The sequence below is a fragment of the Coffea eugenioides genome, chromosome 2, assembly GCF_003713205.1.
Source record: "Coffea eugenioides isolate CCC68of chromosome 2, Ceug_1.0, whole genome shotgun sequence".
Lineage (NCBI taxonomy): Eukaryota > Viridiplantae > Streptophyta > Magnoliopsida > Gentianales > Rubiaceae > Coffea > Coffea eugenioides.
This window is the reverse complement of record NC_040036.1, coordinates 64,890,912-64,957,173: the sequence shown is the minus strand read 5'-3', so window position 1 is coordinate 64,957,173 and position 66,262 is coordinate 64,890,912. Positions and strand designations below refer to the sequence as shown.

General features: G+C 35.9%; 5 protein-coding genes and 1 pseudogene across 5 annotated transcripts; 4 read left to right on the top strand and 2 right to left on the bottom strand.

Annotated features, from left to right (window-relative positions):
* Window positions 1-6,292: 6,292 nt before the first annotated feature.
* Window positions 6,293-8,071, bottom strand: LOC113760040 (protein FAR1-RELATED SEQUENCE 5-like). The gene has a single exon (XM_027302617.1). It carries the CDS (start codon window positions 8,069-8,071, stop codon window positions 6,293-6,295), a length of 1,779 nt encoding a protein of 592 aa, XP_027158418.1.
* A 10,167-nt stretch (window positions 8,072-18,238) lies between these two features.
* Window positions 18,239-27,433, top strand: LOC113763111 (annexin D4-like). Its single transcript, XM_027306833.1, has 6 exons — window positions 18,239-18,295; window positions 19,144-19,316; window positions 25,477-25,692; window positions 26,531-26,752; window positions 27,013-27,084; window positions 27,184-27,433. The coding sequence occupies exons 1-6, from the start codon at window positions 18,250-18,252 to the stop codon at window positions 27,400-27,402; spliced, it is 948 nt and encodes a 315-aa protein (XP_027162634.1). The 5' UTR covers window positions 18,239-18,249; the 3' UTR covers window positions 27,403-27,433.
* Window positions 27,434-30,892: 3,459 nt separating this feature from the next.
* LOC113760039 (annexin D3-like) lies at window positions 30,893-32,857 on the bottom strand. Its single transcript, XM_027302616.1, has 3 exons — window positions 32,609-32,857; window positions 32,398-32,487; window positions 30,893-31,296 (listed from the first exon to the last, which is right to left on the bottom strand). The coding sequence occupies exons 1-3, from the start codon at window positions 32,855-32,857 to the stop codon at window positions 31,093-31,095; spliced, it is 543 nt and encodes a 180-aa protein (XP_027158417.1). The 3' UTR covers window positions 30,893-31,092.
* A 7,788-nt stretch (window positions 32,858-40,645) lies between these two features.
* On the top strand, window positions 40,646-43,022 carry LOC113760038. Its single transcript, XM_027302615.1, has 2 exons — window positions 40,646-41,771; window positions 42,943-43,022. The coding sequence occupies exons 1-2, from the start codon at window positions 40,646-40,648 to the stop codon at window positions 43,020-43,022; spliced, it is 1,206 nt and encodes a 401-aa protein (XP_027158416.1).
* A 12,081-nt stretch (window positions 43,023-55,103) lies between these two features.
* LOC113760037 lies at window positions 55,104-56,680 on the top strand. Its single transcript, XM_027302614.1, has 4 exons — window positions 55,104-55,720; window positions 55,861-55,930; window positions 55,988-56,276; window positions 56,394-56,680. The coding sequence occupies exons 1-4, from the start codon at window positions 55,104-55,106 to the stop codon at window positions 56,678-56,680; spliced, it is 1,263 nt and encodes a 420-aa protein (XP_027158415.1).
* A 2,051-nt stretch (window positions 56,681-58,731) lies between these two features.
* The window catches only part of LOC113760036, a 105,333-nt pseudogene continuing 97,802 nt past the window's right edge, over window positions 58,732-66,262 (top strand).

Below are 66,262 nucleotides of genomic sequence, written 5' to 3'. Positions count from 1 at the left end.
ATATAGAAGATGAGCTAATATCCATGGAGGTCGGGGATGAATTCAAGAGATTATTTGTTATTTTTGCATGTGGGTGCTTGCTTGCTCCAACAACACGAGCTGAAATTAAAGCCAATTTATGGAAGAGTTTACAATCAACTTCAGAAATAGCAAAATTCAATTGGGCTGAGTTTGTCAGAGCTGATTTATGCAAAAAATTGTTGAATATGCAAAGCAATGCCCACAAAAATGTTGGAGGTTGCATCCTATTTTTGCTGGTAAGTTAAGAAATCTCAACTAGTGGATGATCTTAACTTATATTTGTTCATTGTATCTAACAAGGATAAGTTGTTATTATTTTACAGCTACATTATTATGATCGAGTAAGTATACTCAATCATTGTGTTCGTAGGACCTGCCCTATAGCAAAAACATGGACTGATGCCAATATAATGGAAAGAGAAACACTAGAATTGGGTGGTCTTGGAAAATTTGGCAAAGGAAAGCTAGTAAGTATTACAGAAGCAATGATATTTTTGGAATTTGAGTTAGCAAGATATTATATTATACGGCTAACTGCTTTGCGAAACTTACAACATACTTTTTTGTCCACAAAGGTAGGGTCAAACAAAACGAACAGAGAAGAAAATGAGGAAGAGGAACCTACTGAGCTTCCACCGGATGTGATTAGCCATATGGTGAATAATGGACATGGAGAAATTGCTGTAAGATAACAAATTAAATCTAATACGAATGCAAATATGTCTGAAGTTGTACGAATATGAGGATTAATTGCATTTATTTTTTTATATTCAGGTTCATCTAGCCACTCTATATACAAAAGCGGCAACTGCTGAGCGGATAGCAATCGAGTGTCAACAAAGTGTAATGCATATATCCAGTATCCTTTGCTCGCAACGTAGTGCCATGCCATCATGTTCCCAGGCAACCGTTAGATCCACAAGAAAATGGGCAAAAAAGCGAATGATCGATGATGAGAAGGCAAAGGTTGTTATAGATTCTGATACGGACAAATTTGAATATGAAAACAACCAAGACGAGACATGTTTTGGGGATAGGAATGAGGATTTTGGTGAAAATGAGGCAAGTGAACCCGAAGATAAAGAAGGAAAAGATGATGCCAAGGCAATTGCAGAAGTTCATTGCTTGGATGCAGGTCTAACTTCCCCATCAGGAGCTGCAGTAGAGCAACATTCGCTATGTGTTGTAACACAATGGAAATGTCGGTCTAGATATAAAAAAAGAGAGTGCGAATGCAAGTTATATATGTTGTAGCTAAAATTCTGCTTTCATTTGTTATTGCACTTTGTAAATGATATAAAAATTGAACATTACAAAAACATTTGCTATTCTTGACTTAATATAGATGCGGAAGATGGCCGAATGCACAAGACATTGCGGATGACAAGGCACAACACCCTGATCAGGTCTACTGATTATCAGCTCCAAATCCAGGCTACTTTGACACAATGTAGCCGGAAGATTGCGAATTTCACATGGCAAGACGCGGGAGATGAGAGGTAAAATCTTTTTTTATGCAATAATATTCGAAGTAATATGTTATTTTTATTGATATTCATTTATAATTGAACTTAACATTGTTGACTCAATGTTCAATGTAGTGAGATATTAGTGTCTATGTTCGAATTTAGCCTTAACCGAAGAGATATGCAATCCTTGCGGGAGAAGCATTGGGTATCAGATAGGGTAAGCCACGAGAAAAGGAAAATTATTTTATTTGACTAAGTTAACTGCTGTAATTGTGGAGATAGTCTCACCTTTTGGAATGCTAAAATATTTTATTGTTATACTCACCCCTCTTTTAGGTCGTTGATATGTATGCAAGGTTATTGAATAATGATGTGAGTAAAAGACTGATGAAGGTTAAGCGGTACATTGTCGAGCCATGTGTTGTTGTAAGTATAATGACCAACTTTTTTTTACCACCAACTAACACCATGCATATACAGTTTCACTTATTGTTAGTTTATTAGAAAATTTGATTCCAATGTTTATTAAATAGTATAAATTGCTCGTGCAATTTCTAACTATTGTATGACTTTCGATCCAATTTCATTGATTTGTTGGGCAGGCTGCCATTCAAGGTGTAGACCGATTTGAGAAAAAGTCTGATGATGTCCTATATTCGAAACTGAACAAGTGGTTCAAAATAAGAGCAGATAATGCGTCAAGTCTAGCAAATGCCGATTTGGTGATCAATCTCTTATAACTGCTGGATCAAATACCTTTTATTTTATATCAAATATGTTGCATTTGTAAAGTCTAACACATTATATTTTCAGATACTGGTTCCGGTGGTGAACAAAAGTCACTGGTTTGTGTACTCATTTGATATTGCACAAAGCATTGTTCATCTCCTTGACTCACGAGTTGATTCATCACGGGTTCGACAGACTAACATCTTACGACGACTGGTGAAATCTAAACACTATTTATACCTTGAATTTTTAATGCATCTATTTCATGGCTTTAAATTATATAACTAGTGAGAAAGTGTAATCAGGAAAAGTATATTTTTATGTTGCATATGCGAACCTTGGGCTTAATAATGGCAAAACAATTTGATAAGTTGGTGGATTTCGAGAGATTTGTAGTGCAAGTCGCAGATGTGCCTCAACAGTCTCTACACAATAGGTATATGTCCTGTAAATAAGAGTTTATTTATATTCTATCTTGAAATATAACTAAATACTAAGTTACATTATTAGAGCATAACGAATGGGCCGAATCCATCCTTGAGTTGTTAAATATCCCTCCCCGACGAAAAAACCAGTTGTAATAAATGATTGACAAATATTTAGTAATTTATGAGTTGTGTTGTGTAGAATTTTGTACTTGTGTCGTGTAGAATTATCTCCTTTTGGGATTACTGTTGGGAGCAAGTTCATTAGTTATGAAGTTTTTACTACTAGTGGGACATATAGAATTTTGTGTTGGGAGCAAAGTTCATTACTGTTGGGACATGCTTCATTTTTTGTTTGCGTCAGACAGGGTTGGGACACCACGATGAATATATAACTTTTTGTAATCAATTGAATAGAAAAGGTGTAAAACTATTCTGCATTGATTGCAATTCTCAAACTGCTATCTAATATAAAAGTAAAACAATCATTTTAGTATTACATTGTTCCAATCCAGTTCCAAAAGGGTCACAAGATACATCAGCTTAGCATACATATTCATGGAAGGCAATTAGCTTCTACCCAATTATATCATAGATAATTGCACTTCTTCGTCGCTTAATTGCATGAGAATACTGTTCTTTGACCTTTCCATAGAGGCCACAATGGGGGTCTGGCAATCATTGAAACAGGCAATAAATTATTTAAATCAAAAGTTTAGTGTTCATAAAAGCATGCCCTACAATAGTCTTGTAACAAGGTTAGAATAGTTCTAAATAATAACTGTAAATAATGAATTTTTTAAAGAATTACTGACCATTAAGAATTCGGTGAAACTTGTGTACTTTGTCTTGCTCACAGGATCGTTGGGAAGCAAAAGTGGGAGATTGTTACGATCTTGAATACGGATATTATGAGCACTCAATATTTGAGGAGTGATTCCAGCTTCACCGGGCTACCATTAAGTATTCTACTGAATAAGATACTGTAAATTTGTCCAAAATCTTGATTATTCACACAAGTGCAATATCTGACTTACCATCTTACCAGACTGCATATTTGAGTGAATAACTGGGGATGATCCAAAATTTGATTCACTGAATGACTGCTATCACGAGTAGCACATTACATTAGTTGCAAAGTCATGCTAACACTGTGTATAACAGCAAACTAACTAATTTGTAAAAATTAAATACACATTGTGTCCAAAATTTAAGATGTTAGGTCGTACGAAAATTATGATGCAAATGTTTACATAATTTATAACAACATGTTCAACTGAATTAACAATATGTAAACAAAAATCAACTGAAAGTAATCTAAACAAAAATCAAAATTCATTACATACGTGACCATAAATGAATACATTGTAAAGTTATACTACAAACTTATGGGCTACTATGAATAAAACACATAACCAATGCATTAGGCTGAAGTAACTATGCAATAGATTTCAAATGATATGGTTTGTAGTGTACAAGATAAAATACACCATGTACCAGAATAATAACGCGATGTCAAAACTAAACAACGGGTGATAAATAATTGTAACTTGTACGATTGAAAAAATAAATGTGAGCAAATAAATTAGTAATCTGTCAAAAATTTTATCCAAGTGTGTAATCATGTGTCCGAATGAAATTATTCATATTTCAAAACAAAGTAACCAGTGGTACATGGTATCAATCAATGCGTACAACATATATATCAGTTTGTACACATCAAACAACAACATGTAAATGTTATTAAATCAAGAGATCTCCATACTGTGTACCAACTAATATACACCGTGTACCAAACCAAAATAATAACACGATGTCAAAATTAAATAACGGGTGATAAATAATTGTAACTTGTACGATGAAAAAAATAAATGTGAGCAAATAAATTAATGATGTGTAAAAAATTTTATCCAAATGTGTAATCATGTGTCCAAATGAAATTATTCATATTTCAAAACAAAGTAACCAGTGGTACATGGTATCAATCAATGCGTACAACATATATATCAGTTTGTACACATCAAACAACAACATGTAAATGTTATTAAATCAAGAGATCTCCATACTGTGTACCAACTAATATACACCGTGTACCAGAATAATAACACGATGTCAAAACTAAACAACGGGTGATAAATAATTGCAACTTGTACGATTGAAAAAATAAATATGAGCAAATAAATTAATAATCTGTCAAAAATTTTATCCAAATGTGTAATCATGTGTCCAAATGAAATTATTCATATTTCAAAACAAAGTAATCAGTAGTACATGGTATCAATCAATGCGTACAACATATATATCAGTTTGTACACATCAAACAACAACATGTAAATGTTATTAAATCAGGAGATCTCCATACTGTGTACCAACTAATATACACCGTGTACCAGAATAATAACACGATGTCAAAACTAAACAACGGGTGATAAATAATTGTAACTTGTACGATTGAAAAAATAAATGTGAGCAAATAAATTAATAATCTGTCAAAAATTTTATCCAAATGTGTAATCATGTGTCCAAATGAAATTATTCACATTTCAAAACAAAGTAACCAGTAGTACATGGTATCAATCAATGCGTACAACATATATATCAGTTTGTACACATCAAACAACAACATGTAAATGTTATTAAATCAAGAGATCTCCATACTGTGTACCAACTAATATACACCGTGTACCAGAATAATAACACGATGTCAAAACTAAACAACGGGTGATAAATAATTGTAACTTGTACGATTGAAAAAATAAATGTGAGCAAATATCAGTTCTATGATGAAAAATTTTCGATTTTTATATATCAAAATGTGTAATCATGTGTCCAAATGAAATTATTCACATTTCAAAACAAAGTAACCAGTGGTACATGGTATCAATCAATGCGTACAACATATATATCAGTTTCTACACATAAAACAACAACATGTAAATGCTATTAAATTAAGAGATCTCCGTAATGTGTACCAACTAATATGTACAAAATATGATATTACTGTGTCAAAAATAAATAACATGTGATGAACATCCTATCACTAATATGTACACCTTAATAACCAATGTGTACAAGTAAAATATTAATTTGTAACACCTAAATAACTAACAGTGAACTATAATGCACATTATGTAAAGTATAAAATAACTACTTACTGCTACAGAATTATTCGATGACAAACATTTGCTTGATGTTTGACTTTGGATAGGTTGATAGGATTCTGATGACTGACAAGAGAAGAATATACAACAACTCAGTCGGCTTATGATAGTAGAGTCAATTGAAATGATATAATTATGTAAGTTCAAAAATAAGATTCGGTACTAACCATCTCAGGAGTGCTTGTCTCAGACAATCTAGAGTTCTTCTTTTGCCTATGAAACCTGTCCACCCAACTACGCAATACTTTCTTAGTTTTTCTGCCACTTCGTTTCTTCAAACCCGTTGGAGTCACAAAGTGGCCAGCTGCATTCTGCACTTGTATTTCCTTACATAGATCCATTGATGCACTATTCTGTGTTATTTCATCTATTTCTCCAGAAAATAGCATTTCGACTCTCTTTGACAATTCAGACATTACGCTACTGACTAACTTTGTAGCGGCTTCTGACATGGCAGCCCTGGTAGCAAGTCTTACCATTTCGGGTGCTAATAGCCTATATCGATGGGAAATAGAGAGAGACGGATCTGATGATAGTTCTCTACCCTTGCAATCGACGCTGCCTCCGGACCTTCCTTCTTTGTCCACCTCTTTGTCACATATTGATCAGGAATAAACTTTGTTCCAACCATATCATACACCTTTAAAGCATGTGAGCATAGGATTCCTTCCTGCTCAAAAAGATTACAACTACAAGTAATGTCTTTAGTTATTGGATTCAATATCACTCTTCTCTCCCTTCCTCCATCATAGTGACTGACACTGTATTCCACATGCATTGTAGTATGCTTTTGGTCCAAGATCACCATTGTAGTGGATTCATCGTATTCATTCTGGAATGCAACAAACATGCATGGAGAGTATATAGAAGCTGCCTGGATCAGTACCGGAGTCTGTTGCAATCCCAACATTGGCAGCTTCTGTCGACTGTGATACTCAACTCTTAGTTCATTATATCTTTTTTCATCCACAACTCGGTTAAAATGTTTAAAGAATTGAACCAGGTCATGATCAAGTTTCAGATAATTTTTTATGGAAGCATTTAGACTCTCACTTAGTTGTGTGCTACGCATACCCGCAGTCCAGGCGCCTTTCATGAAGCATTTTGCCAATTTCTTTCGACATGCATAAATGCCACACAACCATTCATTTGTTTCGAGCTTGTGTTCTTTTAGCATTGCATCCCAAGCCATGATAAACTCATTTTCATCTTCTATCTTATACATACATTTAGCAAATCTATATGGGAGATTACTACCATCCTTGTAATAGTTCCCAAGGTGTTTCATGAAATTGACTCTAATATGAAAAGTGCACAGACCATGGTATGTTGAAGGCATAACAGCTGAAATTGCAGCGGACATGGCTGCATCCTGATCTGTGAAGATGGTTTTTGGGTGCCTTCCACAAACTGCCTCTACAAATGTACCGAACACCCACTTGAATGATTCAATGGTCTCATCATACAATAGAGTTGCTCCAAAAATAACCAATTGTCTAAATTGATTGAATCCCACAAATACGCCCAATGGTCTGTACTCCTTGTTAGTTTTATATGTGGTGTCAAATGTAACCACATCCCCAAAATAGGTATAATCCAGCAGCATTGATGCATCAGCCCAAAATATATTTGTAATTTGTTCTTCACAATCAAGCTGCTCTGCGTGAAAGCATGACGGATTTTCCAATTTTTGTTCTTCAAAGTATCGTAGCATTGCACCAGCTTCACCATACTTTAATCCCCTCTCTCTTTTTGTTCGTAGATAGCGTTTTAAGTCATCACGAGTGTAGCCAATATTGCCTAATCCACCTGCCTCTTTTCCCATGAGTTCATGGGATTGTTTCAAGGATATTCCTGTATCATTTGCAATCTCAGCTTGGGTTCCTTGAGAAATACTTACTTTTCTTTGCGAACGCATCATATGAGCACATTCTGAAATGTGTAGTGTGTGATTATACTCGATTACCAGATCTCGAACCTGATACTTCATTGTTTCTCTGTTCAAAATTATCCCCATTTTAGCTTCACATCTGATTTTTGTTTCAGCCCGAGTTCTCTTTGGTTTTACATCTCCTTCGTACCGTGGTTTGAAATCTTCTTTGCAACATGTGTACCTTCTCGATGTAACTACACCGTCTTTATCCTTGTTCAAGTAGTCTTTCCGAACACTGAATCCAACAACTAATCCGTACCTATTGTAGAAGTTGTATGCCTCATCTTCTGACTGAAACTCCATGCCGATCTTAGGACACAATGCTTCCTCCATTGTGCTGTATTCGACAAAAGCATTTTTTGCTATTGTTTTCAGGACAAACAATTATATTTATTTTTTATTTCTTTATTCACATCATAAGCACTTAATTATTTGTATTCACATATGTACATACTTTATAACGACGTGTACACACCTTACAACATTTTGTAAAATAATTTTTATGGATGTGTATCTTCTCTGTAATAGGTAATCACATAACTCTAATAATTTGCATAGCATATTTCACTATATAATGTATACATTTCAAACAAATATTATAACCAATTTGTGTATAATATCAGTATTTACATACTTTACAATCATATGTACACACTTTATAACAATGTGTACACCCTTTATATCAACTTGTAACATAACCAATGCAAGTATGTCTCATACACTTTTACATAGCGTAAGGTTTGACAGAATTCTCAAAATCTATACATTGTCATCTATACCGTTTGTGTAGTTACTTAAGTTGGTCACATTGTTAAGTTATTTTTACGCTTATGTTATTTTATTTGTACACATCCTCATTTATATTTTGAAATTCTGTACGGGATCTTTATTGTACAAGTTAACCATTCTCTCTAAAAGGATAATGACATACTTCTTATAATTTTTAAATCATGCTTCACTAAATAACACATTTATTACAATCAAATTACATATAATATTAGCGTTTACCTTGGACAGAGTTCACCATGCAGTAAATTTCAGATGAGCCGCTCACAAGTCTCGGCTATGCATTTGTTACTCGATGAATATCTATCTCAGTCATCCACTACTTAAATCGGCGTGTATTGTTGCTGCAGCGGATCTTTACAATTATCTTGTGCACACCTCAGACAAGATGCCCGTTTTGATAGGGTTTATTTAACAGTTGGAAGAAAAGAAGACAAAAATTTATGTTTATGTTATGCGAAATAATTTGTTGAGAGGAGAAGAACAGAAGGAGCTTGTTGAGAGGAGAAGAACAAAAGGAGCTACAGCGACAATGTATTGTGTTCAGAGAAAAACTCACTACCGCCATTTTCTTCCCACATCTTTAAGTTGAAAGAGTTTTAAATCCCGCCGATCGTACCAAAAGTTGATTTTCAAATTTTGACTTTGAATTTTTCATACCCTTGACGGCCAGACCAAACGGAGTTAAAAGTTAAGCTTGTATTAAAGCAACAATCCTCTACACTCATCTCCATTTTGTTCCATTTCGTTTTGGCCGTTGATGATGGGCCCACCACATCTTGACCATGAAAAGTTTATGAGCGGTTGTCTGACAATCGCTCCAGCCCCTCGTCCAATCAATTCCTATCCACATTTTGCATTGTGGTCATTATTTCTTTTGCAGATAAAATATCTTCGCATTCTGATTGTTACACTTGCTGTCCAATTAAAGTGTGTCAGGCCAAAAACAGTGAATTACTTCTGTTTGTTTCCGTATTATAACCTCCTCCTCGTTGGTCGACTTGTTCTTCAATTTATGACATGTACGAGTCTATGACAGGATGTAAATTTTTCGGCGTCACGAAATGAATGGCATCCAAGCAACAATTTTAATATTAACAGTTATAAATATGAACAAGAATACATAAGTATGAACAGTCCGTTGGTCCACTCTTAGCAGCCAAACTTCTCCAAAACTGGAAGCGTTAAAATTGAATAGAGGATTTGGAGCAAGTTACTTCGTAGCAGTAGTTAAACTTGCCTAATAAAAACAATCGCCCCACTTGTGAAGTGAGTTTTATGAATATTTATCTAAAATTTTACTGTAATTTATTGTAGAAATTGTAAATTTTTTTTTTGAGATTACTATAATTAAAATTATTAAAAAACCTTGTAGCAGATAAATTTAACCAAAAATTTGCTTGGCAAACAAGACCAATTGTTAAACTCATAGGTTGTTACAAAATGACCATGTAGAGCACCCTATGAATCACTGGAACCACTAGGATTGATCCAATAGTCAGAAAAGAGTTCTTAAAATTCTTTTTGCTACCAAATTCAAGATTCAAACATTCAAATCTAACACCTTCAATCTTCGAGCTGAGTTGGCTGCACAAGTAGATGGTTAAATTAAAAGACTAAATCATAATAACAAACTAATATGAAAAAAGGTTGGTAGCTAGGGTCCTCCTTATTACAGTTTTCTGGAATTTGGATTGATTTATTTTATACAAGTCATTTGCGCATTGTTTTTGGCATTTTTACCGGTAAAACTGTTCTTATGGACATATCCAGTAGCTGGGAGTTGCTACTGGTCTTGATGAAACTGTCCAAATCTTTCAACATCCCATCTCCCTTAATTCAAAGCATCTATATCTATACAAATTTGAGAAGGAATTTTTAGCAACAAGCCTCCATACATCTTCCCACTACCAATTCCATTTTTCTAGCATTTCACATTTAATTTAATTTATAAAATATATTTCTCTTAACTTCCACATCTACTTTTCACATTTGGAATTGTTGGTTAATTTTTAAAATCATTCCATTTCAAATTGTTGGTTAATGTGCATGTTATTCTATTTGAACTTCAGCCCATCATGTTTCCAATTACCTTGCGTTATTTATGATTCTACTCCAATTAAAACTTCGATAAGATCGATAACAAATATAACATCCTTTCATACTTTCTTATTAATTTAAATAAGTAAGATTATTTACACTCCATTTTTGGTATGCACACTTCAATAATCATTTTGATCATATAGTTTTCATTAATTAGACTATATGATAAAACAAATCACTACAAGAAAAACAACTTATAGAGGCACATCAAAATGTCACAAGTCACACCTTGTTGAGGCACTTAATATATTGAGGCACATACCTAGTGTGCCATGTAAAACCTATGTCACAAAAGCTTTTAAAGGCACAATTAAGTTCCATGACATAGAAAACAATTCAGACATCTAAAAGTGCCATAACAAGGTTATTGAGACAATAGTATTTGTCAGAAAATAGTTGTTATTGAGGCACGCAAATGTGTCACTATATATCTTAATGTAGATATTGGCAAGTGCCTCTATATTAACCTTTAAAAGATGTTTTAAAATGCCTCAAAAACCTGCTACGTAACAAGAAAATTTCTACTACAAAAAACCCTTATCATGACACTTACAAGTGCCTCAATAGACTGGATTTTTTTTTTCTTTTTTATGCCTAGCCACAGGTACTACTGTGAATATGACATTCCTGTTGTATCAATAGAAACAAACGGCAATATTGGACATCTCACATTCAATGACCAAAACCAACAATATTTGATTGAAAAACCACTTTCAAATTATCACCATAACCAATGATTACAATTAAAGTACTCATAACCAACGATTTCACCTAAATAGCACCAGCTAAACTAAAATCAACTAAACTGCTAGTAGACCAACTTCTTGTAATATATGCAGCAACACTTTGTCCTTTTACAGTTATAGCACTTCCATATAAATGGATAAGTATCCATATGCTGCAACACCTTCTTCACTTTTGAATTTCAGCACATTAATCTTCGCAAATTTTTACCTATAGCATAAGTATATTATGTATTAAAATCCATCATAATTATCGAATGAGACAAACATATGAGATATTAACAATTAACATAATTTGAAAGTTAGAAAAGGAAAAACATACTAGTTTTGTTGGCCAAGCTATAGGAGCACCAATTGAACATTACTAGTTTTAGGGTGATACAGCATACCCTAAAACTGAAGGCAGATATGCAGTGCTTAATAAGATATCATGTCATTTGTATGATGTTGGCTATTGATGAATGATATCTATGTAAATAGTGGAAACGGATAGAAGAAACACATATTTCCTCACTTATCTATGTAAACAAGAGACTTTAATTGCATAGCAGAGCTTGCTGTTGCTGCAATTCATTGAAAAAATTTCCTCGTCACAGTTATCTAAGAGATTCTAATCTGCAGAAGTAAGCCAAATGAAAACAAGTCTGTTATCCATTTGTAGCCCTGTCAGTCAACAGTACCAAGTAATATTGGGCCATCCATGGTACTTTTAGCTCAATGCACTCTACAGGTTAGCCATTTTGATAGCATTTCAGATACTTATCTTGCATAACTTTGTATTGTATTAAAATAGATTCAACTCGGTTGGAAATGCTAATGAAATTGAGTTAAAAAATGCAATCATTACTTGTATGCAAGCACCATAATGTTGTGCACCAGATATGAGTTCCATGTTGAATATTTCATTTTGAATTGCTGTATATTTGATTTATTTCCGATTGAGTTACATAGCCTATTATAAGAATCGGGCAATTTTTTTGTCTTCCTTCCCTCTGAAGGGAGCTTCCTGAAATTATATAGGATGCTTAAGAAGAAGAATACTTGTGAAACATGTAACAGCAAGAGCATGTCTTGACAACGTGAGATGTCAAGAGAGGTATTACTTCATAGTGATACTAGACCTATCGATGATAAGAGGCATGGTAGTTCATACCCTTCGGATGTTATTCCTAGTAAATAAACCAAATTCAGATACTATAGCATTTTAAAATATCTTGATGGTATTATTTTGATGTAGTTGAGTTTTTCATTTTTTTCATTGCAGGCTGGGGAGATTAGAACTCAACTTTTGCTCTGTTTCTCTCCAAGACTCTCATCTGGCTCTAGTTTGTTATCTCTAATGGTACCACTGGTAAGAGAGTAAACCATATCCTTTACCTCTCTTAAATTCAAGTAGTGCAAATTTCACCAAATACTTGACCCCTACACCCCAAACCAAAAGAAGAATTGTACTATGTGACAAAGTATATATGGATTATGATCTTTTTTTGGGGTAAAAAAATTCTCTATGTTGATTTTTGATAGTTAAAGTCGAAAATGCACAATAATCCTTCACAGATGTTTCCCTCGGTAGCGTTTTATTTGTTTCACAATAATCTCTTTCTATATCATGTAGATATATTATTGTACCATTCTAGAACATTACTAGAAAATGAGCTTGTGAAAATGGATAAGTTTTGGGCAAGCCAAACTTACCTGTAGCTACCTCAGTAAGTGGATATGTTTATATGCTGTACATAGCTTTGTATAATATCGAAAATGATGTAACTACATGATAGCTACTACGCATCCTTCCTCTCCATTATCAGAATAAAACAGATTATGCTTCAGGCACTAAAGTGAAGAGCTATAGTTCTAAATGTCAGAGAAAAGCCTATGCACTACAGTCTATTCCTAATTAAGGCTCCAACAGCTATTCATAAAAGCCAATTTCTCTCAAGGCTTCCATTTTGGAAACCTGATATAGAATAAGCAATATTAAGGATAGAGATGAAAAGCATAACTATAATTTCAACTTTTTCCTGTCTTCAAATCCAATAAAACTTGAAAAGCCTTGGCTAATGCGAGCAGAATGATCAACAATTCATTGGGAAGGAAAAAGACAAACCAGACACACCTTTTCTTAGAATAGAAATTCAGATTTCATAAAGACCAAAAGAAACCAAAAAGAGAGAGAGAGAGAGAGAACACCCCATAGAACAGCAGATAAAATTACAAGATAGCTCACTGAAATTCATTAACAAAGTAACCGCTTACAGGAACTAGCCAAGGCCAATGCCACAGCAAGGGAGACGCCGCTGTCTTCCAGTTACGAGATTGGGAGGATGAGAGCTAGTGAGAGCCGGCAATGATTTTTAGGAAAATTTTGAGGAAAGAGATTGGGAGAACAATTTGGGGGTAGAGGGCCGAGAGAGAGAGAGTGTGAGAGAAAGAGATGGGTAAATGAAAAATAAAGTGTTAGATTAGAATTTGGGGGTAGATTGGTAGAGGACCGAGAGGGAGACTGCGAGAGGAGACTGAGGGAGAAAGATGGGTAAATAAAAAATGTATCTTGCAAAATTTGGGATTTGGGACAATTTTGCCGCTTCTTTTAGGCGCCAATTTTAGAGGAATTTTTTTTTATTTTTTCATCAAACAATTGTTTTTCCTTCTAATAGTTGTTGAGGCACATCTCTAAAATGCCTCTATAAATATTTTCTTTATATTCTTTTGTTTTCAGTTTTTCTTATAAGCTTTGTCCCTTATACATTGTCTTTTTTTATTTAATTAATAAGTGCTAATTTGGCACAAACTACCAAATGCCTTAATAAGTGTTTATTTGAGGCATTTATTAAATAGTGCCCTAACAAGTATGCCATAATAGGGAAATTTTCTTGTAGTGAATGGTGAAATTGCAAATAATAAAAAATGGAGTGCAAATAACATTTCCCTAAGTAATAAAAAAATGGAGTGCAAATAACATTTTTCTAAGTAAGAAGTGGGTTCCATGCTTTTCTAATTTAAATAAGTAAGAAGTGGCTCCACTTATATAGAAATTTGGTTTGAAGTTTATTAGTGGGAGGGTAAACAAAGAGAAAACATTACCAAACTTAATAAAAGTAAAAAGTAAATGATAATATTTTATCTTTTAACTTAGTAATCCTAAATAAAAGAGCAAAATTAAATAGAAAACAAAAAAGAAAATAATGTCGTGTATTTAAAAAATCAAGAATGGTACCATTCATGAAATCTAAATTATGAAATCACTAAATAAAAAACAAAGTACTATTGGCCTTTTAACGTGGAAACTTTTTTTTAAAATATTCATTTTTGATAAAAAAAAATAATGATAATAACAACACCAATTCTACCAAAAATTTTTAAAAAGTAACATTATAGTTTAAGAGAAAAATATAGAGCATTCGACCCTAAAATACTACTTAATTTGTATATATCTGGCCAAATTCGACCCTAATTAGATTTGAATAAGAGTACAAAACCCAAATACTAAGGATAACTTTTGGTATCATTAATTATTTTATGTATTCTTATTGTTGTCTTCATATGTAAATATGTATTTGCTATGTTAAAAAATATATATATTGATTATAGTACCTAAGGATATTATAGATATTATCAGTTTTTCATTTCCATTTTTATACTAATAATTGCAACCATTATAATCAATTTTCAATTTTATATTTTCATTATGATAGGTAAAGTTAAATATATTGGGTCACAGGGGTATGAATTTAGAGGTTGGGTATGGGGGGAGCAGGGAGGGAAGAAAATGGTGAGGAGTTGAAAAATGGCAAGAAATGTTGAAAAAGAAATGTGGGTTACAAGGATAGGTGGAGAATGGAGAGAAGAAGAAAGGGGATTGCAGGGATATGACAGAGATGACAAAAAAAAAATACTCCCTCCGTCTCACTTTGATATTCCCATTTCTTTTTTCACACAGTTTAAGAAAAAGTAGTTAATTTTGTTAGAAAAGTAAATTTAGATTGCTATTTTCCTAAAATACCTCACATTAAATAGAGTTCAACTTTATGGGAACTTGAATTGATGGTAGAAAAAGAATCAACTCTCATTAAATGGGGTAGGTTTATAGTAACAACAACTTACATTGAATAAGGACATTTTAGAAAAATTAAAATACAACTGCATTCTTCAATTGGAAAGTGGGCTACAATTTGGAACAGACGAAAAAGGAAAACGGGACTATCAAAGTGGGACGGAGGGAGTAATAGAGAGAGTGGTACCATGATAGAAAATATGAAAGTCCCAGGAGGCATCTGATGACTAGCTGGTGGATAAGAGAAGAGAGAAATGATGGTGATTTTTAATAGTTTTGAGAACTCTAAAAACATATATTACAGAGATTTTTTTTAAATATACATTAAAGTTTATGAAAAATGCTAATCTAAATGCAGTCAACAATTTTAGCGGTACAAGATAGGAGAAAGATTTTTTTTTCTAAAAATAGAAGAAAATAAATTGGTTATAATTTTTTTTTATATTATAAGTTTTGATATATGGGTATAACATATGTTTTGTTGGATACTGATAAATTGATTTTTTTTTTAGAAAACTCTTCTTACTTTATCACCCAACCTAACTCTCTCCTTAAATGCGTTAACAATTCCTCTATCATTTAAATCATTATAAATTGAACTTTTTTCAACATGTGAAGCATACACTTCTTTAAAATGTTTAGTCTATATATATATATATATATATATATATATTATTCTGAACCACAATATATAAATATATATAATATTATTTTGATTTGAAATATAATTCCGTGCATAGCACAGGTCAAAATACTAGTGTCCCTTAATTGAAAACACGTTTTTCATTCGTTTGTTATCAAAGCTCTACGCAAATAAAAATGCTCCATGGATTAGGGTTGTTATACTTAATTGCATTATGGCGACAAAAAGTGGAAAATTAGTGGCCTAAAGAGTTGCATCGAAAAACTGTTATCATTCTGTAGACCAAAACTAAAACGAGTAGAAGCTAGTAATTTAGAAGCGTACTGATATTGCAAGAGAAATGGAAGGCTATCAAGCACAGATACGCTGGACCAAGGTGTCTGTTATATTATTATTACACATAATTTACTATCTAAATGCACGTATAACATATTAAGTTATTAACATTTGTTACCTTCTTGCTTTTGGACACAAATAAAACTTTTTAAAAACGTTAACAATTTACTGCTTCTTAACTAGTAACCATTATGCCCTGCGTAACTGTTAAAATAATAATAATAATAATAATTTAGAGTATGAGATTTTAAGGTGAAATTCTTGTAGTGACTTGCACTGTTACTACAATTACTAGTTATAGATGTATAATTAAGGCTACGGAGATCAACATTGGAATAGCGTTACAAGCTTTGATAACTCATTTAATCGGGATCCCTTAGAAACTACTCTTCAATACAAATTAGCAATAATAGCGCATTTGCTTCAAAAAAAAAAAGAAAAAGAAAGCAATAATAGCGCAATTTCATCTTTTGAAGATAAACTTCAATGGTCGAAGTTATGATCTGCATTTGGTTAAAAAATTAGCAGAATTGAGTGGCTTAGCTTGAGGAAAGCCGCATAGAAAGAACGTACTCTTGGGCTTTCTTTAAAAAATACATTCGAAATAAAAAGAAAAAATGATCGGTTTCATCCTTTATATTTCACAAAAATATTCTTTTCATCCATCACTTTTAAAACGAAACAATTTCATCCTTGACATTTAAAAACTGAAGTTCTTACATCCCTGAACCCAAATTTCAATCTGAATCAAACCACCAATCAACCTGATTACAAATTTTGAGAGTGTAATTGATAGATCATTTGGTTAATTCAACTTGATATTCATGTAAAATTTAATGAACAAAAAAATAAAAAATAAAAAATTATAACATAAAAAAAAAGATTAATCTTTTCTACATTATCATTGTATACACTGATGGTTTTATGTACCGCCATATTATTTTAATTTAAATTTAAATACCAAATTTTATATTTATGATACACATCTAGATTCGCAAGCAGATATACTAACGGTGTATGAAAAGATTTACGAAAAAAAAAAATTCACTATTCCAAGACAAAGAATGGCCTTTTATGTTATAATTTTTATTTTTTTGGTTTAATAAATGCCATGTGAATATGATGAAATTGATCGAGTGATCTATCAATTCTATTTCCGAAATTTATTATTGGGCTATTGAATGGTTTAATTCAGATTGAAAATTAGGTTCAGGGATGTAATAGCTTTAATTTTTAAATGTCAGAGATGAATTTGCTTTATTTTAAAAGTGAGGGGCGAAAAGAATATTTTTGCGAAATGTGAAGAATGAAACATGTCATTTTTCCAAATAAAAATGCCCTTTCCTTGATATATCTATTGGTTATGTTTTGTTGGTTGATTGTTTGACTTTTATTTTTTTTAATCAAATATGAACAATCTACACCTAGACCTACTTCTCATCCTATATTATGCAGAACGCTATAGATCTAACTAGGTCATTAGGAGTCAGAGGGACTAAAACATTTTTGGATCAGATGATGCCCTTTAACTCTCGCTAAATTTAGAGAAATTACATGGATTGACAATTGATAGAAAACAAAAGTCGAAATCTTGATTTCTCAACTTACAATATCTTAAGTACCTTTGTGGTGGCCAACAGCAAAGGGTCATTGGTTTAAAAAATAAAACAAAAAAAAAGCTATCCAATATACAATAAATTGTGACAGACATTTGCAAAATAAATACTTACTATTAGAATTATCTGGGCTATGACTGTCTCCAACTAATCTATTTTGTACAAAAAGACGGATTTGACATCTCATTTTTTCATAAAGGTAGTACATATAGGAACAAACTATCACTGAAATGGCAGTGGCTGATGAATTTGGAGTTCTCACCAAAGCTTTCACAGGTTCTTTGACTTCTTTCCTTTCGCCACACACACACACACACACAAACACAACTCAAACTCACATATTTTATTACTTTACAATGCAAAACTTCATTTCTCCAACGAATTTGCGAACGTCTTTTTTCCTCTGGAGATTTTTCATCACTTCACTTCGTCTTTCTTGAGCAGGAAACAGTTTAAGATGCTACTCAATGAAGCTCTTGCAGCAGTTGTAATTTTGGGTTTAATTTCTTTAATTTCATTTTTCCATTATAAAAGCTTGTAGCTTGTCTGAGTAGTTTTACTTGATTAATGCACCTCTCTCGTTGTTGTCAGGCAAGTCAACCATGGCTATTGAAAATCCATTTTCACGTCACTTTCTCTTTTTCTCAATTATACACTCAAATGTATGATTTTGATTGACAACTGCCATCTGATTGAAACAAATTTTTTTTTTTTTTCAAATTTTGTAAAGCACTCAATGTTGAATCTTGTACTTGATCTAAGTGATCTGTCATCTTTCTTCTCTTTCAAGTGTCAATTAAAGGTTATATTGTATTTTGTACGTAGAAGTTAATTATTTCATACGGATTGCATTTTTTTTTGGATTTTTTTATAAAAAATTTACTGTAAAGATTTGATCTACGTGAAGAAAAAAAGATAATAGAAAAATGTGATCACGAAAAACGACACAATTTTTTAATAGAAAATGACTGTTGTTTGGCCTAAAGTTTCAATTATCATTTTTGCGGGTCAGAGATCAAAATAATTGTTTGTTGTTTTTAATTAGATGGAGTAAGAAGATGCAGTTTGATGTAATCACATGATTATTATATTTTTCCTGAATATTTTACTACGGATGTTTTCAGGACTTGGTGTTGACGAAAAGTCATTGATCTCAATACTGGGCAAATGGCATCCAGAGCACAAACAATCTTTTAGGAAAACAACCCGTGACATCTTCGTAGAGGATGAACGACAATTTGAGAGATGGGATGATCGACATGTCCAGAAACTTCAACAAGAGTTCTTACGTTTCAAGGTAGATACAGATTTTATATTGGACTTGTAGCAATCAGCTACTTTAATTTAAGTTCACATATAAATGAAAAAAAAAAAAGAGTTATATAAGTTACTCCTATGTATTTGTGTACTTTTGCCCAAATATAAACAGACATACACACTTGTAGCAATAATGTATTTTGATAGTTCAAACTTCATATATTTATAGCCTTTGAAGTCAATATGATAAATTTGTAAATTTTTTTCAAGGGCAAGAAGTTAAATTTACAAATGTATATTTTAAATCTTTTAAGTTTTAAGGGGCAAAAACATAAATTTTAAAGATTGGGAGGACCTGGGCGGAGCGGTGGCCCCTACCCAACCCCATTAGAACCAGCCTTGCGTGGACATACATACTCATAGCTGTTGGATTAAATTTGACAATGTGTCCGTCTCAAAATTTAAAAAAAAAAAGAAGATAAAATTATTTTTACCCCCTGTGGTTTGGTGATTTACCACAGAACCCCCTATAGTTTAAAAAGTTAAATATAATTCTTTTATGGTTTGGATTAATATGTCATTGCAATTTTTTCATTAAAATTAATGATGTGAGGCCCGAAGATAACCTCTTTTCTAGGCGACCACACAATGGAGTAGTTGATAAGAAAGCACAAGTGCTTGTGAGTAAAAGAGATAAACAATTTAAAAATCATAAATGTAACAATAAGTAAATAAAAAGGAAAGAATAGCAAACCAATTAACTACCCAACTCCTCTTGAGCTTGTAGGTTAATTCAAACAAGCTACTTCAAATTGATGAATTACAATCACTCCTGTGTACAAAGGAAGGTTCACCTCCTCCTTGCCCCGAACTCCACTCGCGTCAAGTCAGGACGTTTTACTATCCCTCAGAACAACCCTCACAGAGTTACACTCATGAAGTATTCACTCATAAATGAAAAGCTTACTATGAACCTCACACCACTAAGACTACAAATCTTCCTTGAAGAGTATTTTCTCACTAAAATCTCTCTAGATCTTTTGTATCTTCAGTGTGCAAAAGTTGTTTGAAATATCTGACCAACCACTATATATATAGGACCAAGAAAGTGCCTCATTAATGCTTCTAACGGATAAAAAGTAGCTGAACAGTCAACTATCTGTTGGCAGTGTCAGACGTCCGGTAGCCCTGTTTTATGCGTCCGACAGCAGGCAGAGAGTTTAAGAGATTTTCTTCAATTTTTTCGGACGTTCGGTAGGTTGGTTTTCTGCGTCCGAAGGTATGATGTAAAACTGAAAATTTTTCTTCAATTCTTTCGGACGTCCGGTGCAAGATTTTTGTGCGTCCGACGGCAAACAAAGAGATTTGAGAAATTATCTTGTTTCTATCGGACGTCCGGTAGAGACATGTTCAGCATCCGATAGTTTTGTTGACTTCGAAGGATCCTATCGGACGCCCGAAGCATGCGTCCAAAATTGTGCAATGATTATCGGACGTCCGGTACTGTCTTCTTGAGCGTCCGACAGGTTCAGCATATTCTGTCTTTTTTAAATGTGCTTAATTTTTGAACCTGATTTGTTTCATTTCTAAAAAAGCCTTTGAGGAGATGTTAGCAACATCCATTTGTTTTGTAACCAGCAAAAGTTAGGGACCAAGGTCAACATTCTCTCCCTTTTTTATGATGACAAAACAATGGATGGAAGAAAGAAAAAATATTGAGCATATAAGCATAAACTCCCCCTCACACAATGCATCTAAACTTATAATTTCAGAATAACTCCCCCTTACACATAACATCCATTTCTCCCCCTTTTTGTCATCATAAGATGAGAGTAAAAACCAACTACCAAAAACCAGCAACAATAACAGAGAATCCAATAATCCAAATAAAACAGAAAAATGACAGTAATCACAGTAAATCATCATGAGATCAGCATTATTCTTTTTTCACTCTTTTTAACATCATACAAATTCAGTAAAAAATCAATAAAAACTCAGTTCAAAACATCAGAAACATCAAAAAAGAATTATAAAAAAGTATTATGAACAAGAATCTCATCAATCTTACCAAAATCTCCTACTTGTTAGAGTTAGTATCATGTCTAACTATCCACATGCATTTCATGCCATTTTTCATATTCTTTCTCACATAACAATCACTTTTCATGTGACCTTTTTGACAACAGAAATTACATATAACCAAAGAATTATTTATATGAATAGGTTTAATAAATCTTACTTGTCTTCTCTTATAAATAGCAAATTCGTTAGAATTACAATTCAACCTATTTTTTTGAAAACAGACTTGTTTCTTGTGTTTAAGCAACTAATTTAGACCATCAATTCTTCTTTTCAAATCACCTTATTCCTTTTTGAACAATTCACAAAGATTTATTTTTTTGTCAAGTTCAAAGTGTAAAGCAGTCTCATTCTTTTTGAAATATTCATTTTCAGCTTTCAACTTTTTATTTTGTTGAAAAAGATTTGCATTATCGCGAAGCAAAAAACTAATTTTCTGTTTTAACTCCTTGTTTCTAGTATAAGATTCTTTCAAACTATCATGCAATTTTATAACGAAAGATTCAAGATCATCATCAGTTTCATCATCACTTTCAAATTGAGAGTTACAAGATGTTATCTCATCATCTCCAATGGCCATAAAAGCCAATTGAGCAGATTCTTCATCCTCTTCAATTTCACCATCGAAGTTGCACTCATTCCATGTGAATTGAAATTTGTTGAATCTTGGTTTTCTTCCTTCATTCTTCTTCATCATTGGACACTCACTTGCGTAATGTCCAGGTTGGCCGCATTCAAAGCACTGAACAGTTTGCTTTTTGTTGAACTCTAGCTTCCCTTTGTTTCTCGAGTTGTTGAACTGATTTGGGAATGAATTGCTAGGTCCACTTTTTCTGAATCTCCTCTTGTTGAGTATTCGTTTGAAACTTCTTGTGATGAGTGCAATATCACTGTCATCACCTTCTATGTCATCTCCATCTAAGGAGGCTGTATCATTTTCATCTTGTGAGGCTTTTAGAGCAATACTCTTTCTCACCTTTGTATCTTCTTCCTCCTGCACCTTAAACTTGAGTTTCAGCTCATAAGAAGTTAGAGAGTTAATAAGAGATTCAATGGGTAAGGTATTTAGATCTTTAACTTCCTTAATAGCAGTCACTTTACTCTCCCAATCCTTGGATAACGCATTCAGAATTTTTCTGTTTTTCTCACCTAGAGAGTATTCCTTTTCCAGCACCTCCAAATCCTTAATAAGGTAATTAAATCTACAATACATCTCATCAATATTTTCATGAGGTTGCATCTTGAAGGATTTATACTTTGTAACTAGAATGGACTTCTTTTGTTCTCTAACATTCTTACTACCTTCATGAATTTCTCTCAATTTATCCTAAATTTTCTTGGCTGACTTGCAGCCTTTGATTCTAATAGATTCATTTGAGTTTAAAGCACAATATAACACATTCATGGTTTTTGCATTTAATGTGAGATGAGCTCTATCCGCAGCAGTCAGTTCACTTCTTGTTTTTGGTCTAGATCTCTGAGTATTTTCATTTATAAGAGAGGCATCATATGGAGCTTCACTAATAATAAACCACAATTCAATATCAATAGATTGCAAAAAAATGATCATTCTTTCTTTCCAACTCACATAATTTGACCCATTAAACATAGGTGGTCTAATGACAGAATGTCCTTCAAAAAATATAGCATTGTTGGTTGTCATCTTTACTCCAAAGCCGATTGAGTTTAATCTCTAGGAGACCAAATTCTGATACCAATTGTAAGACCCGAGGACAACCTCTTTTCTAGGCGAGCACACAATGGAGCAGTTGATAAGAAAGCACAAGTACTTGTGAGTAAAAGAGATAAACAATTTAAAGATCATAAATGTAACAATAAGTAAATAAAAAGGAAATAATAGCAAACCAATTAACTACTCAACTCCTTTTGAGCTTGTAGTTTAATTCAAACAAGCTACTTCAAGTTGATGAATTACAATCACTCTTGTGTACAAAGGAAGGTTCACCTCCTCCTTGCCCCGAACTCCACTCGGTCAAGCCAGGACGTTTTACTATCCCTCAGGACAACCCTCACAGAGTTACACTCATGAAGTATTCACTTACAAATGAAAAGTTTACTATGAATCTCACACCACTAAGACTACAAATCTTCCTTGAAGAGTATTTTCTCACTAAAATCTCTCTAGATCTTTTGTATCTTCAGTGTGCAAAAGTTGTTTGAAATATCTGACCAATCACTATATATATAGGACCAAAAAAGTGCCTCATTAATGCTTCCAACGGATAGAAAATAGCTGAACAGTCAACTATCCGTTGGTAGTGTCGGACGTCCAGTAGCCCTGTTTTATGCGTTCGACAGCAGGCAGAGAATTTAAGAGATTTTCTTCAATTCTTTCGGACGTCCGGTAGGTTGGTTTTCTGCGTCCGAAGGTATGATGTAAAACTGAGAATTTTTCTTCAATTCTTTCGGACGTCCGGTGCAAGCTTTTTGTGCGTTCGACAGCAAACAAAGAGATTTGAGAAATTATCTTGTTTCTATCGGACGTCCGGTAGAGACATATTCAGCATCCGATAATTTTGTTGATTTCGAAAGATCCTATCGGACGCTCGAAACATGCGTCCGAAATTGTGCAATGATTATCGGACGTCCGGTACTGTCTTCTTGAGCGTCCGACAGGTTCAGCATACTCTGTCTTTTTCAAATGTGCTTAATCTTTGAACCTGATTTGTTTCATTTCTGAAAAAACCTTTGAGAAGATGTTAGCAACATCCATTTGTTTTGTAATCATAAAAAACTAGGGACCAAGGTCAACAAATGATCAATAGTAAAAAGTTAAAATCAAACTAATAAATTAACAAGTTTATCCTTTCGTTACCATTTTTCCTCCAAACATAAGAAAGAAGAAATTGAAATAAAAATTGATAAATAAGAACCAGGAAATACCATTGAAAATTTGGTTTAAACATCCATAATGATATTTGTAGTCAAAAAAGATTTTGTATTTTTTGTTTCTTATTTATTTATTTTATATTTCCCTTCCATCTTTTTTGTTTCTTTTTTTATTTTCCTTCCATCTCTTTTGTATTTGGAGAAAATTAAGATTTTGTAGGATAAAATATAGATTTCAAAATCATCTCTTCTCTTCCCAAAAAAAAAGACAAAAAGAAAAGGGAAAAAGAAAAATATGAAAAAAAAGTAGTGAAAGGGTGAATTTATCAATTTGTTAGTTTGATTTTGATTTTTTACTATTAACTGTTAGTTTTAACGAAAAAGTTAACGATGACACTTTAACCCCAACCATAATGGAGTTATATATACAATTTTAAACTATAGAAGAATTATGCGGTAAAGCACCAAACTACAGAGCGTAAAAGATAATTTACCCAAAAAAATTGAGAGAAGTTTAGAGACATTGAGTATCATGTCATGGAGATAAGGATAGGAGTAGGGATGGGTTGGTAGTTCAAGGGAAAGAATATAAGTGAAAGGTTCGGAGTTTGAACCCTCCTAGTTACAAGAGGAAAAAGAAGAAGAAGAAGAAGAGAAGGACATGGATAAATGATAAATTAACTACATAAATAAACGTTTTATAAACTTGATTTTTATCCTAATAATCAATGTTATAGTAGACCCTTTTCACAAAGTTAAACAAGATTAATAATATTTTTACATAACAGGAAAAAATATAGTCTTTTACATTGCAATTTATTAAAATTCAAGCTTTCAAAGGTTACTTAGAAAAAATGCTCATATCAAGATAGGATAATGTCAACGTTAAAAAAATATTCCATTTGATAGAGTATTAACTAGGATAGTAAACTTATCCCAAATAATATTTCGCTTGCATCATAAATATATTTTTCAACTCACCTTTTTATATTCCCAACCACCTTTTTATCTCACATATATCACATCACAAAAAGTGCTACAGTAATTATTCCAAATAATATTTCAAATAATACTCTATCCAAACATACTTTAACTGCATTTTTATATGCATATATGTAGAAATAAACATTCTTTTCAATTTTAATTTGGAAAATCAATATAAAACCAGAAATATAACTATTAGAAAATTATTTAAATTCGTGTTTGGAATGAATGAAGAAAAAAAATTACACAAAATGTCACACTAAATCGTGACATGATTGATTTGTCAGGATGCTGTGGTGCTTTGGACAATGCATCCATGGGAAAGAGATGCTCGTCTGCTAAGGGAGGCAGTGTACAAGCGTCCAAATTATGGCATTCTTGTAGAGACTGCTTGTACTAGATCATCGGAGGAACTATTAGGAGCAAGAAGAGCTTACCATTCCCTCTTTGAGCACTCAATTGAGGAAGACATAGCTTTCCATATCCACGGCTTTGAGAAAAAGGTGAACCAAATAACCCTAACTTTTATGTTCTTTTCAATGGTTTATGAGTCACCAACATGTAACGCCTATGTTACACACCCTCGCATATTGGCAACACGTTACAAGGCTTTGGTCCTTTGAATTTTTTATTACATCTAACATAGTTGATGTAGAAACAAATATGGGACCCACCTAATACATTAATATCCATCAACCACCTAGTCAACCTCAAAAATTTTCCGTGAAACCCTATCGAAGTCTTAATTAAGATTACCTAACACAAGAATGTTTAGGTTGAACTTTATTTCTTAGCCTTATTGGATAAGCTACACCAAGGCTTCCATCCAGCATTGTTAGTGCAAGAATGGCCCTGAATGTGACAACAAGTGTCTGACATGCGCATTGCTAGATAGATTAAAACATTACCCTACAAAAAATGGTAGACTAGTTCTTCCGTTTCCACTTTTCATTTTTTCTAGTTACAAAATTTCAATTGCTGATCCAATAATGTTTTCAACCCGTGTGTATTATCTCTAGTATGAGTAATTCTAAACCTTTTTTTTTACACGAATCACATATTTTTGACAGTGCATCTATAGGTTAGATGAACAGATTAATTGACTAGGATATTAAATCTTGACTGGCACCATTGATCAGATGCGGAAATTCATCTATGTGATAGCATGTGTTGAAACAAATTGGTGAACTATGTGAGCAGGAGGATTGGCAATCAAACTCCATTTTTAAACATTAAACAATGTCTTTGACCATTGCGCTACATTCGGTTCTAGCCCTGGCAATTCTTGTTCAAGGCCTAATCTTGTGATTGAATTCTTTACGATTTTTATGCGATGAACAGCTTCTAGTTGGATTAGTAAGTGCGTACCGTTATGAAGGTCCAAAATACAGCGAAGAAGAAGCAAAATCTGAAGCGAAGATTCTCAAAAATGTCATAAAAGATGGTGCTAAGAAGCTCCACGAGGAAGAAGAGATTGTCAGGATTCTAACTACAAGAAGCAAGCTTCATCTGAAGGCTGTATTTAAGCATTATAAGGAAACTAGTGGCAATTATTTGGACGAGGTAAGAAATTTATTAGTATAGTATATTTCTGCTTAATACTTTAAATATGTATTCCCATCACTTTTTTATTTCACATACACATTGTTCTAGAATGGTGCTAAAATAATGTTTTCCTAAAAGCTCCTAGAAATAATCATGCAAACGAGCATAACTGCATTAAAGATCTTAAGAGCCAAAAAATGGCTATCCTCACTTCCTTTGTCCATTACCAGTTTTGATTGGTTCATGCTAATGTTGCTTTCCCCCCTTTTAATTTTCAGGATCTTGGTGATCAGTTAATTCTAAAACAAACAGTTCAATGCCTTTGCAAGCCAGAGACATACTTTACCGAGGTGAGATTAATTAATTAATTGATCATCATTTCATTTTTCAAGAAATGATAATCTTCAAGACCTTAATTAATTACTCAAAGGTATTAAATGTTTCTTCAGGTTTTGGATGTTTCCCTTAAAGGCATTGGGCATGACTTTGCAAAAGAAGCCTTGACCAGAGTTATTGTTACCCGAGCAGATGTAGATTTGAAGCTCATCAAAGAAGAATATCATCAGCTTTCTGGGGTTACTCTATCACATAAGATTGAAGAAATAGCCAATGGGAACTTCAAAGATTTTATGCTTACTTTGATTGCTAGAGGAGATCAAGAAAATTAACTCAACTTCGTGCTTGTGCATTGCTGTACTTGGCCTGAATTTGCACGTTTACATGTATCATGTATGATTTCTATTGTTACCACCAAATGGATTTTTGTTTTTCATAATCACTGAGTCGGTCAAAAGAGGACTCTTAGAATATTTTTCACTATGACGTCCAAAGTTCGAATCATATGTCTAATACTTGAAAGCGAAAAAGGTGGAGATAGGGGTGAGAAGGTAAAAAACTAAAAATTTAAAAAATGTTTTGCACATATAAATTGTTGTTTTGCTCTCACATACAAAATAACTTTTCTTTTCTTTTCTTTTTTGGCTAAAAACATCAGATGCGACCAATTTCTTTTTAAGAAAAAGAAGTCAAAAAATGGAAAAGGCAGAGTGTTTATAGCAACAAAACAAAGATAAGAAAAATATACAATGATAATATTACCTTTCATAACGTTTCAAAATGACTTGACATTTAAATTCTACGATCGTTCACACTTAGGTTAAAAGTGACTGAAAATCCAGATTATTAAACGTTTCTTAGGCTTTCCATAGGAGCAAATTCAAATACACAACTAGAAAAAAATATTTTATGAAGAAACATAGAAATATATCGAAATTACTCACGTAAAATTGGTTAGTTTATATATTCAAAAGTACATGTACTTTTACCATTATATTTCAAAATATATAGTCTTAGGTTATTTTGTTCTTCTAAGTATTCATGGCATCTAATAAGTGGTTAAAAAGTCTAAACTTTGGGTTTTTACATCATCGTGCAAAGGGAAATGAGAAAGAGAAGTGCCTAATTATCTGATCGAAGTGTGCCAAATCATTGATTTGCAAAGGATTTTGGCCAATCTCTTTGTTAACCTAATGAAAAAAAAGAATCTAAAACTCAAGTGGGTGCATTTATGGTTCTTTCTGTCCTTCCAAATCTATCATTTTCTGGTGAACCAATACTTGATCATTAACTTGGAAAGCAAATAATCAAGTGCATGAAATGGTACTGGGTGTTTTTTTTTCTTTTTTGTCCGACAGATGCCAAGTGATAGGAAGGTAGATTTAATTGGAAGTAGGGCAAGTACGGTCATCTAGCAGTTAACAACCAAGATTGGCCAAAAAAAAAATGTAAGGTCTAAATCATTGTATATACATGATCTTCAACCCTATGTGTAGAACCCACAAAAATTTGCTTTATAGTCACTTTCTACTGAAAAACAATGTTTTAAAAATCGGAACGTTAATTGAACCGGTGAAGTGAAAGGATCGAAGTTCAACCGGTCGGACCGATTCAACCTGGGTTCAATGAATTTTTTAAAAAAATAATTTATATAAATATATATATGCACAAAATAAGACATGTAATGGACTAATTTAATACTTTACATGATGAAAAGTTTACCATTTTTGAATAACTTGGATTTTTAAAAATAAATTATGTATTTTTGAATTATAAGTTAAAACAAATAAATTTCATCTCAATTTCAATTATATCTATCAAAAAATCTTAAATTCAACCCAAAAATATCACAATATTTTGAAATTATACAAAATTCACGCCTATGAGAATTTAGACATTGTGAACTTAAATTTTAATTTACGTTTTGGGATTTAGAGATTGCAATTTAAAAAAGAAAGTTTGGAGTTCGAAAGAAGTCAAGAGAATCGAAAATAGAAATGCAAACTTGATAAGAAACAAAAAATGAGATAAAAGTAAGTGGTTGTGGCATTAAATAATTTGGGTTAAAAAAATAATTCTTTTTTAATTTAATGGACAAAAATAAAATTAAAAGATGTAAGAAAACATCAATAAATTAAAAATAAAGATGTTTGATTAAAAAGGAAGTGACAAAAAAAAGAGGATAGAGAGAGAGAGAGAGAGAGTTGAAGATTAAAAAGAAAGAGTCATGAGAGAATGAGATTTTGTAAGAAAATGAAAAAAAAAAATATGAGTGTTTGTTTTATAAAAATGAGTTTAAAAAAAAATTAATAAGATGTGATAGTGCAACGGTTACTATATTGGTCTTCTATTACAAAGGTCATGAGTTCAAATCTTCAAAGCTACATTTTGCAAAACGTAAAAAAAAAAAAAAAAAGGAAAAAGGAAAACTCAAAAATCGGAAAAAACCGATTCAATCCAGTTTCGACAGTTTCACGATTGGATTAATTTTTGACCGGTTTTCTAGCATGGTCAACCCTAACATAGAACCGAACCGGTGCCATGGCCGGTTCACGGTTCAACCGATCGAACCGGCCTGTCCGGTCCGATTTTCAAAACATTACTAGTGAAAAGAGTCTCATCTTGTAGTATTGGATAAAAATCAGCACAACCATTTATGCTCCAGATCTGATATAATTTAACAACAGTTGAAATTACTTTATTAACCAACTTTTGCGAGCAATCTTTTGAGAACACGTGACAATATCACAAGCGTCAATCCCAGGACAGCCTTTTTGGCACACCAGCACGGTAAGTACACGTGTAAGAAGGCAATGGATGATCTTGTATGATTGTCGTGTTATATTATTGTCATATCCTGATGTAAACCTCAATAGTAAAACTAATTTATTGGATTTCCCTTATGTTATGACCAGCGAATTAACAGGTTGATCCAATTCGATTCACTACATTTTACACAATTATAATCATTGTAGCGTGGATCATGTTTCACAAGATTAACCTGTTAACCAAAAATGCATTGGAAAAACTCGTAACCCATTAATCACATATTTCAGCCCATTCAATCATGTAACCTACTCACTCTTACTGTTGGAGAGTTTTTTGACTCATTTAATGATGAAAACCATTCAATTTGAAAGAGTTTTCATAGATAATATACATAATAAAGTTCTCATCGTTGAAGAATATTCAAAGATAACATACACAGTAAAGTTTACAAAGCAAAAAACGAATTCTAAAGTTTCAAATTTTAGAGTTTCCGGTAAAAGCAAGTCCAGTACTACAATATATAACAAAAAAAAACAGCATTAGATTATTCAAAATTTTCAAAAACAATACAAAATAAGGTCTTAAGAGCATAAAACAACTTAAAAATTTGAAGTATTTAACCAAAACAAAATCTAATTAGCTGCCATACATGATAAAACATAAAACTTGTAAGGTTCCAAAACTTGCAATTGAAACCTTCAAGTGACACATGAGGGGTGTTAGTTTTTGTGAATTACAGATTACGGCCTCTATAATGTTTGAGTATTACAAGATAACCATTGCACGGGATTAGAGCGTCAATTCACGGGTTGACCCAACCTAGCATTTTTTTTTTTTTTGGGTTCAGGTATGACCCAACAATGATCTAATTGAATGCTGGACATGTTGATGCCTATTAATTTCCATTCATGTCATTATATAGTTGTTGCAATCCCTATACACAATAATAGAACCAAAACAAGATTTAGAGACTTCCAAGACTCACTCTTCAATCTTCATGCAAATATATCAACTGCTATACAAATATTAATTTCCATAATCTAACTTCAACTATTTCAGCAACAATATTTATTCTGTATTACTTGGAAACAGGTAGCAAAAGTGAAAATGCATACAATACCAGTGGTTCTTCAACTAGTAAATGCTAAAAGCATCCCAAGCAAAGCAGCATTTCTTACGCTTTAATACCAAATCCATGTACCCGAGCTAATTAATTACAAGAAAACATGAAGAATATGGTGAGACAAATTGAATCAAATCTTTGCACCCAGCAACGTCATTAAGAAGTTCTTGTAGTGTCCTGATGTGTCACCAATGACTGCATTATCAAGACTGCTTTTGTGCATGTTGAAATATTCTCCTCTAACTTTCATCATGTCAATCTCTGCTCGAGTTACAATAGCTCTGGTCAGAGAATCCTCATCAGTCCGGAGGCCAATGATCGAAGCTCTAATCACCTGATGTGTTTTAATCAAAGGAAATTGCAAGTTAAATGTGATCTACAAGAAGAATATTCGATCAAGCTTTTTACTTTTTGGATGAGAAATTTTCACAATAGTACCGTGAGCCAAAGTTCACAACTTTCTGTATCCTGCAAGAGTTAAGTCTCCATTTCAATAAAAACGAATGGAAACTGAAGATCAATTATTCAGAATGAAGCCTATACTTCCAGAGCGGTGTAACAGATTTTCTCCAGACCTGCTCCAAACATGCGTGCACAGAGAGAGAGACAGAGAGAGAGAGATTAACCTTGCTGGTGGTGATATGTGAGAGACTAGGTTGAGAAAGGAATTTTAAAAGTGAATAAATTATCGATGGACATGAACTCCAGCAAGATTTCGGACTTGTAAGTCTAATCAAGACAAGAAGCACAACTATTTTCTTCACCAGCGCAACCAATGCTCTAACTTCCTATACTAAGATGAACAATTCTGGCAACTATGAGTGCATTTCAAACTATGATGATCATGTAGTCAATTAAGTTAATCAATGAATTGATACAGAGGCACATTTGTCTGCTGAAGTTATAGCTAATAGCCTTAAAAACTTTAGCTTCTGTATTTTCCATCGTCAAAAGAACGGGTATCTATGAAATATGGGTAATCCCAAATGTTTCATCTGAATAAATTCCAACCACATGAAAGGCTTTTAGGCTCCTTTCACCAGCTAGATGCTTCGCATTGCATTACCACTACAAGTAGTGGGGAAAAGAAAAGTGAAGCAGAGAATGTAACATATAATAAAGTTTCTTTGAGCTTATACTTAATAAGCATTGCTGCAGATATCAAGATACATTGCTTCAGTGTTGAAAATAGTTGAATGCGCATTTTTAAAAATTGAGAATTAATAGCAATCTAGAGACATAAGAACAGCATCTTTACATATCACTATACTGCTCACGAAATCATTACATTTGAGACATGTTTACCTTATGAGACAAGAAAGAGAAAAAAGCAAAAGGCCGATTCATAAGCTCAAGATGTACCATTTGCACAGAATAATCACTTCAATAATAGTGCAGAGCAGAACCGTTGATGAAAGCATAAATGTATTATTACCTCTGCAAAGTGCTTTTCTGGGGCGTCTATGCACCAAATAGCCACTTTCAAAATAGACTCCAAAGTGCCTTTGCCAGAAGCCATAATATCCTGACAAGATATTTGTGCACAAGATAGGTCGAGTTTAGAGGACAAATACAGAAGTTAGACATATTAAAAAAAGGAAAAAAAAAAAAGATAAGAAACTCATTACTAGCATAGGAAGATGAACCTGTTCTATTGAACTCCCATATTTATACTTATAGCACTTGAAAGTTTCTCTAAGCTGAAAATAGTTTCTAGTGCTGAGTATCCAAACTAGATCATCATGATCCAACTGCCCCGTTTTAATTGCATCATGTAGAGTAGCTGCCTCTGAATTAGCAACACTAAAATTCACTACTTCTTTGTTAAATCTGTATGAACTTATAAGTCGAACAAGTATCTGTGGAAGTCCAGATGAAATAGTAATTAGGAGCATTATTAATGTGTAACTTACAACATAAGGTTAAAATGTGTTCTGAGCTATGTAAATATGCTCAATGACAGTAATTGATTGGATTATCAACGGATCTTCCAAAGTGAATAGTAGTCTGCCTCAAAATGCACAAGATACCAACAGAAGTAATATCGCTAATGTGGACATTGGCTTCATTACCAATACATGCTCTACCTATATGCTATAATACTGAGTGCGGAGTGCACATAATAGCATCTGTGTTCACATAATTCAAAGCAAATTAATTAACAGGTCGTCGAGCCTGTGCAATAATAATAATAATAACCTAACTACCACTAAAAGCAGTCAATAATTAATCTTAGGTACTGGAGCAGGGACTCTAGGTGTGCAATGGGTTACTTGATTCACCCTGTTCCCGAAGAGTTTGCTTAATCCGATATACCAGAATTAACTAGTTGACAAAAATTACTAAATAGTAGACAGCGGTAAGTAGGGTCGTCTCCTCAGGGACTGGGGGTATTTGTCTCTTTTAAATTCCAATTAGTAAAGGGGGATTTTATCGGAATGAAACTAAAAATAATTAAACAATTAAACAAAAAATGAATAATTAACTAGCACGAATATAGCAAGAATTAAATCAAGAATAGTTAAATTATAGCCAAGGATACAACTACTCAGACACAGTCCATTTATCCGATCATTGATGCAAGAGAGGTTCACTTAATTCATTAATAGGCTAGTTATAGTCGCCGATGAACTCTAACGACCAATTTTTCCTTACTTTATAGAAGACCAAGGTACGACCGTTGATCACCCCTAACCAGAAAATACTCCTAGGTACGACCGTAGGAATTAATTTTCCAATTGCATTAATAACTAGAAAAACCTAACCCTAATCAATAACACGCTACGAGGGTTATTTAAATTAGATTACACGTTCCCCTAATGCGTAAACACACCAGTTGCCACTAATATTAATCAATCAAACAATTACGGATTTAATTGACTAAATTGGCACGAGATTAATATATCACATTGAACATCGGGCCCTTGACATCCAATTAATAAAATAATCCCATGAAAATTCAAGCAGATAACGTGCAAATATTAATAAATTGAGGAACGCGTGAAAACTAATTAGATCTCACAGATTTTCGGGACTGCGCCGTCAAGTTGACCCTTGACTAGATAGAAGGCTTAGCCACGCCGCATAATTAAATCTCCACGCAAATTAATTGATTGCGAAGGCATTGCGTTTTTTTTTTTACTAGAAAGTAAGGAATAAAATATGTCTTTCCCGTTGGGGAATATTGTCGAACAGTTGGCGTATGTCTGACAAAGGGAAAGGAAAAGAAAAACTAAAACTAAAACTATCCTAAGAGCTAGTGTTCCCCCTGCCTATCCGTTTGTTCCCTTCTTAAAGCCAAAGATGACTAATGCTTTTCCTATCTTCCGTGGTCCCCACCATTTTGCCACAAGCAAGCCGAATTCTTCTTGTTTTTTTAGGCCTCCGTGCGTTACTTTCCTTTCTTTAGCCGAATGACTAGTGCTCCTTATCCCGTGGGCCCCCACCGAATTGAGAAGATGAATTACCAAGGATAGGCCCTGCCGAATTGACTCTTGTTTCCTATTGCTAGTAGGACTTCTCCGTACCGGTCTTCTCCTCATCAGCAAAAGGGTAGGAAATTAGTTTTTTGTTCCTTTCTTGTGGGCCGCGTTGATAGAGCTTTTTAGAAATCTCCCATGTCTCAAGTAATATGCTCCAGAAAGTCCCTCCTTTTTTGTAATTTTCTGCTTCACTCCTGAAATTGATTCCAAATACCAAATATAAGTAAATATTACCAATTAAGACACTATTTGGCAAGGACAAAAGGGGACATTTGTGAGAACCCTGAAAATAGACATAAATATCAGTGCATATTTTATTTGCATTTTAATTCCTTAATAAATTTTAGCACTAAGTCTAATTGTTTTTAGATAAGTGCGTAGAAATAAACGTTATGTGCAAAATAAAAGAATTGTGCTAAACTACTAAACTTCTTGGTTTTGTTACATTAACTTCATATTTCGATGGTAAACTATTTCATTGACCTGATCATTAATTTCTTCGAATTCTAGAATGGTAATTAATTGTTTTGAAAATAAAAGTGTAGAGATAATTTTTAAGTAATAAATAATATAATTGTGTCAATATTGAATTATCCGGTTTTGCTATATTAAATTAATATTTCTTGAGTTAGATTAATTTATCGCCTTAAAATAAAATACTAAAATACTTAGTTTTCTTAATGTTGAAAATTAATGTTACCTGAGTAGATTAATTATATAAAATTTCTTGAATTCCTATAACTAATTCTAAATTAGTGAATAACGTTAAATACTAATAAGAATGTCCACTATAAGACAAAGCCTATAAATTTTAGATAAACATGATACAAGTATACTAAACATAATTAAGGTGTGAAAAATTCGATAATTAGAGCCTTGCAAGATTAGCATGTCATTAGGTGATCGAATTATACTTGGGATAATTTTTGGAGTTAAGTTAGAACTAAGGTCTTGAGTGGAGATTAGGAAGAAACGTGAAAAGACTAAAACGTCCTCCATACAATCTCAAAACAACCATGCAAACCCCAAAACCAAATTGACGGACAACATCACAGGCCACCTCTTCATTCAGCCAATGAAAAGCTTCTCCAATTAAACACACAACCATAACATTACCATGCACGGCCAAACACTCCCTCTTACAGCCTGTCCATTACCGCCCCAATTGACCAATCACAACCTTGCCAATTCTATACGTAAACCAACTTCCACACTCAAACATCTCCTAAACCACGACACCCTCTTCATTTCCTTTCCACTTCACATCTCAAACCACAACTGCATTTCACTCTGCCTTGCCATTGTCGACAAAGGGAGAGAGTGAGGGAGAGTCGCACTTCACAATCGAGGGAAGAAGCCGCGAGCTGCAACCATTTCTGGTTCTGTCCGTGAGCTGGAGTAGAGGCAGAGAGAAACCGTGAGCAGGTTCCCCACCATTCTGCACCTCCATTTTCACCAGCTGCAACCAGTTCCCAGCTGTAGCCACTTGCAACCTCAACCAAACCGCACTTCACCACTTCCAGCCGCAACTCATCAAACCAGGACCAAGCTTGTGCGTGAAGCCGAGAGCAGGAGAGAAAAATTTTCCAGATCTTCGCGTGAAAGCTTAGCTTGCTGTGAGGTAAATTCTCGGGAAGGAAAATGGATGATCAGAGGGTAGATTAAGCTACCTAGGGCCCTGCATGTGAAACTTAGGCGATGAATGATGAATCTAGGAAAAGACAAATCTGATGTGCGCTGAATCTGGATTTCCGAGAATCGATTAAGAAATGTTGGATTAAATCTGCTTTCCTGTGATAATCTGGAATTGTAATTATGATTAGTTAACTAAAGCTTGGATGATTAATATGGTTAGTACCTTACATGTGGGTTTCAAGCATTCGGACAAGTGATTCAGAAGAAAAATTCTGATGCGCATGAGAAATCAGAAATTCCGGGAATTAATTTGATAATGCAGCTTTAATGTTGTTGTCCTAAAATAATTTGAGCATGCAGTGGTGTTTAACTAACTGGAATTTGGATGATTATTACGATTAGGGTCTTGCTTGATAATTTTATGTAGTTGGATGATGAATTAAGGAGCTTAGGAAATTCTGTTTCAATGGAAAATTTCTGCCGAGAGTTGTCTTGAACAATGTAGTTTCATGTGGTATAATTTTGCTGTTTTGAGCCTCTAACCATGACTAATTAGTAAATTACAAGATGATTAAGCTACGTATATAGTTAATTGGTTGAGTTAGATCAGAAAATAAAAGAAAAATGCAATCAGTTTCTGTGCAGATTATAACCGAGGCTAGCTGGAATTTTTCTTGAAAAATTGGATGACTCTTGTTGTTGTTCGAAATTAATTCTTGAACTAAAAATGTTGGTCAGTTAGTTAAGTAGTTGCATGTTGAAGTTGAGTATTTGAATCTCTGAATTGGCCAAGGAAAATCCGGATTAATGAATGACTAAACTGCTGGAATTTTCCAGTGTAGCCGAGTGAAGAAGAAAAGAATTTTTTCCAGTTTTCTTTTGCGAATTTTGGGTTCTAAAAATATGTTACAAGCTATAAACTTTGTGTCGTTGATTAAGATTCCTCGTAAGCATAATAATTACCATCAGCATGATAAGCTGGGAGTGCACAAGGTCGAACTCATGTTGCTGGAAATCTTGGTTAATGGCCGAATGAGAAAGAAGCTGAAACTCTTATATTGTTTTGGAAAATGTTCTTGATAATTGGCTATAATCCTAAGTAAAATGTCTTATAACATCTTGTGCTAGTTTCATGTTTATCCTATTGATTGTAACACTTGAAAAGCTGGTGTATTGGAACATGAACTAAAGCAAATTTTTGAAGGAATATATTTTCCAGCATGGCTGAATTGGTTGGGACTTTTAGTGAGTTTATTTGTTGGATTTGTATATTATTTATTTTAGCTTGGTTTGGGTCAGATTATAAGCTATATGTTTAGTGAATCTAGCAAGTAAAAGTTGAAGGTTTAATGGACATCTTGGATTGAAATTTTGCTGGGATTTTCTTGACTACCGGATCAAGAAAATAAAATCTGAATTTCAGAACTACTCGGGAGCCAAGTTGGCTGTAGTTTTATTCTTGTTTTGAATGGATTGGTGTTTGAAGTGAGAATTGGTTGTCAAGAGCTAATGATTGATGAAGCTCTTGACCATTTGAGTAGTTTTACAATAATTTAATTTTTGGTGAATTTGTTCAAGTGATTGGTTGAAATGCAATTTGAAGGTCCACGATTTGTGAGTTGGAATTGTTCTAATACTTTGGACTTCCTCTGGTTGATTTTGATTAGAATTGAACCTGTTGAGACCTAGGGCTAATGATTGATGAAGCCCTAGTGAAATTGATGTTCGAATTGTGTTTTTGCTATATTGGTGACTTGGAATATAATGTGCAAATGAATTGGAATCGTGAAGTCCGTTCTAGTCTTTTGAATTCAAGTATCTTTAAACCAAATTTTGTGGAAATATTCCGCTTTAATATCAAGGGATAGAATTCGAGTTTAGTGTAGTATTATTAGAAAGTTAGATATTGGGACTTTCAAAACCTTGCCGACTAGTTAATTCCTTTATTTTGCTTAAACTAGCCCTATTACCTTTAGAGAGTATTTGTATCCAACTCTTAAACTTTAAGTTTTCTTAAAACTATTCTTGACCAGTTGTTTTAAATGAAATTTGGAAAAAAAATAATAATAATACTAGATTTAAGTAATTTCAAATAAAAGGCATAGAAAACTTATTCGGCAAGGAAAACCCGTCGGAACCACTTTGGTTCTAGTTTGCACCCTTGAAAGGAAATATCTTTAAAGAAACCACATGAAACACTTTATTCCTTACTAGTCTTGATGTTTGAGAAATTTATTGGTTTGTTTCAGGGAAATAAACTAGTTTAATACAAGATAATCTTTTATATGTTTGAAGTCAAGAGTTTGCTTAGTAAAACTTATAGTTCTTAAAACTTGGATTTCTAGGATTTAGCGAGGACTTGGACTACGATTCCCGGCTTGACCTTTGAACTTTACTCTTGGTGAGTGTCCCTGCTTGTTTTATGTTATGTAGTTAAGCGCTTTATCAACTCGCTATGTGATAATTGTCAAAATGCAAAAAATGATTTCTGATCCATCGAAGTGAGCAGTGTGTACTTTATCGCACTAGCCGTTCGAGTGGTGACGTGTGTGAAACATTTTCTAATGAATCCGTGAATCTAAATGTAGTTGCGTCGTTGGGTGAATCCCTCGACTAGTCTATAATAACCACAAGCTGGACGCCACATCGCTGGGTGAATCCCTCGACTAGTCTATAATAACCACAAGCTGGACGCCACGTCGCTGGGTGAATCCCTCGACTAGTCTATATATATAAAAAAAATAGTGGATCTACATGGACTATAAGTAGTGAAAGTTGACGGAGGGTCAACTACGAGGGTATCTGATCAAGCGAGGAGAATGACTCCCGAGAGCCCCTGTATCCTACCTTGTGCTGTTATACGCTTTCTTAATTGACTAAATTTGTTTAAATTGTATCCGTTGTTTGATTTATGTGATTGCATGTTTTGGGGCACCACTGAGCTTTAGCTCACCCCACGTTTATTGTTTTCCTTAACAGGTTCTGGAAACTGAAAGCTGGATGCTTACTTAAGTTTTCCTTTTGGATTGTATTTGAATATTATAACTTATTCTGTGGGCTGTAATGTGTTATTTGAGATAATGCACTTTTCTTTTGGGTTGCCACTTGAAACTGGAAAGTGTGTAAACCCTAATTCGATTACTTGGCCTGTAAATTTGTAATAGAGATTTATGTATTTATCTACCCGGATTGGTACGACTTTATATTTTGGTACGTAGCACGTGGTACGTTTAAGAGCCTTGACTGGCTAATTTATCTCTGCTATCTCTGAAGTTAAGTTGGATGTAAGGATGATCTTCTTCGGGAAGATTTGTTTTATCACAGATTAAGTTATCCTTTGAAGGGATTTGGGTTAGAATGCCTTGCGTGAGCCCTGGCGAGAGCTGGGCAGACGGCCGCCAACCCTTTGGTTCGCCTTAGGGGGAAGTGGGGTCGTCACAGGTGGTATCAGAGCTCTTATCGAGCTCGTGCCGGGAGAGGATTCTCGGACTGTGGGGATTGGCTTGTTAAGTGTGGAACAAAAGTCTATAGTTGGGGATATTGGATATGTATGTTGGGTAGGAATCTCAGATGTAGGTAAGTTACTCTTGGGACTGGCCAGCCTGAGGTGTGAATTATCCTATTGTCGGATTCTCGTACCCGAATGCCAGATATTTCATTCAATGGTGTACTTGCAGATTGGGAAGAATTTAGTATATTCATTATTATGTGACTAGAAAGCATGATTAATTTTGGAAAAATGAAATGAAAGGACCAAGTCTAGCTTTTGAAAGTTAAAGGTGAAGAGCCAATAGTGAGACCTGGAAGATTAGTGCCAATTCTGTTTTTGAGATGAATTTGCCATGTGAGGTGAGTTCTTGATAACATTGTGGCTTCTTAAGTTTTATTGGAGGACTATTTGGGGCTAATGTCCAACAGGATAAAGATAACTAGTTATTAGGTTATTAGAAAAGCCAATGTATGAAATGTTTGAGATCATTTAGAATACTTAAGAGCTATTGATGTACTTAAGTAATGATCATGTTATTAGATTTAATATTAGACGTGGTAGGTCTACAATCCACTAAGGTTAAGTTGAATCTAAACTAAGGGATTGAGCTATTAGCTATGTGGTTACAATAATTTGTGTAATGTTGTATTGTTTTCTTTCATGCTTACAAAGATTGAAGTTTGAGTTATGTATGAGAACATTGAATGTATTCGTGAATTGTTTGGCTCTTGAAGTTGTATGAAATTGGTATGCAATGTGAATCATATTGTGTGTATGAAATTTGATGATCACGTGTCTACTTTGTTATAATGTTGAGAAAAAAAAAATTCTTGAGAATTTAGAAATATCCTAGAATAGTGCAATAAATATATATGAATCGAATAAAAATAAGATAGGAATATTGTGATTTGAGCAATTTGAGTACATGATATAGTTGAATAAGTTACATGACTAATTAACTCTCTTTTTTCTCAATTCTCATATTTATTTTACTTACAAAAAGAATAATAATATAAAAAAAATGTTTCTATTCTCGCCTAAATGCCTTATTTTCCAATAAAAGGCATAACTAGGCTATGGATCTCCAAGTTAGAGGTAGAGGACGTGGGAGAATAACTAGGCAACACCCCGAGGGTAGTGGTGATAGGGAACCTGAGGTCAACCCAGACCATGGTCAGGGAAACGTGGCCGGAGATCCAGTGGCCACCGCAATCAATAGAATAACTGATGTGTTAGAGCGCATGACTGAGCACCAAGCTCATGGAGTAGTGCATCAGCAAGGAGGCCCAATCGATTCTGAGGATCGGGCATTAGAGAGATTCCTGAAGTTTGGACCTCCTAAGTTCTACGGAGGCCCAGAACCTGAGGTAGCCGAAGGTTGGTGGGAAAGGATCTCTGATATTTTCGCCGCTTTAAATTATACGGAAGAAAGGCAAGTGACTTTTGCGGCATTCCAGCTTGAGGGAGTTGCTCGTTCCTGGTGGAACTTGATTAGGGTCAATTGGGACTGGAATCATACTCCTAGGACCTGGGCGAACTTCACAAGGGAATTCAACGCCAAATTTCTTCCTCCTCTCATCCAAGAGAAAAGAGAGGATGATTTCATCAAGTGTAGGCAGGGGGCGATGAGTGTCGGCGAATATGAGATTCAATTCACGAAATTGTCCCGTTATGCTCCCGAATTGGTAGCTACGGAGCAAAGGCGTGTAAGGAGGTTTGTACAGGGACTGAACGTGGAAATTCAGGAGGGATTAGCTGCTGTTCGAATAGACACATTTACTGAAGCTGTAGAGAGAGCTCAAAGGGTTGAAGTTGCCAGAGCTCAAGTAAAAACTTTCCAGGCCAAGAAAAGATTTGCACCTAGCAGCAGTCGGGAGCCGATTTATGCAAATGCTCCACCGGCCAAAGTGGGTCGAGGAACGGGTGGAATAAATAGTCACGGAGCACCACGGGGCGCTCTAGTGAGAGGAGCTAGTGTCAGAGGTGCCGGAGAAAGAGACAATGGAGCTAACGGAGGACCAAATGGAAGAGGTCAACCTAGGAACGCCTCGCAAGGAGGTCGTGTGACCACTTCTCAGGTAACTTGTGGGTATTGCAGGAGGGCTGGTCATATTGAGAAGGAATGCTGGAAAAAGGGAGGAAAGTGCTTGAGGTGTGATAGCAGCGAGCACCAAATTGCCGGTTGCCCAAAAATGCAAGAAGGTGAGAATTTTGAGGACAAAATTCATTTTAAGGAGGGGAGGATGTGAGAACCCTGAAAATAGACATAAATATCAGTGCATATTTTATTTGCATTTTAATTCCTTAATAAATTTTAGCACTAAGTCTAATTGTTTTTAGATAAGTGCGTAGAAATAAACGTTATGTGCAAAATAAAAGAATTGTGCTAAACTACTAAACTTCTTGGTTTTGTTACATTAACTTCATATTTCGATGGTAAACTATTTCATTGACCTGATCATTAATTTCTTCGAATTCTAGAATGGTAATTAATTGTTTTGAAAATAAAAGTGTAGAGATAATTTTTAAGTAATAAATAATATAATTGTGTCAATATTGAATTATCCGGTTTTGCTATATTAAATTAATATTTCTTGAGTTAGATTAATTTATCGCCTTAAAATAAAATACTAAAATACTTAGTTTTCTTAATGTTGAAAATTAATGTTACCTGAGTAGATTAATTATATAAAATTTCTTGAATTCCTATAACTAATTCTAAATTAGTGAATAACGTTAAATACTAATAAGAATGTCCACTATAAGACAAAGCCTATAAATTTTAGATAAACATGATACAAGTATACTAAACATAATTAAGGTGTGAAAAATTCGATAATTAGAGCCTTGCAAGATTAGCATGTCATTAGGTGATCGAATTATACTTGGGATAATTTTTGGAGTTAAGTTAGAACTAAGGTCTTGAGTGGAGATTAGGAAGAAACGTGAAAAGACTAAAACGTCCTCCATACAATCTCAAAACAACCATGCAAACCCCAAAACCAAATTGACGGACAACATCACAGGCCACCTCTTCATTCAGCCAATGAAAAGCTTCTCCAATTAAACACACAACCATAACATTACCATGCACGGCCAAACACTCCCTCTTACAGCCTGTCCATTACCGCCCCAATTGACCAATCACAACCTTGCCAATTCTATACGTAAACCAACTTCCACACTCAAACATCTCCTAAACCACGACACCCTCTTCATTTCCTTTCCACTTCACATCTCAAACCACAACTGCATTTCACTCTGCCTTGCCATTGTCGACAAAGGGAGAGAGTGAGGGAGAGTCGCACTTCACAATCGAGGGAAGAAGCCGCGAGCTGCAACCATTTCTGGTTCTGTCCGTGAGCTGGAGTAGAGGCAGAGAGAAACCGTGAGCAGGTTCCCCACCATTCTGCACCTCCATTTTCACCAGCTGCAACCAGTTCCCAGCTGTAGCCACTTGCAACCTCAACCAAACCGCACTTCACCACTTCCAGCCGCAACTCATCAAACCAGGACCAAGCTTGTGCGTGAAGCCGAGAGCAGGAGAGAAAAATTTTCCAGATCTTCGCGTGAAAGCTTAGCTTGCTGTGAGGTAAATTCTCGGGAAGGAAAATGGATGATCAGAGGGTAGATTAAGCTACCTAGGGCCCTGCATGTGAAACTTAGGCGATGAATGATGAATCTAGGAAAAGACAAATCTGATGTGCGCTGAATCTGGATTTCCGAGAATCGATTAAGAAATGTTGGATTAAATCTGCTTTCCTGTGATAATCTGGAATTGTAATTATGATTAGTTAACTAAAGCTTGGATGATTAATATGGTTAGTACCTTACATGTGGGTTTCAAGCATTCGGACAAGTGATTCAGAAGAAAAATTCTGATGCGCATGAGAAATCAGAAATTCCGGGAATTAATTTGATAATGCAGCTTTAATGTTGTTGTCCTAAAATAATTTGAGCATGCAGTGGTGTTTAACTAACTGGAATTTGGATGATTATTACGATTAGGGTCTTGCTTGATAATTTTATGTAGTTGGATGATGAATTAAGGAGCTTAGGAAATTCTGTTTCAATGGAAAATTTCTGCCGAGAGTTGTCTTGAACAATGTAGTTTCATGTGGTATAATTTTGCTGTTTTGAGCCTCTAACCATGACTAATTAGTAAATTACAAGATGATTAAGCTACGTATATAGTTAATTGGTTGAGTTAGATCAGAAAATAAAAGAAAAATGCAATCAGTTTCTGTGCAGATTATAACCGAGGCTAGCTGGAATTTTTCTTGAAAAATTGGATGACTCTTGTTGTTGTTCGAAATTAATTCTTGAACTAAAAATGTTGGTCAGTTAGTTAAGTAGTTGCATGTTGAAGTTGAGTATTTGAATCTCTGAATTGGCCAAGGAAAATCCGGATTAATGAATGACTAAACTGCTGGAATTTTCCAGTGTAGCCGAGTGAAGAAGAAAAGAATTTTTTCCAGTTTTCTTTTGCGAATTTTGGGTTCTAAAAATATGTTACAAGCTATAAACTTTGTGTCGTTGATTAAGATTCCTCGTAAGCATAATTATTACCATCAGCATGATAAGCTGGGAGTGCAAAAGGTCGAACTCATGTTGCTGGAAATCTTGGTTAATGGCCGAATGAGAAAGAAGCTGAAACTCTTATATTGTTTTGGAAAATGTTCTTGATAATTGGCTATAATCCTAAGTAAAATGTCTTATAACATCTTGTGCTAGTTTCATGTTTATCCTATTGATTGTAACACTTGAAAAGCTGGTGTATTGGAACATGAACTAAAGCAAATTTTTGAAGAAAAATATTTTCCAGCATGGCTGAATTGGTTGGGACTTTTAGTGAGTTTATTTGTTGGATTTGTATATTATTTATTTTAGCTTGGTTTGGGTCAGATTATAAGCTATATGTTTAGTGAATCTAGCAAGTAAAAGTTGAAGGTTTAATGGACATCTTGGATTGAAATTTTGCTGGGATTTTCTTGACTACCGGATCAAGAAAATAAAATCTGAATTTCAGAACTACTCGGGAGCCAAGTTGGCTGTAGTTTTATTCTTGTTTTGAATGGATTGGTGTTTGAAGTGAGAATTGGTTGTCAAGAGCTAATGATTGATGAAGCTCTTGACCATTTGAGTAGTTTTACAATAATTTAATTTTTGGTGAATTTGTTCAAGTGATTGGTTGAAATGCAATTTGAAGGTCCACGATTTGTGAGTTGGAATTGTTCTAATACTTTGGACTTCCTCTGGTTGATTTTGATTAGAATTGAACCTGTTGAGACCTAGGGCTAATGATTGATGAAGCCCTAGTGAAATTGATGTTCGAATTGTGTTTTTGCTATATTGGTGACTTGGAATATAATGTGCAAATGAATTGGAATCGTGAAGTCCGTTCTAGTCTTTTTAATTCAAGTATCTTTAAACCAAATTTTGTGGAAATATTCCGCTTTAATATCAAGGGATAGAATTCGAGTTTAGTGTAGTATTATTAGAAAGTTAGATATTGGGACTTTCAAAACCTTGCCGACTAGTTAATTCCTTTATTTTGCTTAAACTAGCCCTATTACCTTTAGAGAGTATTTGTATCCAACTCTTAAACTTTAAGTTTTCTTAAAACTATTCTTGACCAGTTGTTTTAAATGAAATTTGGAAAAAAAATAATAATAATACTAGATTTAAGTAATTTCAAATAAAAGGCATAGAAAACTTATTCGGCAAGGAAAACCCGTCGGAACCACTTTGGTTCTAGTTTGCACCCTTGAAAGGAAATATCTTTAAAGAAACCACATGAAACACTTTATTCCTTACTAGTCTTGATGTTTGAGAAATTTATTGGTTTGTTTCAGGGAAATAAACTAGTTTAATACAAGATAATCTTTTATATGTTTGAAGTCAAGAGTTTGCTTAGTAAAACTTATAGTTCTTAAAACTTGGATTTCTAGGATTTAGCGAGGACTTGGACTACGATTCCCGGCTTGACCTTTGAACTTTACTCTTGGTGAGTGTCCCTGCTTGTTTTATGTTATGTAGTTAAGCGCTTTATCAACTCGCTATGTGATAATTGTCAAAATGCAAAAAATGATTTCTGATCCATCGAAGTGAGCAGTGTGTACTTTATCGCACTAGCCGTTCGAGTGGTGACGTGTGTGAAACATTTTCTAATGAATCCGTGAATCTAAATGTAGTTGCGTCGTTGGGTGAATCCCTCGACTAGTCTATAATAACCACAAGCTGGACGCCACGTCGCTGGGTGAATCCCTCGACTAGTCTATATATATAAAAAAATAGTGGATCTACATGGACTATAAGTAGTGAAAGTTGACGGAGGGTCAACTACGAGGGTATCTGATCAAGCGAGGAGAATGACTCCCGAGAGCCCCTGTATCCTACCTTGTGCTGTTATACGCTTTCTTAATTGACTAAATTTGTTTAAATTGTATCCGTTGTTTGATTTATGTGATTGCATGTTTTGGGGCACCACTGAGCTTTAGCTCACCCCACGTTTATTGTTTTCCTTAACAGGTTCTGGAAACTGAAAGCTGGATGCTTACTTAAGTTTTCCTTTTGGATTGTATTTGAATACTATAACTTATTCTGTGGGCTGTAATGTGTTATTTGAGATAATGCACTTTTCTTTTGGGTTGCCACTTGAAACTGGAAAGTGTGTAAACCCTAATTCGATTACTTGGCCTGTAAATTTGTAATAGAGATTTATGTATTTATCTACCCGGATTGGTACGACTTTATATTTTGGTACGTAGCACGTGGGACGTTTAAGAGCCTTGACTGGCTAATTTATCTCTGCTATCTCTGAAGTTAAGTTGGATGTAAGGATGATCTTCTTCGGGAAGATTTGTTTTATCACAGATTAAGTTATCCTTTGAAGGGATTTGGGTTAGAATGCCTTGCGTGAGCCCTGGCGAGAGCTGGGCAGACGGCCGCCAACCCTTTGGTTCGCCTTAGGGGGAAGTGGGGTCGTCACAACATTAATAATAAAATTACTAACAAATGATACCCTATCAATTCCCCCCACACCTGAATCACGCTTGCCCTCAAGCATGGGGACATCTCAACTCAACAATGGCTAGCTTTCACGTTATCATTGCCAGCTGTGCTTATACCGAAATCAAGTTTTAGTGGCTAAGTGTCAAGACATATCTCTCCCGGTTAGCTCCTAAGTTCATAGACCCGTCCAATTCATGGCTAACTCGTCTAGGACATCCAAATATTAACTAGCAACAGTCAGCAATTAAGTCAACTGGCAACCAAAATCTCAACATTGAGAACCAAGGATCGGCGGGCCAACATGATCATAGACCAACATATTTTCCACATCTGATCTTTTTTTTCTCTTTTTTTTTTGGATTGAACAAATAATGCTTATTCCCAAGCTATTCAAGTCTTGTGACGTTAACTCTGACATTTTTAGATGAAAGAGCCCAGTTACTCAACTTTTCACAGCTCCAGGACTACTTACTCATAGATATCGCCACTTTTTGACGCGAGAGCCAACACTTGTGGTTAAGACTCCCGGTTACTAGGTGACGACACTAGCAGAGTATAGCCATATTTTATTCACCATAGAACACCAAAATACCAAGTATCATAGCCTACGTCATGTCCTAAATATGGAGAACTAAGGTCAACAGGAGACCAATCCACACAACAATGCCAGCAAAATATTTACATTGCCTAAACAAGTTAGCCATAAACTGCACCAAGTCGTTTAAACTCAAAATTTTCACCAGGACAGTATGCTCTTACTTGCCACCGAAACTCAATTCATAGAGAAAACTACAACTAGCAATAGAAGAGTAAACATTCACGAAGATAACAGCAAGGGAAAAACACCCAAAAAGAACAAAGGAAAAACACCTAAACTGAAAACAAAGGGAAAACACCCAAAAATCGGAAATTGGAAATACTAGCACCCAAACTGACCCCCCCACACCTAAGTCACACATTGCCCTCAATGTGATAATGTAACAGCAAAAAGGAAGGAGAAGGGCAACAGTACTTCCCTGAAATCGTCAAAACAGGGGTGGATCGGGCGCGAACTGAGGAGCAATGCCCGCATGTTGCATAAATGCAGCCAGATTCTGCGCCATGCTATGCAAGTTGATCCTAATGTGGGTCACGCGAGTCTCCAGTCTCTCAACGGTGTTCCGGAGTTGGGTCCAATCGTCGGCCGTTGGGGCGGAAGGGGGCGGTGCTGAGGTAGACGGGCCGGGGTCGCCGCCATCCGTGGAAGCTCAGGCAAAAGATGACCGAGGGGGGACCGGAGCGGCCTCGGGGGAACAACTTCCCAACCGTCGTCGCCCTCCCGAACTAAGCCCATTTTCTCTAAACACGGGATATCCAAGGGCTCCATTTGACAGGCTATATGCAAATCATGGTTAGAAATATCAAGTACATGCAAATTAATAGCCAAGTGAGTAATGTAGGACCCAAGAATCAAGGGGCGCTTCTTTTTAGGCAAAATAGACTTGAACTGAGAAGCGAGCCAGCACCCAAGGTTAACCTTAATATTGTTATGCATATACCATATAAAGAAAAATTCGGGTTTAGACAGAATACCCGAACTATCTCGCCTACTCGAGAAACTATAGGCCAAGAAATGGTGGATATAGCGAGACGCCGAGCCCTTTAGATAAGAACCCTTAGATAGACGAGGGTCATAGTTATCTCTATCTACGGACATCTCCTCCCAAATATGGCGATAGCGGGAGAAAAAGGATTGGACATAGTCGCATGCACTCTCGGCATACTCACGAGACTCGGCATAGGCTGGATCAATAAAACCAAGGGCCAGATTGAAGTCAGTTATGGAATGATGGAACTCCTGACCCATTAAACGAAAATGAATGACATTAGGGGTAGAAACTGTGTAACCCGTGGGGAGGTCGAACTCAAATGTGACATAGAACTCCCTAACCAACTCAACAAAGGCCGGGCAGTCAGTAATACGAGAATAGGGAAGCCACCCAATGGCCTCAATCAACTCGTCAAAACCAACTCGAATATTTAGGAGGCCCAAGGTGGCGGCGTCTTGATAATGGCATGGGATAATCTGCCGTTCACAGGCCGCAGTATATCGCCGCTTGTCGGCTGCCCTGGTGAAGTCCAAATGACCTCCAAAATGTACAGGGTCAGAGATATGGATGCCTCTTTGTCGCCCAAGGCGAGCCCTCCTCCCAGAGGAGGAAGGGTCGTGCGAGGGGTCAGAGGCGGGAATGGAGTGCTGGGGTGGAGGGGGCTGAGGGGTCCTAGGGGTCCTAGACCTAGAAGAGGAAGATCGTGGTTTGACCATGGTAGCTAGCAGGTGACCCAATTAATAGAAAGCACAATTCAAGCACCCACAGGCTATAAAAATTACCCCAATAAGACAGCAAGTGCAAGCAATAACCACTGGTGGCCCCAATTAAGGCTAAAGCAGAAGAAAATCAGCCTAACAATCTCACTAGATGTACCCAAGCAGAATAAGCAGAGCAATTGGCACAATAGCCCCCAAACAAGGCAAATAGAGGCAACTACTTCAACCGGCAAATGCAAACGGCACCTTCATATCCCAATTCAACAAATGAACGCAGAAAAGTACCCACAATACTAGGACACAATCCCAATAATGCACTAAAACAACCACTCAAACAAACTAAAAGCGATGCCAGTGTCTACTCAAAACAACAAATCGCAACAATTGGACACAATTCCAACCAAAATCTCAACAACTGTCCCCAATTGGACAGTCAATTAACCTATTCGACCTGCTAAAAGTAGCAAATGACCCAAGAAATTGGCAACTCCAACAGTAGCAGTTCAGAAGTTGGACAGAAACGACTCAATAAAGATGCCCAGTTGTTAATGAGACAGCCAATAGCACAGGAGTAACAAATATGATGTAAACTACCCACACCAGTACCACTGGTGGATGCGCAGGGAAAAACTAAATCAAATGCCCAACAATTCAATAAATATCAGAAAATATTCCCGCATATAGCAGCAATTATACCCAATTCGGTCCAAAATTAACCCCAGAAAATGCCAAATCATCACCTTCTTTTATCCATCAAGAAATCCAAACACAAATTCCAGCAATTTATGCTAATCAAGGAGGAGATTACAATACCTCCACCTGTCTAAATTGGACAGGTGGTGACGTGCGGCAATGGAGGAGATGTGCGCGGCCGTGGAGCTGGTGGTGAAGGAAGCTGCGCTTGGTATGGGCGGCGGTAAGCGTGTGCGAGGTTGCAAGAGAGGCCGGCAGAGGCAAGAGCCACGCGCGGCTCAGGTGGTGGTGCTGATGGAGGTCATCAAGTCAGCGGCTGCGGGCGGCGCTTGGGCAAGAGGGCTGCGCGCGAGGGCGGCGGCAGCGTGGGTTTGCGGCGGAGCAGGCGGCGAGCTTGTGAGCTGGTGAAGTGTAACGGGCTAGCGGGCGAGGGGGCGCGATGGCAGCGGCGTGCTATCGGCTGCGGCGTGCCAGTTAGCGGTGGGCGTCGATGGGGGAGACGGCAGAGCTGGTGGCGCACGAGGTTGGCCGCTGGTGGAGATGGCCGAAGTGGTGGTGATGGCGGCGCGGACGGCGAGGCGCGGCGGTTGCAAGGGATGTCGGTCGAAGGGGAAAAGGGAAATGGGGAAGCGAGGCAGCAGGGAAGAAAAGGAAGAAAAGAGAAAGAAAGAAAAGAAGGAAAAAAAAAAAAGAAAAAGAAAGAGTTTTTTTTTTTTTTTCAAAAGCTTGTCTCTTCATTTTCCGAATTTGTATTTCGAAATTCTGAATTTTTGAAAAGAAAACAAAAACTTAAGGTTTAAAAAGAAAAAAAAAATTCCTTGAAATTTTTTTTTATTTTTAAATATTATTATTTATTTTTTTTGAGGGTTTAAAACGAAAATAATCTTTTCTTTATTTCTTTTAATGATAGTAATAATAATAATAATAAAATAATAAATAAATAAATAATTTTTTTTTGAATTCATGCCTTGGGTCGTCGAACACCGCGTGGGCATGCCAATATCACAAAACATCCACTGATCTCAGGAGACACAAACACCGCGTGGGCACGCCAAGATTGATAAACGCCCTCTGACCTCAGGAGGCACAAACACCGCTTGGTCACGCCAAGATTTCACTTCCTGATCACAGTGGAGAAAATATTAATATTGATACTACCCAACGGGGAAACGACAAAACGAAAGAAATGAACCACTAAAAATAATAAAACTAATATTTGGGTTGCCTCCCAAAAGAGCGCCTTTCTTTAGTGTTTTTGGCTAGCCATAGCCTAGAATTTGCTTAAACCAAGCAAATCGGATCTTCCAAATGCATCGTCTCCACCCGTTCAACTGGAGCCCCATCATAATATGGCTTGAGACGATGACCATTCACCACAAATTTCTTTTCCGTCCTTAAACTCTGGATCTCCACTGCACCAGAATAAAAAACATTAGTTACAACGAAGGGACCAATCAAACGAGAACGTAACTTACCTGGGAATAACTTCAATTTTGAGTGGTACAATAGAACTTTTTGCCCACATTCGAACGTCTTCCTAGAGACCTGTTGGTCATGAAATATCTTATTTTTCTCCTTATAAATCACAGCATTCTCGTAGGCTTCGTTGCAAATCTCCTTCAATTCTTGTAATTGCAACTTTCTTTAAATTCTGCCCTCCTCAATATCCATGTTGCATTGCTTGACCGTCCAAAATGCTCTATGCTAGAACTCGACGAGGAGGTGACATGGCTTCCCAAATACCAAACGATAAGGGGACATGCTGATTGGCGTCTTGTACGCCATTCTATATGCCCATAAGGCATCTTCAAATCTCATACTCCAATCCTTCCTATCGGGTCGAACCATCTTCTCCAAAATCGACTTGATCTCTCGATTTGATGCTTCCGCCTGAACGTTTGTCTGAAGATGGTAGGAAGTGGAGACTTTGTGCAAGACACCGTACCTCCTGAAAAGTGCAGCAATCGTCTTGTTGCAGAAATGGGTACCCGATCATTTACTATTGCTCGCGGCATCCCAAAGCGGACAACAATATTAGATTTGACAAATTCTGCAACCACTTTGAAATTATTAGTACGGGTGGGCTTTGCTTCCACCCATTTCGAAACATAGTCAACGGCAAGCAATATATATAGAAAACCATAAAACGAAGGAAAATGGCCCATAAAGTCAATACCCCAAACGTCAAAAATCTCAACAAAAATCATTAGGGTTTGGGTCATTTGATCCCTACGCGAAATATTACCTACTCGTTAACACTTATCACATGACTTACAAAATGAGTAGGCATGCTTAAAGAGGGTCGGCCAATAGAATCCACTCTCTAGAACCTTACGAGCCGTCCTCTTTGGTCCAAAGTGACCTCCACACGCAAAAGAGTAACAATAAGCTAAAATAGACTGAAATTCATTTTCACTTACACATCTACGAATGATTTGGTTGGCACCACGCTTCCAGAGGTAAGGGTCATCCCAGATGTAAGACTTTGCATCACTCCTTAACTTGTCCCTCTTTGCCTTAGGCCATCCTGCAGGAAACTTGTCAGTGACTAGAAAATTAACGAAATCTGCAAACCAAGGCAAGGATAAATTAACAGAAAATAAGAGCTCATTGGGGAAAGTTTCTCTCAGTGGGAGGTCGTCCTCGGTGACTTGTACTCGACTCAAGTGATCTGCTACCAGATTTTCGGTCCCTTTCTAGTTTCTGATTTTCAGGTCAAACTCTTGTAGCAACAGTATCCACCTTATAAGTCACGATTTTGCCTCTTTCTTAGTCAACAGATACCGCAGGGCTGCATGATCAGAGAAAATAATAACCTTAGCACGCAGTAAATAGGACCGAAATTTCTCTAAAGCAAAAATAACAGCTAAAAGATCCTTTCGGTGGTTGAATAGTTTAATTGAACTCCGTTCAGGGCTCGAGATGCGTAGTATATAGCATGGGCTGCTTTCCCCACTCTTTGACCCAGCACCGCGCCCACTGCATAATCGCTGGCGTCGCACATGATCTCGAATGGTAGGTTCCAATCGGGCGGTTGGATAATGGGTGAAGAGATCAATAGTTCCTTTAACCTATCAATCGCCTTCTTACATGCTTCATTAAACTCGAAGGGCACCTCTTTTTGCAAAAGTTGGAACATGGGCGCTCCAATTTTCGAGAAATCTTTGATAAATCTTCTGTAGAAACCTGCGTGACCCAAGAAAGAACGCACTTCCCGCACACTCGCAAGGTAAGGTAAAGTAGATATAACATCTATTTTCGCTTTATCAACCTCAATACCCTTAGACGACACTATATGACCCAAAACTATCCCGTGCTCGACCATAAAATGGTATTTTTTCCAATTGAACACAAGATTAGTTTCTATACACCTAACCAAAATTAATTTCAGGTTATCTAGACAGTTATCGAAACTTTCGCCATACACACTGAAATCATCCATAAAAACCTCAATAATCTTCTCAACATATTCCGAAAAGATACTTACCATACAGCATTGGAAGGTAGCAGGTGCATTGCATAACCCAAATGGCATCCTTCGATTTGCAAATGTTCTAAAAGGGCATGCGAATGTTGTCTTCTCCTGGTCCTCGGGTGCGATAGCAATTTGGAAATAATCTGAAAATTCATCCAAAAAATAATAGTAAGCTCGACTTGCTAATCGCTCTACCATTTGATCAATGAAAGGAAGGGGAAAATGATCCTTTTTCGTGACGGTGTTTAACTTCCTATAATCTATACACTGCTGCCACCCGGTAGGCTTTCGAACTAGTACGAGCTCACCTTCTTGATTTGACTCCACCATCACTGTTAAGGCGCAAATTAGGCAGTTTATTTGTTAATATTTTCCCCTTTATTTTGACCAAATGTTGTGATAATTTGCTAGATTCTACTTATATTTGAATTTTTGTGTGATTTCTAGGAACTTCAAGTCAATTGAGGCAGAAAAGGAGAAATTGAAGCCTAATTGAGGAAATTCCATTAAGAAAATCTTGATACAAGTTTCTTAGTTGATACTTGAAAACCGCTATATCAGGGATGATGGGGTGTGGAAACCATCCAGGAGTATTCATCTACAATGCCCTGTTCGGTTGATGATTGTTACGGCATCAAGTTAGCAAGTGTTTTGGGCTTTTGCTTTTGGTTAGTTTACAGCAAAGAACAGTACAACTGATGCAGTAGAAAACCCGCATCCCATTGAGCTTCAATTGCACACGAGGCCCATTTTTGGAAAAAAAAAGAAAGAAACGCTAAAGAAGCCCTGGGGGGACGCTAGGTAAAACAAGACCTCTGGTTCAACTGAAGAGGATTAAAAAAAAAAAAGGAGAAAACGGAAGGGCAAAGGGAGAAGACTCTGAAAATCAACGCAGGCCATTCTGTTCCGTTCCGTTTTTCCTTCCTTTTCCCAATTTATTTTCCTTTTTTAAGAACTCAAGTAGTACTTTTGGCTGCAATTCAACTATGAGGAGTGGCTAATTTCTTCATCTAGTCAGAGGTTAAATCGAAGCTTTGGTTCGACAAAACTGTGAGATCGAATTGATTTGCCTACGTTCTTTAATTTGCAAGTATTTATATATTTCCTGTTCACTTATTCATATGATTATTTCTTGCAATTAAATACTTGATCACTGTTTAATTGTGTGAGTAATTAACAGCCATCTAAGAGTGCTCAATCCGTAATTGTTGGGTAATTTTAGTGCATGTGGCAAGTGACATGATTCAATTGTAGTAGAAACTTTTGAATTGTTGTTGCGGAAATATATGATATAGCCTAAATAAACCGAGCGTGTGTGTTTGTTGGTTATAATTGGTGGCCAGTCTAATGATTAATGCTGTCAATAGGTTAAATCCTAAGAGCGTGTTTAGGACTGCTTAATTGGCTAGGGCAATAACCACAGAGCTTGTTGTGGTTATCGAATCAGGAAGGTTAGGCAGGTTGTCAGAACTTGTTGACAACCATAACCAGTTTATTTGTAAATGAAAGATTTTATCTCTGCATCTGTGATCAATGATTCGAACCATTAGTGGAGATTATACCTTTGACTAGAGATTTTTCTTCCGTTAATTTATTTTATATTTATTGTTATTTATTTTATCTGCCATTGTCTTATTTTTAATTTGAGCAATTAAATTAGACAGTTCCATATCAATCCCCCCCATTTTTATTTAATGTTACATTCATTCAAAATAAATTTTCAAGTCCCTGTGGATTCGACCCTGCTCACTGCTATATTCGAATTTTATCTTTTACGTAATTAAGATACTTTGGTATATCGGATCAAGCAAACTCTGGCACCAGGGTGAAGCTTGTAACCCATTGCACAGCCTAAGTCCCTGCTCCAGTACCATAGTGGACTTAATTCGTGACTTAAGAGTAGGAATTTTATTTTTGCTGGTTTGACACCCACCAAATTTTGGCGCCGTTGTCGGGGACTTGATGTCAAAATAAATTTATTTTCTTTGAATTTTATTTTCTTTGTTTGTTTTATTTTTATTTTTATTTTTATTGTTACTGGTTTATGCCTAGATCTTCTCGTACAGGTGAACTGCAATATAATCCTGAGATAGAGAAGACTGCTCGTGCATTGAGAAAAGCAACAAGAGAACGAGTAGAGGCATCCTCCTCATCTACTGGACATAATTCAGTAGTAGATTTTGTGGATTCATTTAGTGAGACGGAAGAGATAAATAGCAGCATGGCTAATGAACGGACATTGAGAGAATTGGCTGCACCAGATTTAAATCAACAGCCTCTATGCATTACTTATCCTATATTAGATGTTGAATTTGAGTTGAAATCTGGACTAATCCATTTACTTCCTTCTTTTCATGGCTTATCAGGTGAAGATCTCCACAAGCATCTCAAAGAATTCTATGTGGTTTGCTCGACAATGAAACCCCAGGGAGTCACAGAGGAGCAAATTAAATTAAGAGTCTTTCCATTTTCCTTAGCCGATAAAGCTAAGGATTGGCTCTATTATCTGCCCTCTGGGTCAATATCCACATGGACAGACATGAAGAAGCATTTCCTAGAAAAATTCTTTCCTGCATCCCGAGCTGCAAGCATTAAGAAAGACATCTGTGAAATTCGACAATTCAATGGAGAGACTCTACATGAATATTGGGAAAGATTCAAGCAACTATGTGCTAGTTGTCCTCATCATCAAATTCCTGACCAACTCCTCATCCAGTATTTTTATGAGGGTCTGTCCCAAACTGACAGAAGAATTATTGATGCTGCTAGTGGGGGCTCCTTAATGAATAAAACACCCACAGAGGCAAGAAGTCTGCAAATGCTCAACAATTTGGAGACAGGCAGGATAACACAACTCGTAGAGTCAATGAGGTAAGTAATTTTTCAATAAAGCAAAGATTAGATTGTCTAACTTCTTTGGTTGAAAAGTTAGCTATAGGACAAACGCAGCAATTGAAAACATGTGGAATCTGCTATGGTTCGAGTCATCCAACAGATATGTGCCCCACACTCCAAGATGATTCGACTGAGCAGGCTAATGCAGTTGGATTTCCAGGACCACCTCAGAGGCGGTATGATCCCTATGCAAACACCTATAATCCAGGATGGAGGGATCATCCTAATTTTAGTTATGCAGCAAGGCCACCAGGATTTCCACAACAGCCACAATATCAACCTAGACCTCAACTTTCACAGCAACAATCTGCTCCTAAATCAGGTATGTCACTTGAGGATATTGTGAAATCTTTGGCTACTAACACTCAACAATTTCAACAGGAGACGAAAACTAGCATTCATAATTTGGAGAATCAAATGAGCCAGTTAGCTTCCACAGTCAATAGATTGGAGTCCCAATTATCTGGAAAGCTACCCTCGCAGACAATTGTTAACCCCAAGAAAAATGCTAGTGCCATCACATTAAAAAGTGGCAAAGAGTTACCTAAGCCGAGCAAGAGAATTTCTGAACAAGCAATCGAGGAAGAGCTCGAAAAAGAGGGAAATGTGTCTCAACCTAGGGCCTTGGAACAACCAGATTTTGGAGAAAAATCAACACAAGTGGTTACACCTCCGCCTCCATTTCCTAGTCGACTGGCAAAGTCCAAAAAACAAGAGCAAGAATAGGAGGTTTTGGACACTTTTCGAAAAGTTGAGGTAAATATCCCTCTTTTAGATGCAATTAAGCAAATTCCTAGATATGCTAAATTTTTTAAGGAGTTATGTACTGGTAAGAAAAAGTTGAAAGGAAACGAGAAAGTGCATATGGGAGAAAATGTCTCGGCAGTTTTGCAGAAAAAATTGCCTCCTAAATGCAAGGACTCGGGTATGTTTACTATCCCTTGCAAAATAGGCAATATTAAAATTGAAAAAACTATGTTGGATTTGGGTGTTTCGATAAATGTTATGCCTCGTTCTATTTATAATTTGATGAACGTTGGGCCTTTAAAAGAGACAAGTGTAATAATTCAACTGGCTGATCGATCAAATGCCTATCCTGATGGAGTTTTGGAGGATATTTTAGTGCAAATTGATAATTTGATTTTTCCTGCAGATTTTTATGTGCTTGATACGGAGGATGATAATTCTAATTCATCTCCAATACTATAAGGGAGACCATTTTTGAAAACTGCTAGAACAAAAATTGATGTTTTTACTGGCACATTGACTATGGAATTTGATGGTGATGTTAGTAAATTTAGTATTTATGATGCCATGAAATATCCTGGTGAATCTTATTCAATTTTTGTTATAGATGTAATTGATTCTTTGGCGCAGCAAAATTTTGAATTTAATAATGACGATGCGTTGAAAGTTGCTATTTCTACTGGTCTCTGTCAGGAAAATTTGCAAAAGATAAAAGGGAAGTTTGTTTTTCCTTTTGAATTGCAGGAAGTTATTTTTGAATTGAATTCTCTTTGTCCAGAATTTTCCAATATGTCTTACTTGGAATTACCTTTGTCTCATTCACAGCTTTTGCCATCTATTGTGCAAGCCCCGGAGGTGGAATTAAAGCAGTTACCGGATAATTTAAAGTATGTATTCTTGGGAGATGGAGATACACTTCCAGTAATAATTTTCAGTAAATTAACTGCTTTAGAGAAAGAAAAACTAATTCGGGTGTTGAAGGACCACAAGGAGGCAATAGGATGGACAGTGGCTGACATAAAAGGATTAAGTCCAGCCACTTGCATGCACCGCATCTTGTTAGAAGATGGTGCTAAGCCTTCGAGAGAGGCTCAAAGGAGATTGAACCCACCAATGATGGAGGTAGTGAAGAAAGAAGTTTTAAACTTCTTGACACAGGTATAATCTATCCCATTTCGGATAGTAAGTGGGTAAGTCCTGTTCAAGTAGTTCCTAAAAAAATAGGAATTACTGTTATTGAAAATCCTAAAGGTGAGTTAGTGCCCACTCGAGTTCAAAATGGGTGGAGAGTTTGTACCGATTTTAGAAAATTAAATACATTAACTCGTAAAGATCATTTTCCATTGCCTTTTATTGATTAGATGTTGGAAAGGTTGGCAGGAAAATCTCATTATTGCTGTCTTGATGGTTTTTCAGGTTTTCTACAAATTCCAGTGGCGCCTGAAGATCAAGAGAAAATCACATTTACTTGCCTTTTTGGTACATTTGCCTATAGACGAATGCCTTTTGGTCTTTGTAATGCGCCTGCTACATTCCAAAGGTGAATGGTTAGTATATTTTCTGATTATGTGGAGAATATCATAGAAGTGTTTTTGGATGATTTTACTGTCTATGGTAATTCTTTTGATAAATGTTTAACTAACCTCACAAAAATTCTTAAAAGGTGCATTGAGACTAATCTTGTCTTAAATTATGAGAAATACCATTTTATGGTAGACCAAGGCATAATTTTAGGCCATGTGGTATCTGCTAAAGGAATTGAGGTAGATAAGGCTAAGGTAGAAATTATCAAATGTTTACCTTACCCCGCAAGTGTGCGGGAAGTTCGCTCTTTTCTTGGCCATGCAGGTTTTTATAGGCGTTTCATTAAAGATTTTTCAAAGATATCCCATCCTCTATGCAAATTACTTCAAAAGGATGTGGTATTTCATTTTGATGATAATTGCAAGAGTGCATTTAACACGCTCAAAGAATCATTGACTTCAGCACCAGTGGTTCGACCACCAAACTGGAGTCTTCCTTTCGAAATAATGTGTGATGCCAGCAATTTTACTGTTGGTGCAGTACTCGGCCAGAAAGAGTGCAGAGCTTCTTATGTCATTTATTATGCCTCGAGGACCCTGGATGGTGCCCAGTGCAATTATTCGACTACGGAAAATGAGCTTTTAGCTATTGTTTTTGCTTTAGAAAAATTCCGTTCTTATTTACTTGGCACTAAAGTCGTTATTTATTCTGACCATGCAGCTTTGAAATATTTGCTCAACAAGAAAGAGGCCAAACCACGACTTATAAGGTGGATTCTCCTACTCCAAGAATTTGATCTGGAAATTAAAGACGAAAGGGGTGCTGAAAATATGGTTGCTGATCACCTCAGTCGTTTGATCAATAGTGAAGGACCTGCTCCCTTGAAGGATAATTTTCCAGATGAGCATCTTTTTGTAGTTCAAAAGACAACTCCCTGGTATGCTGATTTAGTGAATTATCTTGTTACTAGAACGCTACCTAATGATTTGTCTAGATCTCAAAAGGAAAAAATTAAAAGTGATGTTAAATATTATGTGTGGGATGAACCATACTTGTGGAAATATTGTTCTGACCAAATTATTCGCAGGTATGTGTCTGAAGAAGAGGTTCCATCAATTTTATCTTTTTGTCACTCATATGCATATGGTGGACATTTTGTCCCTAAGCGAACTACAAGAAAGGTTTTAGAGTGTGGTTTATTTTGGCCAACTTTGTTTAGTGATGCATACTTATTTTGTAAATCATGTGCAATTGTCAAAAGACAGGTAATTTAAGCCATAGAGATCAAATGCCTCTTACTCCTATACTGGTTTGTGAAATTTTCGATATATGGGGTATAGATTTTATGAGCCCATTTCCTTCCTCTTTTGGTAATATGTATATATTACTTGCAGTTGATTTTGTCTCAAAGTGGATAGAGGCTAAGGCAACTAGGACTGACAATGCTAAGGTTGTAGTTGATTTTATTAAATCTCATATTTTTGCCAGGTATGGCACGCCAAGAGCAATTATCAGTGACCGAGGGACACACTTCTGCAATCGAGTAATGGAAGCATTAATGAAGAAATATGGCGTCACTCACCGGGTTTCTACGTCCTATCATCCGCAGACTAGTGGTCAAGCAGAAATCTCCAATAAAGAAATTAAGTCGATACTTGAAAAGACGGTGAATTCCAATAGAAAGGATTGGAGTTTGCGCTTAGATGATGCACTTTGGGCTTACCGTACAGCTTTTAAGACCCCCATAGGTATGTCTCCTTACCGATTAATTTTTGGCAAACCTTGTCATCTACCTGTGGAATTGGAACATAGGGCATATTGGGCAGTTAAAAATTACAATATGCGGATGGATGAAGTTGGAGAACACAAGAAGTTGCAATTGCAAGAGTTGGAGGAAGTCCGAAATGATGCATATGAGAGTTCTAGCATTTATAAGGAAAAGACAAAAGCATTTCATGATAAAACAATTTCAAGGAAAATTTTTTGTATTGGTCAAAAAGTACTTCTTTTTCACTCTAGACTTAAACTTTTTCCTGGTAAATTGCGTTCTCGTTGGATTGGACCTTTTATTGTGACTAATGTGTTTCCTCATGGTGCAGTAGAAATTCAAAGTCTTCACACTGACAAGATTTTTAAGGTTAATGGTCATCGTCTCAAACCTTTTTATGAAGGATTTGAAGTTAATAATGTTGAGGAGGTGACCCTTGCAGTGCTTGAACCCTCTGATTGAAGCATTATTTTGTCTAGCCAAAGACATTAAAGAAAGGCGTTGCGTGGGAGGCAACCCAAGAGTTATTGTTTTTAGTAGTTTGATTGTGTTGTTGATTTGTTAAAAGTGATTTACGTGATATAATTTCTTTGTGATAGGTAGGATCAAATAAAATAGCAGCTGTTGGCCCTCGCCGAGATCAGCAGCGAACCTTCAACCATCAGCAGAATCTCCGAGCAGTCGGTCCTCGTACGGAGTAGAGCCAACAGATGGATCGACGTTTGTCCCACATGGGTCAGAACCTGGCAGCTTATTTCGAGCACGTTCGTTTCCAACCTCCTTTTCCATCGGAAACTTAGTATTTCTTCAGGGGAGTATTTCTTTCTTTCTACACTTTATTTTTATTTTTTTCCTTGAGGACAAGGCAATGTTTAGGTGTGGGGGAGGGAGATCATGTTGGTTTTTAATTTCTAGTTTGGTTTTTTTTTAAAAAAAAATGAAATGAAAAAGAGAAAAAATTTTAAGTATTTTTGGTCAGTTTTTGAGTTAATTCGTCTAGTTTCTGATTTTTCAAGACTTTTTGAGATTCGTATTGATTCAGTCAAGATGCAAGTGTGAATGGTATTCTATTGCTAGTGCAAGTAATGTGTTTTCTTGACTATTGATTCAAATGAAGGGTGTTTAAAAATTTGACATATTTTCACTTTTTTTGTGAGCTTTTGGGCCTAATGAGCATTACATTTATAATTGCTCTATTTGCTTTGAATGGGTGATATCACACATGATTTGATATTCTAGAACTTGCTTTGTTATGCATGTCGAGACCACGTTTGAATTTGAGGCATTAATATGAGAAGGGCAATTAGGTTTAACCCCTTTTGACTTTCTAAAAGCCTACCTTGATCATATTTCACCTAGTTAACCAATCTGAGCCTTGACTGTTTCTTTGTCTAATACCCAAATTTGCACCCTAAGCCTTTTTATTTGAACTTTATTATTGAACCTTGAGTCACAAGGATGCCTGAGTTTTATTGCGTGAAAATTATCAAGTATTGCTACAAGGATTTGGCAGTTGTGTTTATCTTTCAAGTTTAGTTATGTTTTGCTGCAAAAAAAAAAACAAAAACAAAAAGACAAAAACAAAAAAAACAAAAAAAAACAAAAAAAAACAAAAAAAATATGGAAGTGTCCTTGTAGTAGTGTTGAGAAAGTTGGGTTGATGCCTGTGTGAAGGTTCTTATGTAGAGTTGGCTTCGGTTGTTGATGTGCCTTGGAGTTAGGGGATTGAAAAAAAAAAGGGGCGATTCATTTCATGCAATGAGCTATTGGTATTTCTTTTGACATTAGCCTAAAGGTCCATTTTGTCTAACATTTAACCCAAGCCCCATTACATCCTTATTAAAAGACCCTTTGATTTTTGTATCAAGTTCATTAAAGTGGTGGAGATTTGATATATTAGCAAGCATATGGTAAAATCATCACATGTTGTTGATTTGAGTGATATAAACATCCTTCCCATATTTTGAGTGGTTGAGTGTATACACTGCTATCCATGTGAGCTTTGTCAAGTTTTTAACATCCTAATTTTGGTGAAATTGTTGAGAAGATGTGACACTTGTGCAAGTTTATGGAGCTATTCAAGTATTTGTGATCTTGACTGTGATTTTTGAGTAGTGAATGCTTGAGGGCAAGCATTGTCTTGGTGTGGGGGAATTTGTTAATGCGCAAATTAGGCAGTTTATTTGTTAATATTTTCCCCTTTATTTTGACCAAATGTTGTGATAATTTGCTAGATTCTACTTATATTTGAATTTTTGTGTGATTTCTAGGAACTTCAAGTCAATTGAGGCAGAAAAGGAGAAATTGAAGCCTAATTGAGGAAATTCCATTAAGAAAATCTTGATACAAGTTTCTTAGTTGATACTTGAAAACCGCTATATCAGGGATGATGGGGTGTGGAAACCATCCAGGAGTATTCATCTACAATGCCCTGTTCGGTTGATGATTGTTACGGCATCAAGTTAGCAAGTGTTTTGGGCTTTTGCTTTTGGTTAGTTTACAGCAAAGAACAGTACAACTGATGCAGTAGAAAACCCGCATCCCATTGAGCTTCAATTGCACACGAGGCCCATTTTTGGAAAAAAAAAGAAAGAAACGCTAAAGAAGCCCTGGGGGGACGCTAGGTAAAACAAGACCTCTGGTTCAACTGAAGAGGATTAAAAAAAAAAAAGGAGAAAACGGAAGGGCAAAGGGAGAAGACTCTGAAAATCAACGCAGGCCATTCTGTTCCGTTCCGTTTTTCCTTCCTTTTCCCAATTTATTTTCCTTTTTTAAGAACTCAAGTAGTACTTTTGGCTGCAATTCAACTATGAGGAGTGGCTAATTTCTTCATCTAGTCAGAGGTTAAATCGAAGCTTTGGTTCGACAAAACTGTGAGATCGAATTGATTTGCCTACGTTCTTTAATTTGCAAGTATTTATATATTTCCTGTTCACTTATTCATATGATTATTTCTTGCAATTAAATACTTGATCACTGTTTAATTGTGTGAGTAATTAACAGCCATCTAAGAGTGCTCAATCCGTAATTGTTGGGTAATTTTAGTGCATGTGGCAAGTGACATGATTCAATTGTAGTAGAAACTTTTGAATTGTTGTTGCCGAAATATATGATATAGCCTAAATAAACCGAGCGTGTGTGTTTGTTGGTTATAATTGGTGGCCAGTCTAATGATTAATGCTGTCAATAGGTTAAATCCTAAGAGCGTGTTTAGGACTGCTTAATTGGCTAGGGCAATAACCACAGAGCTTGTTGTGGTTATCGAATCAGGAAGGTTAGGCAAGTTGTCAGAACTTGTTGACAACCATAACCAGTTTATTTGTAAATGAAAGATTTTATCTCTGCATCTGTGATCAATGATTTGAACCATTAGTGGAGATTATACCTTTGACTAGAGATTTTCCTTCCGTTAATTTACTTTATATTTATTGTTATTTATTTTATCTGCCATTGTCTTATTTTTAATTTGAGCAATTAAATTAGACAGTTCCATATCAATCCCCCCTATTTTTATTTAATGTTACATTCATTCAAAATAAATTTTCAAGTCCCTGTGGATTCGACCCTGCGTACTGCTATATTCGAATTTTATCTTTTACGTAATTAAGATACTTTGGTATATCGGATCAAGCAAACTCTGGCACCAGGGTGAAGTTATTAACCCATTGCACAGTCTAAATCCCTGCTCCAGTACCATAGTGGACTTAATTCGTGACTTAAGAGTAGGAATTTTATTTTTGCTGGTTTGACACCCACCAATCACCCTGCCTTTTTCGGGACCACCTGTACCGGACTCACTCAGGGGCTATCTGATATTGCAAAGATTATCCCCATTTCCAGCAATTTCAAGATTTCTTTCTTCACTACCTCCATCATGAGGGGATTCAGTCTCCTTTGAGCCTGCCGAATAGGTTTAGCACCCTTCTCGAGTCGAATCCGATGCATACATACTGCGGGGCTAATTCCTTTGATATCGGCGATGGTCCATCCTATTGCCTGTTTATGGTCCCTCAAAACTCGGATCAACTTGTCCTCTTGAACTTTTGATAAACTCGCGGAGATGATCACTGGGAGTGTCTCCCCCTCACCCAAGTACGCATACTTTAGGTGTTTCGACAACGGTTTCAACTCTAAAACAGGCGCCTGCACCACAGATGGAAGTAGCCTTTGGTGAGGTTCAGGTATAAAAATGGGTACAAGATCATACCTTATTTTTGTGGTTGGCAACGTTTGCAACGCTCCAATCACACGTTTGAGTTCTTCATTCATCTCTACTCCAGACGTCATCTCTGACTCGAAGTGCCTGGTCAAAACAACTTCCAACTCATTCCTGTCTTCAATTTCAAAAACTTCTCGTACAGTAGGGTCAATAACATTTATAGAGAAAATAGAGCCAGCATGTGATTTCGAAAGATATTTCATGGATTCGAAAATGTTAAAATGAACAACCTCACCATCAAATTCCATAGATAGGGTACCCTTATTAACATCAATTTTAGTTCGAGCTGTGCTCAAGAAGGGTCTACCTAACAGTAAGGGTGATGGGTCGTGAGAGTGTTCATCATCCATATCAAGCACGTAAAAATCAGCAGGGAAAATCAGTTCATTAATTTTCATTAAAATATCCTCAATCAACCCGCCAGAGTATGCATTGGTTCAGTCAGCCAGTTGGATTATTATCCCAGTCTCTTTTAAAGGACCTAAATTCAAAGAAACATATATAGACTTGGGTATCACATTAATTGAGGCTCCTAGATCTAACATAACCTTTCCAATCAAGGTATTGCCTATCCTACAAGGAATAGTGAACATACCTGGGTCCCCGCATTTCGGTGGAAGCTTCCGTTGCAGAATTGCCGACACATTTTCCCCCACTACTACTCTTTCATCTCCCTTCAACCGCCTTCGATTGACACACAAGTCCCTCAAAAATTTTGCGTATCTGGGTACCTGCTTAATCGCATCTAAAATGGGAATATTGATCTCCACCTTGCGAAAGATCTCTAGGACCTCTTTCTCCTTATCCTGCTTCCTTGGTTTCTCCAATCTGCTTGGGAACGGAGGTGGGTTGGTTCTAGTTGGAATGAGTGGGTCCGAGATTACCTTTGAATTTTTATTGTTTCCGCCCTCCTCTTCCATTTCTTTCTCAATTCGATCATCGTCCTTGTCCTTAGGAATCAACGGGTCGGGTCCTTGGACCTCCTTACCACTTCTCAAGGTCATGGCACTTACATTCTTCGGATTCAACTCAGATTGAGATGACAGCTTTCCTTGCATTTGGGACTCTAACCGATGGAGCGTAATGACCATTTGATTTACCTGAGTTTGCAATGATTGCACTTGTCCCCACTGATTTTTCATGTCTGAATCCGTCTTCTGTTGATTCGCAAATAATTGCTTCATCATCTCTTCTAGGGACGGACTTGAGTTCGACGGGGGTGGTGGTGGGTGAGGCTGGTATTGCTGTTGATGTCCTTGCTGTCTATTTGGCATGAAATTAGACGACTTGTTCCCCCCATAACTCAGGTTAGGGTGGTCCCTCCAATCCGGATTGTAGGTACTTGAGTACGGATCGTACTGCCTTCTTGGCGCGGGTGCGTGGCCAGCCATGTTCACCTGTTCTGTATTTTTTTCTTGAACCAGTAGGCACATCTCTGTAGAATGACCCAAAGCAGCATATACCCCACACACCTTAGCTTGTGAGGCACTTCCCATAGCTAGCTGCCGCACAAAGGATGTCAATTCAGAAATTTGTTGTTGGATGGAGGATATTTCCACCTCATTCACCTTACATGTTGGGACATCCTCCCTAGTGCCAAACTGCTGGGAATTTTCAGCCATCTCCTTTACAAACCCCATGCTGCCCGAGGAGTCTTGTTCACTAACGCCCCTCCACTTGCAGCATCGATTATACTCCTGTCTCTGAAAGGTAGCCCCTCATAGAAATATTAGATGAGCAGTTGCTCACTTATCTGATGCTAAGGGCATTTGATACACAGCTTCTTAAACCTCTCCCAGTACTCATAGAGGGACTTGCGTGGGTACTGTTTGATGTCGCATATCTCTTTCCTTAGGCTTGTAGCTCGAGACACTGGGAAATATTTGTCTAAGAATTTATTCTTTAACTGGTCCCACGTGGTAATACTACCTGGTGGTAGGTAGTACAGCCAGTCCTTCGCGGAGTCTTTCAAGGAGAAGGGGAAGGCCCTCATTTTTATCTGCTCTTTTGTAATTTCCGGAGGCTTCATACTGTTGCATACGACGTCGAA

Excerpts from the sequence above, each read along its gene's own strand:
- LOC113760038 (XM_027302615.1), top strand. The coding sequence starts at position 40,646 with ATGGATCTCCAAGTTAGAGGTAGAGGACGTGGGAGAATAACTAGGCAA. Across the intron at positions 41,772-42,942 it reads TTGCCCAAAAATGCAAGAAG|AGGCAGAGAGAAACCGTGAG; the intron begins GTGAGAATTTTG and ends GAGCTGGAGTAG.
- LOC113760039 (XM_027302616.1), bottom strand. The coding sequence starts at position 32,857 with ATGCTCCTAATTACTATTTCATCTGGACTTCCACAGATACTTGTTCGA. Across the intron at positions 32,488-32,608 it reads ATGGGAGTTCAATAGAACAG|GATATTATGGCTTCTGGCAA; the intron begins GTTCATCTTCCT and ends ATATCTTGTCAG. Across the intron at positions 31,297-32,397 it reads CAGAAAAGCACTTTGCAGAG|GTGATTAGAGCTTCGATCAT; the intron begins GTAATAATACAT and ends AAAACACATCAG.
- LOC113763111 (XM_027306833.1), top strand. The coding sequence starts at position 18,250 with ATGGCAGTGGCTGATGAATTTGGAGTTCTCACCAAAGCTTTCACAG. Across the intron at positions 19,317-25,476 it reads AAGAGTTCTTACGTTTCAAG|GATGCTGTGGTGCTTTGGAC; the intron begins GTAGATACAGAT and ends TTGATTTGTCAG. Across the intron at positions 27,085-27,183 it reads CAGAGACATACTTTACCGAG|GTTTTGGATGTTTCCCTTAA; the intron begins GTGAGATTAATT and ends ATGTTTCTTCAG.
- LOC113760040 (XM_027302617.1), bottom strand. The coding sequence starts at position 8,071 with ATGGAGGAAGCATTGTGTCCTAAGATCGGCATGGAGTTTCAGTCAGAA.
- LOC113760037 (XM_027302614.1), top strand. The coding sequence starts at position 55,104 with ATGCCTAGATCTTCTCGTACAGGTGAACTGCAATATAATCCTGAGATA. Across the intron at positions 55,721-55,860 it reads GAATATTGGGAAAGATTCAA|AGGCAAGAAGTCTGCAAATG; the intron begins GCAACTATGTGC and ends AAACACCCACAG. Across the intron at positions 56,277-56,393 it reads ACAATCTGCTCCTAAATCAG|TCAATAGATTGGAGTCCCAA; the intron begins GTATGTCACTTG and ends TAGCTTCCACAG.